Below are 72,089 nucleotides of genomic sequence, written 5' to 3'. Positions count from 1 at the left end.
TGATCCCACTTCTAGGAATATATCCCAAGAAAACAGAATCACTAATAAGAAAGGATTTATGCACCCCTATGTTCATATCAGCACAATTTACCATAGCTAAGATCTGGAAACAGCCGAAGGGCCCATCAGCAGACGAGTGGATTAGAAAACTGTGGTACATCTACACAATGGAACACTATGCTGCTGTTAAAAAGAAGAAATTCTTACCATTTGCAATGGCATGGATGGAACTGGAGAGCTTTATGCTAAGTGAAATAAGCCAATGAAAGAAAAATAACACATGATCTCGCTCATTTATGGATAATTAAGACCATTATGAACTGATGAACAAAAATAGATACAGAGGCAGAGCAGCATTAAACAAACTTTCAATCGCTTCTCGGCATTTTGGCTAAGATCAAGTGTAATAAACAGACTGTCAAACTACAGCAGGACGGCTAGGGATTGTTGGCGGAAGGGGGAGGGGTAAGAGATCAACCGAAGGTCTTGTATGCATGCATATAACTATAACCAATAGACACAAGACACTGGGGGGTATGGGAGGCTAGAGGAAGGTCAAGGGGAGAAAAAAAGGAGACATATATAACGCTCTTTGTAATACTTAAAGCAATAAAACAATTTTTTTAGAAAAGAAAGAAAGGGTATGGGATATTATCAAATGCTTTTCTGCATCAATTGATATGATTATGTTATTTTTATCTTCCAATTTGTTTATATGATGTATCACGTTTATTGATTTTTGGATATTGTACCATCCTTGCATCCCCAGGATAAATCCTACTTGGTCATGGTGTATGATCTTTCTGATTATTGCTGGTTCAGATTTGTTAGAATTTTGTTGAGGATTTTGGCATCTCTGTTAATGAGGGATATTGGCCTGTAATTCTCTTTCATTGCATTGTCTTTATCTGGTTTTGGTATTAGGGTGATGCTAGCTTCATAGAATGAGCTTGGAAGTGTTCCTTCCTCTTGAATTTTTTGGAATAGTCTCAGGAGGATAGGTTTTAGTTCTTCCTTGAATGTTTGGTAAAACTCCCCTGTGAAGCCATCTGGACCCAGGATTTTTTTTTGCTGGAAGCTTCTTGATGACTGCTTCAACTTCTTCCACAGTTATTGGCCTATTGAGATTTTTAGATTCGTCCTGAGTTTTGCAAGGTTGTATTTTTCTAGAAATATGTCCATTTCCTCCATGTTGTCTAGTTTGTTGGAATAGAGTTGTTCATAGTATGTTTTAATAACCTTTGTATTCTGTGAGGTCTGTTATTATTTCATCTCTTTCATTTCATATTTTGTTTATTTGGGTCCTCTCTCTTTGCTTCTTCATGAGCCTGGCTAAAGGTTCATCAATTTTGTTTATCTTTTCAAAGAATCAGCTCTTGCTTTCAAAGAACCAGCTCTTGGTTTCATTGATTTTTTTGTATTGCCCCCCCCTTCTTTATATAATTTATTTCTGCTCTGATCTTTATTATCTCCTTCTTTCTGCTCACTCTGAGCTTTTCTTGTTGCTCTCTTTCTGATTCTTTAAGTTGTAGAGTTAGATGATTTACTGCCATTTTTCTTGTTGTTGATTTTTTTTTTTTTTGAGGTAAGCCTGTAGAGCTATAAACTTCCCTCTCAGGACTGTTTTCATTGTGTCCCATAGATTTTGGATTGTTGTTCTGTTGTTTTTTGTCATTAGTTTACAGGATGTTTTTAATTTCTTCTTTGATCTCTTTGGTAACCCAGATATTGTTAATAGCATGGTATTCAGTTTCCAAGTGTTTAAATTTTTTGGTTTGTTTTTATTGTAGTTTATTTATAGATCAATGGACTATAATAGAGAAGTGAGAAATTGACCCAAACCACTATACTCAATATTTGACAAAGGAGGCAATGAACATACCATGGAGGCAAGACAGTCACTTTAATAAATGGTGTTTGGAAAATTGGACAGATACATGCAAAAAAATGAAATTAGACCACCAACTTACACCATACACAAAAATAAACTCAAAATGGATAAAGGACTTAAACATAGGACAGGAAACCATACAAATACGAGAGGAATCCACACTCAGCAAAATCTCAGACATATGCTGAAGAAATTTCTTCACTGATACCGCTCCTAGGGCAACGGAAACTAAAGAGAAAATAAACAAATGGGACTACATAAAAATAAAAAGCTTTTGCACAGCAAAAGAAACCATCAACAAAATAACAAGAAAGCCCACTGCATGGGAGAACATATTTGCCAATATTATCACAGATAAGGGTTTAATCTCCAACATTTATAGGGAACTCATACAACTTAACAAAAGGGAGATAAACAATCCAATCAAAAAATGGGCAACTGACCTAAATAGATACTTTTCAAAGGAAGACAGAAGGAAGGCTAAGAGACATATGAAAACATGCTCAAAATAACTAATTTTCCAAGAAATGCAAATCAAAACGACAATGAGGTACCATCGCACACCTGTCAGAATGGCTATCATCAACAAATCGACAAATGACAAGTGCTGGTGAAGATGCAGAGAAAAAGGAACCCTAATGCCTGCTGGCGGGAATGCAGACTGGTGCAGCCACTGTGGAGAACAGTATGGAGTTTCCTCAAAAAACTAAAAATGAAACTCCCATTTTACCCAGTGATCCCACTTCTAGGAATATATCCCAAGAAACTAGAAACACCAGTCAGAAAGGATATATGCACCCCAGTGTTCATAGCAGCACAATTCACCATAGCTAAGATTTGAAAACAGCCTAAGTGCCCATCAGTAGATGAGTGGATTAGAAAACTGTGGTACATCCACACAATGGAAAACTATGCTGCAGTGAAAAAGAAGAAATCTTTACCACTTGCAGCAGCATGGATGGAACTGGGAGAATTATGCTAAGTGAAATAAGCCTGTCAGAGAAAGATAAATATCACATAATCTCACTCTTTTATGGAATATAATGAACAACATAAACTGATGAACAAAAACACACCCAGAGGGAGAGAAGCATCAATCAGACCGTCAACCCTCAGAGGGGAGGTAAGGGATTAACCAAAGGACTAGTATGTATGCATATAAGCCTAACTGGACACAGACAACAGGGGAGTAAGGGCATGAGTGGGGGCTTGGGGGGCAATGGGGGAATAAGGACACATATGTAATTCTTTAATCAATAAAGAAATTTAAAAAAATGAAACTAGACTACCAACTTAGATGATACCCAAAAATCTCAAAATGGATAAAGGACTTAAATGTAAGATGGGAAAATATAAAAGTCTTAGAAGAATCCATAGGTACAAATATCAGTCATATCTTATAGCAATATCTTCACTTATACATCTTCTAAGTCAGTGATGGCAAACCTTTTGAGCTCGGCGTGTCAGCATTTTGAAAAACCCTAACTTAACTTTGGTGCCGTGTCACATATAGAAATTTTTTGATATTTGCAACCATATTAAAACAAAGATTTATATTTTTGATATTTATTTTAAATATTTAACTGCCATTTAACAAAGAAAAATCAACCAAAAAAAAATGAGTTCACGTGTCACCTCTGACACGTGTCATAGGTTCGCCATCACTGTTCTAGGGCAATGGAAACTAAGGAGAAAATAGAAAAACTGGGTCTACATCAAAATAAAAAGCTTCTTCGCAGCAAAAGGTACCATCAACAAAACAGCAAGAGAACCCACTGCATGGGGGAACATGTTTACCAATGTGACATCAGTAAGGGTTTATTCTCCTAAGTTTATAGGGAACTCATATAACTTAACAAAAGGATGATAAACAATCCAATAAAAAATTGGGCAAGGGACCTGAATAGACACTTTTTGAAAGTGGATAGAGATCCCTAGACACCTTGACTCAGTGGATAGAGCATTGGCCTACAGACTGAAGGGTCCTGGGTTCAATTCTCGTCAAGGGCACATGCCCAGGTTGTGGGCTCTATCCCCAATGTGGTGCGTGCAGGAGGCAACCAATGATTCTGTCTCATCATCATCATCATCTCTCTCTCTCTCTCTCTCTCTCTCTCTCTCTCTCTCTCTCTCTCTCTCTCTCTCTCTCCCTCCTTTCCTCTCTGAAATCAATAATAAAAAAAAGCCAAGAGACATAGGAAAAAATGCTCAAAATCACTAGTAATCGGAGAGATGCAAATCAAATCAAAAATGAGGTACCATCTCACACCTGTCAGAATGACTATCATCAACAAATCAACAAATGAAAAGTGCTGGCGAGAATGTGGAGCAAAAGGAACCCTCATGAACTGATGGTCAAAATGCAGACTGGTGCAGACACTGTGAAAAACAATATGGAGTTTCCTAAAAAAACTGAAAATTGAACTTCCATTTGACCCAGTAATTCCACTTCTAGGAATATATGCCAAGAAATCAGAAAAAAAAAAAACAAGTCAGAAAGAATATATGCACCTCTGTGTTTATAGCAGCATAATTTACAATAACTAAGATTTGTAAACAGCCTAAGTGCCCATCAGCAGATGAGTGGATTAAAGAACTGTGGTACATCTACCCAATGGAATACTATGCTCTAATAAAAAAGAAAGAACTCTTATCATTTGCAATAGCATGGATGGACATAGAGAACATTATACTAAGCAAAATAAGCCAGTTGGGGAAATATAAATATTACATGATCTCACTCATTTGTGGAATATAATGAACAATATAAACTGATGAACTAAAATAGATCCATAGACACAGAAGCATTGTACAGACCATGGAGCCTCAGAGGAAGGGCTGGGAAGGGTGTGTGTGTGTGTGTGAGGGGAGGTAAGAGATCAACCAAAGGGCTTGTATGCATGCATATAAGCATAACCAAAGAACACAGACAGTAGGAAAGCAGAGACATGTGCTGGGGGTGTGGACAGGTCGTGGGAGCAGCTGGGGAGAGGTCAATGGGGAAAAAGGAGACTTATATAATACTTTCAACAATAAAGAACTTAAATTTAATTTAAAAATCACACATTAAAAAATAAAGGAAGCTATGATGACAATATCTCATCAAATAGACTATGGCAATAAAGACAGAAATTTTTTATTAAGAACAAATTAGAAAATCTGGAGTTGAAAAGTATAACTGGCACTGCTGCTGTGGCTCAGGGGTTGAGCTTCGACCCAATGAAGCAAGAGGTCCCTGGTTCAATTCCCTGCCAGGGCATATGCCCCTGTAGCAGGGTCAATTACCCAGTAGTGGGCATGCAGGAGGCAGCTAATTGATGCCTCTCTCATCAATGTTTCTACCTCTCTATACCTTTCCCTTCCTCTCTCTCTGAAATCAACAAAAAACATAAATAATAAAATAATATAACTAATGAAAATTTTACTAGAGTGGCTCAATGGTAGGTTTGAACCAACAAAAGAAGAAATCAATAAATGGTGAAAATATTACAGAAGTCAAGGCAATAGAGACAATTCAACAATAATAGTTATATATCTCAACATCCCACTTTGCATAATGTGTAGAGCAAATAGTCAGGTCAAAGGTATGACAAGATGTGACCAACTAGGTCCAACCCTAGAAAACCCCACCCAACCACAGCAAAATAAACATTATTTTCAAATTCACAAGGAACATTGTCATAAATAGACCATATGTGAAGCCATAAAATATGCCTCAATAAATTTTCATAGACTGTGCAGACTATGAGAAAGATTTAAAGAATTAAGATTGACTTTGGAAGCCAATAAAAGTCCCTTGGGGAAAAACAGTACCTTGCTGATTTACATGGTTCATGGCAGTCTTCTCAGGTAAGGATTAAAGTTGCCTTCCTGAGAGATGGCAAAGAAAGGACCTCAAGACATTTGTGTGAACCTCAAGAACTTGAGGAATTTACCCAAAACTATGAGAATAGCAGGCTAATACTGATGGTTACTATGTGGCTTCTTTCTTCAACCTGAGCGGCTGATTGAAGTTCAATCCAGAAATTCCTTATGATATTCCAACAAAGAATATTTAAGGGAGCCTATGAGGTCAATTTATTCTTGTTGTATTTATGCAAATAGGCCAAGTTGAAAGTGGAATTAATGTAGCAAATAGAAAAACATAAACTGATGAACAAAAACAGATCCAGAGACAGAGAAGCCTATGAGGTCAATTTATTCTTGTTGTATTTATGCAAATAGGCCAAGTTAAAAGTGGAATTAATGTAGCAAATAGAAAAACATAAACTGATGAACAAAAACAGATCCAGAGACAGAGAAGCATTGATCCGATGGTTAAACCTCAGAGGGAAGGTAGAGGAGGGTGGAGGTAAGAGGGAGAGATCAACCAAAGGACTTGTATGCATGCATATAAGCCTAAGCAATGGACACAGACACCAGGGGGGTGAGGGCATGAGCTGGGGGGCAATAGGGGGATAAAGACACATATGTAATACTTAATTCAATAAAGAAAGAAAAAAATAGTTTTAATTTGGCAATCTTTGATATAAATGAGGGCAATCTTAGGGGGAAATTTGTTTCATAGAATTTATAACACACAGAGGTTCATATTAGAGCATAATGCAGTTAACTGTCTTTAAAGTTTTCTTTTTCACCTGTAAATTAGATTGGATCCTGAATTTTTCTAGTTTTAAAAAATATTCTGGCTACTACCCTCTGAACTAATATTTTATTTTTCTCCTATCATTTGACTTGATATTATTGAAAACTAAAATGGTTTTTCTGATCTTTGCAATGGCAAATTGCAGCTAAAGAACATGACATAAACTTGAAAAGTAAACACCACAGCTCAAGCAATCTCAGTGGTGATTACTACGTAAGCCATGAAGAATTTACCTGAGCACATGTTAGCATCATCAGAGACATTGAAACTGCAGATAAGGAGGTTCTATCAGATTGTCACTGCTTGTTTTCATTCCAGCAAAAGAAACATTGAGTAAAAATCCAGAAATCTTTTTGACTACTAACCTTACAGACTCAAAAACTGGTTTAAAGCAGGTGTGGCTCAGTGGTTGAGCATTGACTTATAAAGCAGGAGGATACTGTTCAATTCCCAGTTAGGATATATTCCCAGGTTGCAGGCTTGATCCACAGTGGAGGGCATGCAGGAGGCATCCAATCAATGATTCTCTCTCATTTTTGACTAGAGGCCCAATTTATGAAATTCATGCAAGAGTAGGCTTTCACAGACCTGGCTGCAACCACCCTCTACAGTGCAATCGATGGCAGAGAGCCCCCTTCCTCATGGCTCCAGCTGCCACAGCCCTCATGGCCCAGGCTGCCTTATGGCCCCGAGGACTTGCCCCCACACCCACTAGTCATTCAGGAAGGTCATTCTGGAAGGTCATTCAGCCATCTGGTCTAATTAGCATATTAGCTCTTTATCATATAGGATGTTTCTACCACTCTCTGAAATCAATAAAAATATATTTTTAGTAAGCTGGTTTATAATTTGCTCAGATCACTAAACTTTGTTTCTTTCTTCTGTTCTCATAGACATACCCCTGATTAAATACTGATTGCTTGCTTATACAATATAGTCCTCACATTAAAAATTCCTATCTTTATCATTGCATCCTGAAATGATAGTCAACAATTTAACTTAACTGACTTATGCTCAGGAGTGAATAACCGAATCAATGAAGTAGAACAATCTACCAACTTAGTGTCTAGGATGTATAATTTTACTATTTAAAATTTAAAATTCAGGACTAAAGAGACCAGGATTCTGCCACCATGAGGCTTCTTTTCCTAATAAAACTAAAAGTTATATCTCACAACATGTTCAGGCATTTCATGCTAAATTAATGCCCAAAGGTTCTGCTACAGATTAATCAGGGAACTTCCATAGAACTGGACTAATAAATTGACAATGGGAATTGTATCCCACCCCACCATTTTTGAAACATTATTTCTGTATTTGATGACCTGTTAACTAATATGTGACTGCAGATAAAAGCCTGTTTGCTTAAGGATTCTAGGATCTAACTTCTAAAGAAACAGATTCTGACCTTCAGAAGTGTCAGTTCTGGGATATTTGCTGACTTTTCACCAGTTACTGGTATTGTACATAAAGACTGTGTTGGCTTGCAGTCCACTTAACAAAGAACCCTCAATAATCCTCTTTCAGTTTTTTTTTTGTTCTGGGTTTTTCTTTTTTTCCCTTCTCTCTTCTTACAAAAATTCCCGCCCAAGTTCAACTGTTAACATGGTCTTTTGGATGTGAGTTCTTGAGCAATTATCACTTGAATAAACCAGCTTTCCTTATATCAGTACCTGTCTTCAGTATTGGCTTTTGAAGTGGAAGGCATATGAACCGGGGTTTGGTATCAGCCTTTGTTAGGTATTCTTAGACTTTTGTGTGTCTACTTTCCCTTCTGAATCCTGGAGGAGAGAAGGGTTCTTGGTGCCCTTGGAGTAGCTGGTAACACTTGTTAATGCCTTGAACACTAGAGATGTTACTTTCCCCTTTTCGTTTTCGAACATGAGATATTAGCTAAAGTACAGCTACTCTCAAAGTGTGGTCCCCAAGCAGCAGCAGCACCTGGGAACTTGTTATAAATGCAGAGTTTTGGGTTTTATCCCCCACCTCCTGAACCAGAGACTATGTATTTAACAAGCCTCCCAGGTGGTTCTGATGTATGCCAGTACTTCACAAAATACAGAGAAAAACCTGAAGAATCGGCTTCTAATATTAAACCGATATCCATAGGATTTAGTCAAAAGATGACTTTAGCCTTGCACACTTTGGTATGTTCTTTAGAATTGATTTTCTATATTCTATATCACTTCTCCAGTTTGTAGAACAAGGCCCCGGTTTCATTCACTAAGTCAGGGGTCCTCAAACTTTTTAAACAGGGGGCCAGTTCACTGTCCCTCAGACTGTTGGAGGGCCGAACTATAGTTTAAAAAAAAAACTATGAACAAATTCCTATGCACACTGCACATATCTTATTTTGAAGTAAAAAAACAAAACTGGAACAAATACAATATTTGTATTTGCATGTGGCCCGTGGGCCATAGTTTGAGGACCCCTGCACTAAGCAATAACATTTTATACTGTAGAAGTACAGATCATAAGAGATAGGAACACCAGTCCTCTTAGAACAGAAAGGAAACAAAAAGGAAGGCTGAAGATGTATGTCCAAAATGGGAGCAATACAATGTGTGTCCAAAATTTTGCCTCTCTAGTTTCAGGAAACAAGAATATGTCACCTTATGTGGTTCTTGTTTCAAAGATGGGAACACCACCAGTTTCTATCTGGTTTTGGTTGCTCTCCATGAGAAATCAGTACAGGTCCCATGGAGATTTCTGGGTTGGCTTTGCTTTTGTAATAAGTGCCATTGTGTCTCCTTTATTATTTCTACCTTCTTTCTACCTGTAATTCAGACATGAGACTTAAGGTGAAGCAGCCATCTTGCCACATAGAGGAAAAAGTTACTTACAAAGAATGGTGGAGTAGGTAGGGAGAGAAAATCAATATATTTGGATAGCTACTACATCTGCCTTGAACTTACCACTGTAAACTTCTCATTGTATGAAAATTGAACCCTTTGTTCATTAATCCACTTCAGAGAAGGCTTTCTTACATGCAGCCTAACTCTCAAGGTGACACTCTGGGACTGAAGGAGAGTCACCATCAGACCAGCCACAGGTCATTTCAGCCCAGAAGGAGCCAAGTTGTGGTGAAGTCATCCAACAAGCACCCCAAAATGTTCTGCCTGGACTGAGAAAATGTCAGGCATGTCCAGGAGGACAATTTCTCTCCTATTTCACATGCTGCTCCCTTTCTTACAGATCTTGGTGATGGATTTTGCTGCAATGATGGCATAAAACACTTTCTTTCCAAGTATGCTGTTCCCTGTGGCACTTTTTCCTGCTCCAGTCTTTCTCACTAAGACAAGTCTCAGTTGTGAATCTCTGGGCTGAGGCATCTTATCTAATAAAAGAGAAACATGGTAATTAGTGTACATCCGCTACCCTACCCATTGGCTAATCAGGGCGAAATGCAAATTAACTGCCAGCCAAGATGGCGGCTGGCAGCCAGGCAGCTTGAAACGAACATGAGGGTTGCTTGCTTCAATGACGGAGGACTCCAACGTTCCCCACCTGCCGCTGCCGGCCTCTGAGCTTGCAGGTTGAAACATTGTTACAAATATAGAAGCTAAACAAAACCCCAGAAACCTGCTTTCAGCTAGCCGGGATCTCAGAGCTGGAGTTGATACAGTGTTTCGATTATAGAACCCACACAAACCAGATACCTGCTGTCAGCAGCAGAGGCCTCAGAGTTGGAGCCAGAGCTAAAGCTGGCCCAGAATTAAAAAAAAGAAAAAAAAGGAGCAGTTGGGAGCTTCAGTCACCCGCCAGCCTAAAAGCAGCCCTCAGCCCCTCACCCAGACTGGCCAAGCACTCCAGTGGGGACCCCCATCCTGAAGGGTGTGTGACCAGCTGCAAACAGCCATCATCCCCTCATCCAGGCTGGCCAGGCACCCCAGTGGGGACCCCCACCCTGATCCAGGACACGCTTCAGGGCAAAGCAGCTGGCCCCCACCCATGCACCAAGCCTCTATCCTATATTTTGTAAAAGGGTAATATGCCTCCCAGCACCGGGATCAGCGTGACAGGGGGCAGCGCCCAAACTCCCTGATCGCCCTGTGGCTCTGTGTGTGACAGGGGGTGGGGCCACAACCTCCCTATCCACCCTGCTCTGTTTGTGACAGGGGCAGGCGACCCAACCCCCTGATCAGCCCTGACCTGAGTTTGATAGTGGTGGCGCCCCAACCCCCTGATCAGCCCTGCTCTGTGTGTGACAGGGGCGGTGCCCCAACTCCCCTATCGGCCCTATTCTGTGAGTGACAGAGGGGAGCTTCCTAACCCCCTTATGGGCCCTGCTCTGTGTGTGATGGGGGGAGTCCCCAACCCCCTGACCCGCCCTGCTCTGTGCGTGACAGGGTACAGAGCCCCAACCCCCCTGATGGGCCCTGCTCTGTGCATGACAGGGGGAAGCGCCCCAACCCCCTTATTGGCCCTGCTCTGTGCATGACAGGGTACGGAGCCCCAACCCCCCTGATGGACCCTGCTCTGTGAGTGACAGGGGGCAGCGCACCAACCCCCTGATTGGCCCTGCTCTGTGCATGACAAGGGTGGCGCCACAACCTCCCCATTGACCTTGCCTTGAGTGTGACAGGGGGCGGTGCCCCAACCCCCCAGTCGGCCCTACCCTGAGCGTGACTGAGGGTAGCATCGCAACCTCCCAATCCACCCTGCTCTGTGCATGACAGGGGGCGGAGCTCCAACTCCCCAATTGGCCCTGCTCTGAGCCTGACCAGGGGCTGCACCTAGGGATTGGGCCTGCCCTCTGCCACCCAGGAGCAGGCCTAAGCCAGCAGGTCGTTATCTCTGGAGGAGTCCCAGACTGAGAGAGGGCACAGGCCGGGCTGAGGGACCCTCCCTCCCCCCCGAGTGCACAAATTTTTGTGCACCGGGCCTCTAGTCACATAAAAGCCACAGTGTTAGGACTGACATCGCATTGTTTCACCTGCAATGCTCCCACTCACTGGTGCCCATCTCTATTGCCCACTATTTTTCTGTCTGTGAGCTACCTCTGTACTCACAGAAGGTCTCTAGAACCCCTGTGCCTGACACCCCTCCTACAGGACTAGAGGAATTCTGGGCACTTCTCAGGAGTCCCTTGCCTGCTCACTCTGACTTTTGGAAGCTAAGTGTCCACAAATGAGAGAGCAAAATGTTTCAAATGAGAACTCTGATCCACTTCTGATAGCTGTTCTTCATAAGCTAATGTGGGAAGTAAAACAAAATCTGACTTTGGAACATCACAGTGGAAGATCTCCTCCCCACAATTTATATTAAAATTAGAATATTCCTTCTTTCCATTAGGAAGCCAGGTAGGGCCCAGCCAGCATGGATCCATGGTTGAGTATTGACCTATGAATCAGGAGGTCACACTCCAATTCCCAGTCAGGGCCCACAGGATAACAAAATACCTTATTTTTATTTTATTAGAGAAAGAGGAAAGGTGGGCAGGGGGATAGAGAAACATTGATGTGAGAGAGACACATTGATTGGATGCCTCCCACATGCACCAGACCTAGGCCAGGCAGCAAACCTACAACCCAAGTACATGCCCTTGACCAGAAATCTGACCTACTACCTTTTGGTGTATGGGCTGATGCTCTAACCACTGAGAAACACAGGTCAGAGAAAAATGCCTTACTTTTTTTTTTAAAGGTGTTTTTTTAAAAATATATATTTTTATTGATTTCAGAGAAGAAGGGAGAGGGAGAGAGAGATAGAAACATCAATGTTGAGAGATAATCATTGGTTGGCTGCCCCCTGCATGCCTACTACTGGGGATCAACTCCGAAACCTTGGCATATGCCTGGCCCAGGAATAGAACCATGACCTCCTGGTTCATAGGTCAATGCTCAACCACTGATTCACACAAGCTGAGCTAAAATGTTTTACCTTTAAAGTTATCATCTTAGTTTTTATATTTTAAATTAATATGTTGAAGACATAACCAGAAAGTATTGACAATTTCCTGGAGTTACTATAAAATACTTTGATACATAAATAATAATAGTAACTCATACAGAGTAGCATCAGTGCAGTTATAATTTCTTAGTTTCACTTGGTTAGGCATGTCAACTTCCTAGAACACCTGGAAGTTAATAACAGAAGAGCTTAGCTCTTTCCCTATTTCTAATCGTTAATTCTCTGCTTATCTCTTTAATGTGTCTGTAAAGTTAGTCATCAGGATTTGTTAAGCACAGACCAGAACCATAGAAGTCAACTGACAACCACATCTGAGAGCCTCTTTCTCCCTGAAGGAAGACCCTGTCAGCACAGCCCTTGAGTAAGACTGACTCTTGCACGAGGAATCCTGTATTACAACCACCTGTCTCTGCTTGAGGTGATGCATACATCATCACACTGACAATACAGATATGATTGTAAACTCCATTTTATTTTTCAGACATATCATCACCTCAGATTCCCAAAATCTATGGTTGGCCTGTTGGGGCTGGGGTCTCCCCTCCACGTCCCATACAGAGGGGGAGACTTGAACTGGTTCGAGCAAGCTAGGAGGCACTTTCAGGATTAAAGAGTAATGAAAGACAGACATAAACTAGATTAAAAGCTTGGGCTGGGTGTGGTTCCTGCCCTCTGGAGGGACAGGCACACAGAGAGAGAGCTAGCTCTGAAAGCTGTTTATTAAATATTCGAATTACAGGAAGTTACATCACATCTGGGTGGGCCTTTGACATCATGAGATCCATCCCCTTAACACTGGGTGGGAGAGTTAGACTGAGTGGTGTCCAGTCTTTGACTGATCCCACCTTCAGGGTGTGGTTTTGCCCTCACACTGAATCCCAGCTGACCTGAATTAAGCCAAGTGTTTTCTAATGGCCCTTAACAAAAATCTAGGAATATCCCTTGATGCCTCTCTTTCACTTACTTTCTAGATCCACCCCATGAACAAGTTATCTTGATTCCATCCACAATTCTCCCCTTCTCTCAATTTTGAAGATCATCAAACTAACTCAAGCTATGATCACCATCTATGTCTCTGCAGTCCCCGATCTAGTTACTTAACTTCCATTGTGCCCTCTTCTGTATATTCTGGAAATTGGAATGCTTTTAAAAAAAATCAATCAAACCAAAGAGAGATTTTGCAGAATTCCCCACTCTGTCTTCCACAAAGTCAGTATTTGTTCCCCATCTCCCACACACTTTATGCTGAAGCTGTTTTTAATCCAGGGATTAGCAAAACCATCCCTATGGTAGAGTTCCCACATTTGATAACCAGAATTCTGGAATGAGAGAACTAAACTTCCAGAAGCTGAGAGCATCTGCTACAATATGGCTAAGATTAAGGGAAAATGTGGGTCAGAGTTCAGATTATTATTTATTTAGCATCACAATGGAAGACTTTATCCTAAGGATATCCTGAGGGCATTAACTGATCATTGAGAGAGGGAATAGAAAAATCATGGGAGGTGAAATGAAAAGACAACAGAGCCCAGCTCCAACTCTGCAACAATTTGCCAATTCTGTGAGTATATGGCAATCTATGTGACATTGCAGATATGACCATGAATTCTTCCCATCTCTGTACATATGCCTTTTTGGGATGTGGATCTGCAGCTCCTTTGAAAAGGTGCTGAATCTGTTTCTCCACCCCTTGAATCTAGTGGGCCCTGTGTCTTGCTCTGGACAATAGGGCAGTAGAAGCATGGTGCAAGTAGACTCCAGAAGTGCTAATGTGCTATGGCTTTCTGCCTCCTTCTGGTCTTCAGAACCCTGCAACTGCTTTAGGAAGAGACCAGACTTGCCTGATGATGATGGGAGATATGAGGCCCAGTATTCCCTTTCACCCTAGCCTGCCCAAGAGCCTGCTAATTACCAGACAGCCATAGAGCTAACCAATTCAAAAGTATCTAGTCATTGTATTTTGTGAGTATCATGCTGACTGAAGTAAGTCAATTGAAAAAAGGACAAGAACCACATGATTTCACTCACATATGGGATAGAAAATAGGAAGCTCCAAGGGAACAAACTAAAGAGACAAACGAAATGATAGTCACAGCAAAGTATGATGGCAGGCTGAAGAGAGTAAAGGGTGTCAAAATATATAGTGAAGGAAGGAGACAAGGACTTAGGTGGTGAGTACAAAATGCAATGCACAGATGACGTATGATAAAATTCTATATCAGAAACATATAATGATTATTAAGCAATGCCATCCCAATAAATTTAATCTAAAAAATGAATCACCAGCTTACTACAGTGCATGAGGGAGTCTGGCTGAGAGGAGCCCAGTTGGCCAAAAATCCAAGAATTTCCCAGCTGACCTAGCAAATTGAGAGCCAAAGAAATGGTTGAGCTTTTAGGTTACTAAAATGTGGTATAGTTTACCAAACTGCAAAAGGTCTACCAATATAGTCCATTTTTATAGAAACAGAGTTACCATAAGATTAAGTTAGAAACTGAGTGAGCCAGGCTATTGAATTTCTTGGTTATAGTGAGGCCAACAGGTGTAGGGTATGCAGGGATCTGAATGAAGAATCAATTCCTCTCACATTCCTCTTTCCCAGTCCTCTCTCAGGCTGAAGAGAGTGCTTAGTGGCGGAGAAACAACCAGAGAGGCTACAACTGGCCCATCTGGTGTGTCCACATTATAGGACACAGAAAATAAGAAACCTAATCATCCTGGGATCAATCATTCCTGGGTTTGCTGAAGTTGAAACAAGTACTGTGGAATTGAGCTGCCATGGTAGTTTAAAATCCTGTAAATAAGAAACATAACTAATTTTAGGGAAATGGGGAGTAAATGCAAACCCAAACCACATACAACCAATAGTTTTTTTCTTTTCCATAATCTTGCTGTTTGATTTCACCGTCCTTATTTCCCAACACTTGTCTTCAACTCCCCATTGTCAGTTTCATTTTCACTTGTTGCTTTTTCTCTACATAAGGGTTTCAAGTGCTTCCTCATTTCCTGTTATGGGCAACGTTCCCCCAGCTATTCAGGGATTGCTGCTTTGAATGCTATTTGTACATACATGATAGCCTAGACTAGACCCTCCTCTGATTTCTGAACTTTTATATCCTATTCAACTTCTACATTGCCATATTCATGGGTATCTCAAACATAACTCAGCCATAATGTAACCCTTGACCTCTCCTGCCCAAATCTGTCCTGCCTCCAGATAACAAAAATGATTCTGCAGAATCTTGGGGCCATCTACATCTGGTCTTTCCTCACTTTCTCATTAGTCTACCACCAAGTTCTATGGATTCTAACTCCAAAATCATGATAATCCCCACATTCATGTTAATCCAAGCCATAGTTATTTGTTTGCCATGTAACAGGTTCCTAACCTATCATTGCATCTTCAATCCTTTTCTACTCTATGATCAGATACTTTTTAAAAAATAAAATTTTATTTTTTTTCTCCAGTGTCTCTTCCCCCAAAATCATCACCACCAACAATAAAGCTGTGCTGTGCTCCAGTTGCTAATTGCTCTAATCATGTTCCTCAGGGTTCTTATAGAAAATAAAGAATCTATTTGTCTGCTCTTTTTACTCTGTCCCTTTAGACTGATAGCTTGTGAGGGTGGTAAGACCATCTGTATCTTCTATTTTCCTTATTTACTGGGTATATGCACAATACAGGACAAGGAATGGTTCTCAATAAATATTTGTTAATAAATATATTGATCACAAATACCTTTGATTCTTGCTTCCTCTCTGATCTTTTTGTCCAGTCTACATCTGTGAAAAAGATTATTCTTTCTTTATTCATCATTAGAGTAATACAAAAAATGGTATTACATTTTAAATATTTTGTCTCCTTGTTACCAATAAACATCTAGAAATGGGGAAAGCCATTTGAGGAATTCATATTGGAGCAGATGTTGACTACAACAGACTGAAAATGCTAGTTGGTAAGGACAGGCTCATCTTAGGAAGCTATCAAATACACACTTCAAACACTGTTAGAAAACAGAGACTCCTTTTGAAAAAAGAGTTCTGTCTTTATCCATTAAGAATAGGGAGTAGAAAGCAACTTCTTACAGACTGGGAAGATAAATTACAGAATATTTACAAAATAGCTTTGGCCACAAAATTGATGTTGGTAATGGTGTTCAGAGGAATAACATGCTGTGCTTCTTACACTTCCCAGTTATCTTCAACCACCAGCTGCCCTCAGAGCTAATTCTGTCTCCTGACCCAACTCAATCCCTGAAAGCTTCAAGTTTATTTACAAATGGTGAGATGAATCATGTATTTGTACCAATATCCTCTGAGCAGCAATCCCGGAAAGATGTACTACTTTGTAAGGCTCAGTCTTTAAAACAGATTATAGCCTAACAACAGCAGAAACAAGAAACAGAAAGCAATGAGAAATCTATGCTGAGAGCAAATTTGCCGAAAGTTTCAGATATAAATCCAGGGGAGAGGTTCCTTCTGCACCAATTACCATATCTCCATGCTCTCCCCTCAACACACACACAAACACCCACATTAATTTACCTGGAAAATCTGGGCCCTGCTACTTTTTCTAGCTTTGAAGGCAATGCAAAGTTTGGATATTGAGGAAGAGAAGGAAAGAAAAAGTTAGGAGAGAAGCCGTGAAAACATGCTCATGTAAGAGACCTGCCTACCTTTCCATCTCAAAGAATGTGTGCCTTTTGCTGACCTGTCCGTGCTTGTGAAAAACAGCCTGGGTGCACAGGTTGACCCCTTCCACACACACTCAGGCTCAGCAGAGGCAGCAATAAACTGGATCTCTTTTAGCTCCAAACAGGTAGCCCATGAATGGTCAGAGGCAGCACCTGATATTGACTTGCACGAGAGACCACGAACCAACAAACCTCCTATCAGGCTTTAGACCACATCAGATCATGACCCTATTAGCTCCACAAACAACACAACCAAAGGAGAATTCAGCAGGCACCAGAAATTTCTGGGGCAAATTTGCCTCCTGGGGTCAGCCTTCTCACAGCAGCTTGGTTTTCCATAATGGCAGCACCAGTCTGCATTCCCACCAGCAGTGCACTTGGGTTCCTTTTTCTCCACATCCTCCCAGCACTTGTCATTTGCTGATGGTAGCCATTCCTCATTGTCTGTATAACATGCATCTCTCTGATGATCAGTGACTTTGAGCATTTTTTCATGTCTCTTGGCCATCTGAATGTCTGCTTTGGAGAAGTGTCTATTTAGGTCCTTTGCCCACTTTTAATTAGATTGTTTGTTTTTCTTTTGTTAAGTTGTATGAGTTCTTATATATTTTGGATATTAAACCATTATCAGATGTATCATTGCTAAATATATTCCTCCATATGATGGGATCCCTTTCATTTTGTTGATGGTTTTTTTTTTTTGCTGTGCAGAAGCTTTTTATTTTGATGTAGTCACCTTTGTTTATTATATCCTTACTAGAGGCCCAGCGCATGAAATTCATGCATGGGTACAGTCCCTAGGCCTGGCCTGTGATCAGGGCCATCTTCCCCGGCTGCCCGCAATTGGCCCTGCCCCCTGCCACCACCCACCCCCAGTTCCCCATTTGCTATTGGGTGATCAGAGCCTGCAGGCTGGGGTAGGAACCAAGAGGTTGACAGTTAAGCCCACTCGCCAGCCCAGCACCTGCCACAGGTTGCCCTCTGTGTGTGGGGTGACTGGTGGTGCAGGGGCCTTGGCCTGACACCACCTGTGTCCCCCACCACCCATCCCCATTCTCCATCCACAATTGGGCGATTGGAGCCTGCTGGCCAGGGAAAGGGACCAAGAGGTGGTCAGTGCACCTCATAGTGACTGGTTGAGAGGTCTTTCTGGTCATTCCGTAATCAAGGTCAATTTGCATATTACCTTTTTATTAAATAGGACTTTTCTTTGCCCTAGGAAATGTATCTATAAACATATTGCTAAGACAGATGTCTGAGATTTTGCTGCCTATTGTTTTCTTCTAGGATTTTTATGTGTTTGTGACTTATATTTAACTAGAGACCCAGTGCACAAAAATTTGTGCACTCGGGGAGGGGGGTCCCTCAGCCTGGCCTGTGCCCAGTCACAGTCCAAGTCCCTTTGGGCGATGTCCATCTGTTGACTTAGGCCCACTCCCCGGGGGACCAGGCCTAACCTTGCAGTCAGACATTCTTCTGGCAGCCAGGGAGCCCTTGGGGGATGTCCAACTAAAGGCTTAGGCCCCCAATGGATCAGGTCTAAACCATTAGTTGGACATTCTTAGTGCTGCCACAGAGGTGGGAGAGGCTCCTGCCACCACCACTGCGCTGGCCAGCCGTGAGCCAGCTTCTGGCTGAGTGGCACTCCCCATATGGGTCTTCTGGGTCCTGCCCTACCTTGCCTTTTTTTTTTTCTAAGACATTTCACTTTATTTAAAAGAAGCCAATATACAAGATATAAAGGGTATGATATTTACAACAGTACAGTAAACAGGTTGGTTTCCGGGTAGGATCAGCAGTCTTTCAGTAAGTATAAACCCCCCTTCCCCTTGATGCTCGACCTAGCTGGCAGACAAACAGCAACAGTGGGGTGGGATGGGACTGCAGGATAGAAAGTCTCCCTGAAGGGATTAAAAATCATGTAGGCCGAAACCGGTTTGGCTCAGTGGATAGAGTGTCGGCCTGCGGACTGAGAGGTCCCAGGTTCGATTCCGGTCAAGGGCGTGTACCTGGGTTGCAGGCATATCCCCAGTAGGAGATGTGCAGGAGGCAGCTGATCGGTGTTTCTCTCTCATCGATGTTTCTAACTCTCCATCTCTCTCCCTTCCTCTCTGTAAAAAAAAAAAAAAAATCAATAAAATATATTTAAAAAAAAAAATCATGCAGATGCTAAAATGTCCACGAAGGGGTAGTGGGGGTGAGGGGTGCCTCTGCCTCATTCCTTTGAGGGATTGGCAGCAGGAATGTTGAGGGATTTGCCCCAAACTAACACACGGTCCACCCTGAGCCTGTAAATCTTCCACCCATGGAACATTCCCTTCCCGAGAGAATCAGCCCTAATCCCTCAGCTAGGGCCTGGAGGAGCAGCCCAGGCCGTGGGCACAGCCAGGACTGTGGACATTTCATGCCATTTCCACTCCCACTCCAGATGCCTAACAACTCTGCACTGCTCCCCTCGCCCACCTCCCCCATCACCCCATCAGGACACCGTGCACAGGAGGGGACACTGGTTTTCCCATGCCCATTGGGAACTGGCTGTTTCTGTTTTCTGGAGTAAAAAGGTTCCTGTGGGTCGAGTAAGCTCTCTGCTTGGCAAGAAGTTCTGAAACAAAGCCACTGACCACACCCACCTCCTCTGGGCATGGAGCTCATCTCTCCAGCAGAACTGAAGGGAAGGCCATGTATACCCTTCTCTCCCCCTCACCCTTCACATGCCCAGAACCATCAGTGTCACACTTCCTAATTCCTATCACCGTATTTCATTAGTTCCATACTGTTTTACTAATCCTGAATCTAAACAGGTTGGTTCAAAAAGAGATCATTCTATTTTTAAAGTATTTAGTGATGTACCTGTGAGTTTTGCATGGACGAACTAAGCACATGACCCTGTCTTGTACATCAGGACCTGCACACACAAGTAAAAAGAGGACCCTTTTTTGACAGATGTGAAACCACCTTGTAATAAATAATTACACAATCTAAAAAAAATAAACACCTGGCTTCCACATGTTCTGGGTCCCTCCCTGCCTCACTGCTGGGGATGCAATCAAGTCCCCGTGGCCAGGCAGGACGCCTTCCGCATGTTCTGGGTATCTCCCTGCCTCGATGCCAGGGATGCGATCAGGTCCCCCGCGGCCAGGCAGGATGCCTTCAGTGTGTTCTAGGACCCTGCCTGCCTCAAGGGGTCACCGATCACACACTGGCAGCCTCTTCTCTGCCCCGCCCGGCTTCTCTGATCATCAGCTGGGGGGCGGGCCTTTACCGGGTTCTTGGATCCAGGGCGGGCGGAAGGGCAAAGTGCTTTTACCCTGCCACCCTGCTCTTGCCTGCCACCTGGGTTTCCAATCACCATTCTTCCGTCCTTACCCTTTCACCTCCCATCATTGAGCCTACATATGCAAATTAGCCACCATCTTTGTTGGTGGTTAACCGCCATCTTTGTTGGCAGTTAATTTGCATGTCACCCTGATTAGCCAATGGGAAGGGTAGCTAAGTAACGGTTAATTACCATGTTTGTCTATGATTAGATAGGATTCCTCAGGCTTTTCTTTGTATTTTGTGAAACACTAGCATACATCAGAGCCACCTAGGAGGCTTGTTAAAATGCATAGTTTATGATTCCGGAGGAGTGGCATGGAGCCTGAGATTCTGTATTTCTAACAATTCCCAGGTATTACTTCTGCTTGGGGATCATACTTTGAGAGTGACTGCACTAGAGTTAATATGCCATGTTTAAAAATAAAGAAAGGAAAAATCACTTTGCAAGTATTCAAGACATTTCCAAATGTTACCAGCAACTCTCAGGGAACCAAAGACCCTTCTCTCCTCCAGGATTCTGAAGGGAAAGTAGACATATAATAATCTAGGATTGCCTGGTAAAGTTTGATACTGAATGCAGGTTCAGCTGCTTTCATTTCAAAAGGTGATACTCGAGAGAGAGGTATTGATGTAAGGAAAGACAGTTTACTCAAGAGACAGCAGCTTGAGAAGAAGGGGGACTCTTGTCCAAAAGACCATGCCAACAATTTGACTTGGGCATGGATTTTTGTAAAGAGGAGTAGAAGACCTTGTTAGCCATTTGACTTTGATTTTTTTTAAGGAGGGAGAAGAAGGGGGAAATACCCAACAGAACAAACAAATTGAAAGGCAAGTTATTCATGAAGTGGACTATGTGCAAGCCAACAGAGTCTTTTCAGACAACTGGTTTAAGATTGTCAGAAAATATTCCAGAGCTGACACTTCCAAATGTCAGAGTCTGTTTCCTTTAAAGTTAGTTCCTAAAATTCTTAAGCTAGCAGGCTGTTTATATGCAGTCACATATTAGTTAACAGGTCATCATTACAAGAATAATGTTACAAGAATGGTGAGGTGAGTTACAATTCTCCACTGTCAATTTTTTATTCCATTCCCATGGAAGTTTCCATGACTAATTTGTAGTTGAGCCTTGGGGCATTAATTTAGAATGAAATGCCCAAATGTGTTGTGAGATGTAACTTTTAATTTAATTAGTAGAAGAAGCATGCAGGAGGCAGAATCTTGGTCCTGCCATTGCTGGTTTTGCTCAGTGGCTAGTGCATCAGCCTGTGGACTAAAGGGTCCCAGGTTAGATTCCAGCCAAGGGAACATGCTTGGATTACAGGCACGATCCCCAGTAGGTGGCATGCAGGAGGCAGCCAATCAATGATTATTTCTCATCATTGATGTTTCTATCTCTCTTCCTCTCACTTCCTCTCTGAAATCAATAAAAATATTTATTTTTTAAAAAGAATCTTGGTCCTGACTTTAAATTTTAAATAAAAAATTATACAACCTAGAACCTAAATTGGTATATTGCACCATTTCATTGATCCAATCATGAATCTGTAAGTTAGTTCAGTTAAATTGTTGAGTATCATTCAAAGAGGCGATGATAAGGATGGACTAACAATGTGAGGCCTATAGTGTATAAGAAAGCAATCAGGTATTTAATAAAGGGTATGTCTATGAGAACAGAAGAAAGAAACAAAGTTTAATTATGAGAGCAAATTATAAGCCAGCTTTTGAGTCTGGACGGCTGTTAATCAAGAATATTTCTAGATGTAATACTCAAGGTTCCATTTGCTGCAATGAAAGCAAGCAATGACTGCCTGATAGGATATATTCTTCTTATCTTCAGTTTGAATGTCTCTGGTAATGTTATTAGGTGTTCAGGTAAATTCTGCATGGTTTGCACAACGTCAGTTGGGAGATTGTTTAAGCTGTTGTGGTGATTTCTTAAGTTTATGTCATATCCTTTAGCTGAAATTTGCAAAAGCAAAGCTCAGAAAAAAAGTTTAGCTGTCAATGATTTTATGTCTAAAGATTGGATGAAACATTAGTTCAGAGGATTGCAGCACCAATATTTAAAACACACACACACACACACACACACACACACACACACACACACACTAGAAATATTCAGGAACTTAACTAGTTTATAGGTGAAAAATAAGACTTTAAAACAATTAAATAAAGTAGGCTCCAATATTTATATCTGTGTACTATAGATTCTATTGAAACCAATTTCCTCACTAGAATTGTCCTCATTTATATCAAGGATAGACAAATTAGGTTCGCTTTCAATTTGGCTTGATTACTTGCATAAACTCAACAAAATAGCAATTGCGAATATAAGCTTTCTTTTTTTTTTAAATATATTTTATTGATTTTTTACAGAGAGTAAGGGAGAGAGAGAGAGTTAGAAACATCGATGAGAGAGAAACATCGATCAGCTGCCTCCTGCACATCTCCTATTGGGGATGTGCCCGCAACCCAGGTACATGCCCTTGACCGGAATCGAACCTGGGACCTTTCAGTCCGCAGGATGACGCTCTATCCACTGAGCCAAACTGGTTTCGGCGAATATAAGCTTTCTTAAAACTGCTTTGTTGGAATCTCATATGGAATTTCCAGATTGAACTTTAATTAGCCTCTCTGGTTGAGGAATCCAGCCACATAGTTTCCATCAGACTTTGCCCGCAGTACTCATGGTTTTGGGTAAGATCCTCAAGTTTTTGAGATCCAAGAAATGTCTTGATGTTCTTTCCTTGCCATCTCCCAAGAGAGAAGCCTTTGTTCCTAACCTGGAAAGATTGTGTTGAACCACGTAAATAAGCAAAGTACCAGGCTACTTTTCTTAAGGGCTTTTATTGAATTCCAGAGTCAATCATAATTCCTTAAAGCTTTCTGGTGACATCTAGGGTCTAGGCATGTCTCTCTCAAACATGACATTACAGTCAAAACCTTGGTTAATGAAACTAGTTTCCAATTGTGTCCTGTCATAAAGAGAAGAAATTCTTAATTGAATTCATGCAAGCAAACATATTACCATGAAAATTGTTATACTCATGCATTAAATTTTAAAACTTTGGAGGTATAAAATAGGGAGAAAAATATAAATTATTTAATGTTACTTATCAATGTATAGTTTACCAAAATGTTCTTTAAAAATCTCCAGTTTCCTTCTATCTGGAAAGAAAAAAAATGATTTAAAAATCAGCAATATTTTGAACAAAGTCATAAAATTGATAATTTTCTCAGTCAGTCCCATAATCAATTCTTCTTTATTCTCATTATTCTCAGTATTTCCATGAATACAGCTATTCCTTAAAGTTCTAGAAATATTTATCCAATTCAAAGGTGTGACTAAAAACTTGTTCTCAGAAACCCATATTTTGTAATATGTCAGGGTACTTTCCAGGGAACTTTGTGAAGATGTAACACATTTTCAAATGCATCCTGGTAAAACAATGACTGTCTATTAATGACAAAAAAAAAAGAAAGAAAGAAAGCGGAGGATGACATGGTTTTACATCTGATTATAATCCAATTGATAAAGAAATTTGCTTTTTGTAACATATTAAGATGATAATTGGGATTACAAATAAAAATGTATCACAACTTTGTAGACTTTTGAAGATTTTATACAATTTCTAGAACTTCCATTCTAATAATGAAAATATATGTTTTCAATTAGAAGACAGTTAATATTTATTTATTTGACAAAGCTTCCATGTACTTCAAGTATCAAATGGGCCTAATTAGAGATAGAAAGTGATGACAGAGTAAGTGGAAGCTACACTGACATTCTTCCAGAACCAAACAGGAATTATAACTAAAATATATAAAAAAAATCCTGAATAACCACCTAGTTTAAGACTAGCTGGAGAGAAGCCTTATAACCAAGGATGTTAAGTGGAGACCACGTAGAGACTGGAAGTTGGCAGGCATGTGAGGACTTGCCAGGCTCCCACAAATAGCCACTAAATTTCTGGATATATATATATATATATATATATATATATATATATATATATAATCAGTAGGGAGACCCCACTGAGAAATCTGGGGTCTAAATCACAAGCTGGGCTCCAGAGCCCAGGGCACCAGACTGAGAAATGTGCCCACATAACACCCTGCTGTGAAATGCAGGCACCTTCTTATGTGGCCAACACACTAAATTTCATGTATAGCCACTCATGTTGGGCTCCAGCAGAGGAAGGACAGAGTGGACTAGAGCTGTGCGAGGAGAATCCAGGGTTGGTGGCTCTGGGGATAGAGCTCAGAGGGCAGCCACCTGGTTTCCTGTGCACACAGGACATCTTTCTCAGGCACACCTTTATCATCCAGGCAGTTTTTGCCTGGGGAGAACCACTTGCCCCACCCATTGGAAAACTTTTCACCCCAGCCTGTGAAGTTTTTGCTTTGCTGTGGTCTACAGCCTGAGGCCCATTGAGAAACTGAGAAAAACAGCGAGCCTAGAGAAGAGGGAGTTCTCTGGGTTCTCTGAGTCTGCTTGATCTGCTTCTGGATGAAGGGCTAGGAAAAGGAGAACTTGGTGCACATCTTGGACCTTTCCAATGTACCCAGCCCCAGCAGAGGGTGCCAGAAGATGTGGATCACTGGTAGCTGCAAATAGGGTAGTCAGGGACAGTCATACGCAGTGTCTGACATTAGCTATCTCCAGAGATCCTCCAAAAATACTTGGAGTCATAGAAGACCTACCTAATACATAGAAACAAACCCAAGAAGGCAGACAAAATGGGGAGAGAAAAAGCAAGCCCCAAAAGAAAGAACAAGAGATTTCTCCCCTAACCTAAATGTAATGGAGATAAACAATTTATTAGATAAAGAGCTCAGAGCAATGATTATAAGAATGCCCAACAGCCTGAGGAAAGATACAGAAACTATGAGAAATGAACAGTCAGAAATGAAGAATGACATAGCAGAATAAAGAATACATTAGAAGGAATAAAGAGAAGATTAAAGGAAACCAAGGATAGATTCTGTGAATTAGAAGACACGGTAGAAAAAAAAAAAATCACTCAATCACAGAAGTATAAAGAAAAAAACAAATAGGACTAATTAGTTTAAAATTTATTTCTTATCAGTGAAGAGATCAAATCCTTGCAATATTCCAGGGGCCCATATCCACAGCTTAACACTGCAAGCATATTCTAAAGCATTAATAGGAAATCCAAGGAGATACTAATTAAAATGCCCTCATGACAGGAGTCTTTAATGCACCATTCGCAGCACAAGACAAACTGAGTAGACAAGCCATAAGTAAGGAGCCATAAACAATGAAGTAAATAAATTACATGCATATATAGAAAACATATGCTCTTTGCAATATTAGAGAATACACCCTTGTTTTGCAGATACACGTAGATCATTCACAAAAATTGATCACAATAATAAACAAAGAAAACAACAGTGAGTTCCAAAAAGTAAAAATACTATAAAAACACTTTGGATCACAATGCATAATACCAGAACTTACTTTAGAAAAAATGTTCTCCCATTTGGAAATGGAGAGATACCTCTACTAAATAATTCCTGTTGAGAAAAAAATAAAAACTGAGATGACTTTCTTAAGGATCACAATAATGAAATACTGAATGTCAGCAGCTATAGAAATCATTTAAAGAAGTGATAAAAGGAAAATCCTTTGTATCAAAGACTTTTTCCAAAAAAAATTAAAGAATAAAATAAATTAATTCTCAATTCAACAAAATCAGAAAAATCACAATAATGTAAACCAAAAGAAAGCACAAGTATAAAAGACAAAAAATAATGGAGTAGAGAAAAACTAAAAATAACTTAGACCTAATTAATCAGTGAAAAACCTGGTTTATTAAAAGAAATAAAGTAGACAAATTACTAAATAAAAATTGTCCAAGAGAAAAAGGGCACAAATAAAATTTCAAAAATGACAACAGGAAATAATCATTGAAAAATAAAAATAAAAATTTAAAAACTATTTGCAAATAAATACTTGCCTAAGGAAATACACATTATGGAAATCATCTCCATTAGAGAGATAATGTTGAAACAAAATATTTTTTGTGGAGAAAATAGAGAAAACTATTAAGGAGCCATACCACCAACTAAGCACCAGTTGAGACAGTGTTCAGGGAAATTCTAAGCTTTCAAAGTTCAGGGCATGAGTGGGAGGGGGAGACAATGGGGGGAAAGGACACATATGTAATACTTTAATCAATAAAGAAATTTTTTAAAAAGTTCAGATAGTTGCAATGCTCTTTAAATTGTTCCAGAGCACAGAAAGTGAAGAGAAGTTTCCTTATTGCATTTTAAAGCAAATATAACATTAATAATCTAAGCCTTATAATCTAATCTAATAAAAGAGAAACATGCAAATTGACCATACCTTTGCTATGCCCCAAGGCCACACCCACCAGCCAATCAGAGCCACTATATGCAAATTAACCCAACCAAGATGGTGGCCGGCAGCCACGGAGCTGGAGCAAACAGGAGGCTTGGTTGCCCCGGCGATGGAGGAAGCCAAGCTTCCTGCCTGCCCTGGCCAGCTGTGGCCTCCACTAAAGGCAACAAAATTTCAATAACCCAACCAAGATGGAGGCTGGCAGCCATGGAGCTGGAACAAGCAGGAGGTTTGGTTGCCCTGGTGATGGAGGAAGCCAAGCTTCCCACCTGCCCCGGCCGGCTGTGGCCTCCGCTAAAGGCAACAAAGTTTCAATTATAGAAGATAAATGAATCCCAGATACCTGCTTCTACCCAGCCTCCACTGGGAGTTTGGGTGGCTTGAGGCCATGGCCAGCATGTAAACAGCCCTCAGCCCCTCACCCACACTGGTCAGGCACCCCAGCAGGACCCCCCACCCTGAAGGGGGTGTGGCCTGCCTGAAAATAGCCCTCAGCCCCTCACCCAGGCTGGCCAGGCACCCCAGTGGGGACCCCCACCCTGAAGTGGCTGTGGCCAGCTTGAAAACAGCCCTCAGCTCCTCACCCAGGCTGGCCATGCACCCCAGCAGGGACCCCCACCCTGAAAGGGCTGTGGCCAGCCTGCAAACAGCAATCAAGCACTCATCCAGGCTGGCCAGGCACCCCAGAAGGACCTCCCTCCCTGAAGGGGGTGTAGCCAACCAGAAAGAGGCCCTCAGCCCCTCACCCAGGCTGGCCAGGCACTCCAGCAGGGATCCCCACCCTGAAAGGGGTGTGGCCAGTCTGAAAACGGCCCTCAGCTCCTCACCCAGGCCAGCCAGGTACCCCAGCAGGACCCCCACCTTGATCTGGGACTCCCTGAAGGGCAAACCAGACAGCTCCTACCCATGCACCAGGCATATAATAAAAGGGTAATATGCAAATTGACCCTAACAGCAGAACAACTGGGAATGACTGGTTACTATGACACACACTGACCACCAGGTGGCAGACACTCAATGCAGGAGCTGCCCTCTGGTGGTCAGTGCGCTCCCACAGGGGGAGCTCTGCTCAGCCACAAGCCAGGCTGATGGCTGCCAGTACAGCAGTGATGGCGGAGCCTCTCCCTCCTCCTCAGCAGCGCTAATGATGTCCAACTGCAGCTTAGACCTTTTCCCAGCTGGCAAATGGACATCCCCCAAGAGCTCCTGGGCTGCCAGAGGGATGTCTGATTGCCAGCTTAGGCCTGATCCCCCAGGGAGCGGGCCTAAGCCAGCAGGTGGACATCCCCTGAGGAGTCCCAGACTGCGAGAGGGCACAGGCCAGGCTGAGAGACCCCCCAAGTGCACAATTTTTTGTGCACTGGGCCTCTAGTGACAGTATAAAGCAATAAATATATAGACCAATATCTCAAAAAGTACTAAATAAAATATTAGCAAATAGACTCCAAAACCACATGAAGAATGTGATACATTGTGATGATGTGAAACTCTAAACAGGAATGAAAAACTGGTTCAATATTAGGAAATGTACTACTATCATTCACTTATTAATAGGTTTGAGGAGAAAAAAATCATAAGATTATTCACACAGATCATTTTTTAAAAGCCTTTTAGGGGGTGCCCTCGGCGGGTGCCCCGCCGCTCCTGCACCTCTGGGGCCGTGCGGGCCCCTGGAGCACAGGTTGTGGAGGCTGCCTCTGCCGCGCTCTGAGCACCCACCCCGCCGTTGCTGTGTCACGTCGGGGCTGTAGGCACCATGCACACTCCGACCTCCATGGGTCCCGGCGAGGGCGCGGTGGACATCATGGACATCTGCCAGTCCATCCTGGAGAGGAAGTGGCATGACAGCGAGCGGTCTGCGTGCAGCCTCTTGGAGCTGAATGACATCGAAGCTGTCGAGGCTCTTGTGTGCATGACCTCCTGGGGTCAGAGGCCCCAGGCAGGTGACCTGTGGAAGATGAGACCCCTCACGCCTGTGTCTGACTCTGGGGATGTCGCCACCCCTCTGCTGGTGGACGAGACCACACCCGAGCTGCCCAAGGACCTCCATTCCTTGTCGAAGCTGTGCATGACTCCTCCTCAGAGCCCTGACCTCATGGAGCCATTGGCGAGAACACTCGTTCCTTCCCAAGCACTTGATTCCAAAGCACGGGTGGCCGTGGCCATCCCCCCAGCCTTTGTGGGGGCAGCCAGCTCCCTCAGCCGGAGGAAGGAGAGGATCCTGCCTGGTTTGAAGCCAGAGTGGCTGCAGCCGGCCGCTGGCGTCCCCTGCAGGGCTGTGGTGGCAGGTGCCACCCACCACGCCCTGGGGAGTCCTGCTCCCGGCCACAGTCCTGCCTCCCAGCCTCCAGACCACAGGGGAGGAGCAGCACCGCTTCCGGGACACGCGGAAGCTTTGCGGGACACGCACCCCAGAGACACTCCCCTCACCGTGAACTCAGGGCCCAGTCCGCCTTGCTCCAAGAAGTCTGGCGACTGGGTTCCCTACGACCAAGGCCAGCAGGCCGGTCGGCCAGTTGCGGTCCCACCCTGCTCACTAAATAACTGTGAGAATGACCTGCCCGGGAACACCACACCTCTCATTTCTGTCCCCGTCCCCAGCCCCCCTGTCCTTTGCCAGACGGTCCCTGTGACTGGACAGACTGGCGTGTTGCCGGCATTTTTGAAGGCACCCCCCCCCCGTCTCCTCTGGGACTGTCGCACCCATTCTGCCCCAAGCTGCTCCAGGGCCCCAGCCAGTGCTCATGGGACCACCTGTGCCTCCGGGAGCTGTGATGCTGGTGCTGCCCCAGGGGGCGCTTCCCTAGCCCGCCTCCTGCTCCCTGGCAGGTGTCATGGCTGCGGGGAATACCAGGTTGTTGCCTCTGGCTCCGCCCCCCCCCCCCCCCCCTTGTTCATTGCCACCAGTCACAATGGGGCCCCTCAGGCAGACTTTTCCGAAGGAGGAACTATGTTTGCAACTTTCCGGGCTGCCAGAAAACCTACTTCAAAAATTCCCACCTCAAGGCTCACCTCCGCACACACACAGGGGAGAAGCCGTTCAGCTCCAGCTGGGACGGCTGTCATAAGAGGTTTGCACACTCCAATGAACTGTCCCGCCACCGCTGGACACACACCGGGAGAAGAAGTTCGCGTGCCCAGTGTGCTACAGGCGCTTCATGAGCAGCGACCACCTGACCAAGCACGCCCGGCGTCACGTGACCACCAAGAAGCCACCTGGCTGGCAGGCAGAAGTTGGCAAACTGAACCGAATCGCCTCGGCAGAGAAACTCAGGAGCCCGCTGGGGAGCAGGCGGGCCTGGGCCTGAAGGGCCAGCAGGGAGTCACCGGTGGAAACTTAAAAAGGCTTTTCAGGGAAGGACGGACTGATGGTTCTCTCCCAAAACCACTGTCCTGGAGGCTGGGGAAGAGCAGAGGCTGGTTCTGATGAGCATATGTTACCTGTTCTCTTTTTGGTTGAGACCCTGTTCAGTGTCTTTTGTAGTTTCAGAAGTTTTTTACGGAAATGGAAGAAAATTTGACGATCTAAATCACCAGCATTCAAACATTTCGGCAATAAATTTTACCAAAAAAAAAAAAAAAAAGCCTTTTAAAAATGAATCACTGTTTTAGATAAAACATCTTTAGAAACAGTGTTTGAATCCAACACCAATTTTTGATAAAAACTCTCAGCATATTGGGAATAGAGGGATCATATCTCAACACAGTAAAGGTCATGTATGACAAACCTATAGATAACATCATACTTAGTGAACAAAAACTAAAACCACTTCCCTAAGAACAGGAAAAAGACAGGGATGTCCACTTTCATCACTTTTATTTAACATAGTAATAGAAGTCCTAAGCCACAGCAATCAGACAAGAAGAAAAAAATAAAAGGCATCCAAATTGGAAAGGAGAAAGTAAAACTGTCATTGCTCACAGATGATGTGATATCCTATACTAGAGGCCCGGTGCACAAAAATTTGTGCACTCATGGGGGGAGGGGGAAGGTCCCTCAGACAGGCCTGTGCCCTCTCGCAGTCTGGGACCCCTCGGGAGATAATGACCTGCTGGCTTAAGTCTGCTCCTGGGTGGCAGAGGGCAGGCCCAATCCCTAGGTGCAGCCGCTGGTCGGGCTCAGAGCAGGGCCGATTGGGGAGTTGGAGCACCGCCCATGTTATGCACAGAGCAGGGCGGATCGGGAGATTGCGATGCCACCCTCAATCACACTCAGGGTAGGGCTGATTGGGGGGTTGGGGCACCGCCCCCTGTCACGCAGAGAGCAGGGCCAATCAGGGGGTTGAGGAGCTCCCGCTGTCATGCACAGAGCAGGGCCCATCAGGGGGTTGGGGAGCTCCCCCTGTCACGCACAGAGCAGGGCCAATCAGGGGGTTGGGGAGCTCCCCTCTGTCACTCACAGAATAGGGCCGATAAGGGAGTTGGGGCACTGCCCCTGTCACACACAGAGCAGGGCTGATCAGGGGGTTGGGGCGCCACCACTATCACACTCAGGTCAGGGCTGGCAGTGGGGGGCAGTTAGGCGCAATCAGGCCGGCATGCAGAGGCAATGAGGGGTGATTAGGCCAGCAGGAGAGTGCAGTTAGGGGTGCCCAGGCATGCAGGCAGAGGAGCAATTAGGAGCCAGTGGTCCAGGATTGTGAGAGGGATGTCCAACTGCCAGTTTAGGCCCGATCCTGGGGATTGGGCCTAAACTGGCAGTAGGACAACCCCTGAGGGGTCCCATATTGGGCTGAGGGGACCCCCCCCATGCATGAATTTTGTGCACAGGGCCTCTAGTTGCACTTATAAAAGCCTAAACACTCCACAAAAAAACTACTAGACTCAATAAATGATTTTGGCAATGTGGCAGTATACAAAATTAACACCCAGAAATCGATGGCATTTTTTAAATGTTTTCATAATTCTATTTTATTATTTTTTTCACTTTTATTTTATTTTTTCATTTAAATTTTATTAATGTGACAGTATTTAACAAATAATTATACTTTATAATACAATTTGTATTGCCCCTGCCACTCCACTGATGCCCTCACACCCCTGTTGTCTATGTCCATTGGTTAGGCTTATATGATGGAATTTTTTAAAAAAATATATATATTTTTTATTTATTTTTTACAGAGAGGAAGGGAGAGGGATAGAGAGTTAGAAACATTGACGAGAGAGAAACACTGGCTGCCGGCCGCCATCTTTGTTGGCAGTTAATTTGCATATCCTACTGATTAGCCAATGGGAAGCATAGTGGAGGTATGTTCATGTTTGTCTATTATTACCATGTTTGTCTATTATTAGATAGGATGGTATTAGGTTTGCATTTTTCATAAAAGCTCAACAACCTTCATTGTTGAGTATATTGGGTTTTTTTTTTTAGGATTGTTTGTGAGGTTGTTCTGCTTTTTATTTTTATTTTTCTGTCGCCCCCTCCTCCCCCGCCCCCCCCAGTTATTTTTGTGCTTCTGTTTTCCCTTGCCTCGCTTGATATTATTGGTTGCTTGTAGTTTGTATTCATCTCCAGGGATCTGTTGCTGGAATGTGTTGGGATTAGTGGCAGTTCTATTGGAGTTTTCTCCTCATATAAATAGTCTCTTACCCTCTTCTACTTCATTCTCTTTTCTCTCTTACTTTTTTTTCCACTCCCTTTTACCAATTTAATTTTTGCACTCCTTTTCTTTTTCTTTTTTCAATTCTATCTTTTTCTCTTCTTTTTTCCTTATCCCCTAACTCTCTTAGCTCGGGTGGCCACCTGTATTTGGGGTTATTAATATCGTAAATACATTTGTGTTCAGTGCCTGGTACGTTGTGCCTTGTTGTGTTGTATTTTGTGCCTTTAAATCAACGCAGCAGATACAAGCAACAGCGGCCTCCTAATCACCACAGTCTCTGTCTGAGGAAGTTTCTGTGTGTGAAGCCTCCCTCCACCAACAACAAGAGCCACCACAACTGTGAACAGCACCCACCAGAGGACCTGCTACCAATGGAGGAGCAGCTGCTACCACAACCACCCAAGAAGCAACCACAGCCCAAGGAGCCACTGCCACCCAGGGAGCAGCCACTGAACTACTCAAAATCTAGATATGTTGGTGAGATCAAACTTGGGTATACAAAGAAACCTCCAAAGGAAAGAAAAGGAGGACTGGCCAGAAAAGCAGCTAAGCGATACAGAGGCATGCAACATGACAGAAAAAGAATTCAGAATAAGGGTCCTAGAGAGCATAAACCGGATGGAGGAAAAAATCAACAACTTATGTAAGAAGCAAGAAGAAACAGATGAAAAGATGAATAACTTATGTAAGACCCAAGAAGAAATGAAGAGCAATATAGCTTCAATAAAAAAAAAAAAAAACCATTGAAAGTATCAAGAGTAGACTAGGAGAAGCGGAGGACCAAATTAGTGAATTAGAAGACAAGGAAGTAAAACACACCCAAACTGTACTTCAATTGGAGAAAAAAATTAAAAGAGAGGAGGAGAGTCTAAGGGAGCTTTGGGACAACATGAAACAAAAAAACATACAAATAATAGGGGTGCCAGAACAACAGAAAGAGGAACAAGGATTAGAAAACCTATTCGAAGAAATAATATCAGATAATTTCACTGAGGTGGGGAAGAAAAAAGTAACACAAGCCCAGAGAGTCCCAAACAAGGTGAACCCAAAATGACCCACACCAAGACACATCATAATTACCATGGCAAATGTTCAGGACAAAGAGAGAATCTTACAGGCTGCAAGAGAGAGACGGAAAGTTACATACAAAGGCTCTCCCATTAGATTATCAAATGATTTCTCAACAGAAACACATCAGGCCAGAAAAGAATGGACGGAAATTTACAAAGTGATGCAAAGCAAAGGACTGAATCCAAGAATACTCTATCCAGCAAGGCTATCATTCAAAATTGAAGGGGAAATAAGAAGATTCACTGACAAAAAAGGCTAAGGGAGTTTATCACTACCAAGCCAGCAATGCAAGAAATGCTAAAGGGACTGGTGTAAAAGGAAGAAATAAAAAGCTCAGATAGAAAACGGCCACAAAAAATAGAAATGGCTACAAACAAGTACCTTTCAATAATAACTTTAAACATAAATGAACTAAATGCTCCAAACAAAAGACATCGAGTGGCTGAATGGATAAAAAAAAAAAAAAACATGACCCATACATTTGCTGTCTACAAGAGACCCACCTCAGAAGAAGGGACTCACACAGATTGAAAGTGAAGGGATGTAAAAATATCTTCCAGGCAAATGGAAATGTAAAGAAAGCTGGGGTAGCAATACTTATATCAGACAAAATAGACCTCAAAGTGAAGGCCATAACAAGATATAAGGAAGGCCACTTTATAATAATAAATGGATCAATACAACAAGAAGATATAACCCTGATAAACATATATGCATCCAATGCAGGAGCACCCAAATACATAAAAAAAAACTCCTGAAAGATATCAAAGGAGAGATTGACAACAATACAATCTTAGTAGGGGATTTTAATACACCACTGACATCACTGGATACATCCTCTAGACAAACAATCAGCAAAGAAACAGCAATCCTAAATGACTCACTAGATCAGATGGACTTAATTGACATCTTCAGAACACGTCACCCCAAAGTCACGGAATATACATTCCACTCAGATGCTCATGGGACATATTCAAAAATAGACCACATATGGGTCACAAGCAAAATCTCCCCAAATTCAAGAAGATTGAAAGCATACCAAGCATCTTCTCAGACCATGAGGGCATAATATTAGAAATAAAATACAATAAAAACAACCCAAAATACTCAAACACTTGGAAGCTGAATAGCATGTTATTAAATATTGAGTGGGATACCAATGAGATCAAAGAAGAAAATTAAAAACATCCTGGTAACTAATGACAATGAAAACACAACAATCCAAAACCCATGGGACACAATGAAAGCAATCCTGAGAGGGAAGTTTATAGCTCTACAGGCCTAGCTCAAAAAAACAAGAAAAAATGGTAGTAAATCATCTAACTCTACAACTCAAAGATTTAGAAAGAGAGCAACAAGAAAACCCAGAGTGAGCAGAAGGAAGGAGATAATAAAGATTAGAGAAGAAATAAATGACATAGAGACCAAAAAAAAAAAAAATACAGAAAATCAATGAAACAAAGAGCTGGTTCTTTGAAAGGATAAACAAGATTGACAAACCTCTAGCCAGACTCACCAAGAAGCAAAGAGAGAGGACCCAAATAAACAAAATCAGAAATGATAGAGGCGAAATAACAACAGACCCCACAGAAATACAAATGATTGTTAAACAATACTATGGACAACTCTACTTCAACAAACTAAATAACCTGGAGGAAATGGACAAATTCCTAGAAAAATACAACATTCCAAAACTCAATCAGGAAGAATCTAAAAATCTCAATAGGCCAATAACTATGGAAGAAATTGAAGCAGTCATCAAAAATCTTCCAGCAAACAAAAGCCCAGGACCAGACAGCTTCACAGGGGAGCTTTACCAAACATCAAGGAAGAACTAAAACCTATCCTCCTCAGTCAACTACAAAAAATTCAAGAGGAAGGAACACTTCCAAGCTCATTCTATGAAGACAGCATCACCCTAATACCAAAACCAGATAAAGAAAACACAATGAAAGAGAATTACAAGCCAATATCCCTCATGAACATAGACACCAAAATCCTCAACAAAATCTTAGCAAATCAAATCCAGCAGTACATCAGAAAGATCATACACCATGACCAAGTAGGATTTATCCCAGGGATGCAAGGATGGTACAATATCCATAAATCAATAAACGTGATACATCACATAACCAAAATGAAAGAAAAAAACCACATATTCATATCAATTAATGCAGAAAAAGCATTTGACAAAATCCAACACCCATTTTTGATAAAAACTCTCAGCAAGGTGGCAATAGAAGGATCATACCTCAACATAATAAAAGCCATATGTGACAGGCCCAAGGCCAACATCATACTCAATCGATAAAAACTAACACCATTTCCCCTAAGAACAGGAACATGACAGGGATGCCCACTCTCACCACTCTTGTTCAACATAGTCCTGGAAGTATTAGCCATTGCAATTAGACAAGAAGAAGAAATAAAAGGCATCCAAATTGGAAAAGAGGATGTAAAACTGTCCTTATTTGCAGACGACATGATATTATACAAAACCCTAGAGACTCCATCAAAAGACTACTAGACTTAATAAATGAATTTGGCAATGTAGCAGGATACAAAATTAACACCAAGAAATCTATGGCATTTCTATACACCAATAGTGAACATTCAGAAAGAGAGATTATAAAAACAATCCCATTTACCATTGCACCAAAAAAATTACGCTACCTAGGAATAAACTTAACTAAAGTGGTAAAAGATCTGTACTCAGAAAACTATAGGACGTTGAAAAAAGAGATTGAGGAAGACATAAACAGATGGAAGAACATACCGTGTTCATGGATTGGTAGAATCAACATCATTAAATTCCATACTACCCAAAGTAATCTATAAATTCAATGCACTTCCCATTAAAATACGAACGGCATACTTCACAGATCTAGAACGAACTCTCCAAAAATTCATCTGGAATAAAAAAAGACCCCGAATAGCTGCAGTGATCCTGAAAAAGAACAAAGTAGGTGGGATCTCAATACCAGATATCATGCTGTATTACAAAGCCACTGTTCTCAAAACTGATTGGTACTGGCACAAGAACAGACATATAGATCAATGGAATAGAATAGAGAGCCTAGAAATTGGCCCGAACCAATATGCTCAATTAATATTTGACCAAGGAAGCAAGAACATACAATGGAGCCAAGATAGTCTCTTCAATAAATGGTGTTGGGAAAATTGGACAGATATATGCAAGAAAATGAAACTAGACCACCAAGTTACACCATACACAAGAATAAACTCAAAATGGATAAAGGACTTAAATGTACAACGGGAAACCATAAAAATTCCAGAAGAATCCAAAGGCAACAAAATCTCAGACATATGCCGAAGCAATTTCTTCAATGATACAGCTCCTAGGGCACTTGAAACTAAAGAGAAAATGAACAAATGGGACTACATCAAAATAAAAAGCTTCTGCACAGCAAAAGAAACCATCTAAAAAACAACAAGAAAGCCCACTGCATGGGAATCATATTTGCCAAAGTTATATCTGATAAGGGCCTAATCTCCAAAATTTATAGGGAACTCAAACAACTCAACAAAAAGAAGATAAACAATCCAATCAAAAAATGGGCAAAAGATCTAAATAGACACCTTTGAAAAGAGGACATTCAGAAAGCCAAGAGACCTATGAAAACATGCTCAAAGTCACTAATCATCCAAGAGATGCAAATCAAAACAACCATGAGGTACCATCTCACACCTGTCAGACTGGCTATCATCAACAAATCAACAAACGACAAGTGCTGGAGAGGATGTGGAGAAAAAGAAACACTCGTGCACTGCTGGTGGGAATGCAGACTGGTGCAGCCACTATGGAAGACAGTATGGAGTTTCCTCAAAAAACTGAAAATGGAACTCCTATTTGACCCAGTGATCCCACTTCTAGGAATATATCCCAAGAAAACAGAAACACCAATCAGAAAGGATATATGCACCCATACGTTCATAGCAGCACAATTCACCATAGCTAAGATCTGGAAACAGGCTAAGTGCCCATCAGTAGATGAATGGATTAGAAAACTGTGGTACACTATGGAATACTATGCTGCTGTAAAAAAGAAGGAACTCTTACCATTTGCAATGGCATGGATGGAACTAGAGAGCATTATGCTAAGTGAAATAAGCCAGTCAATGAAAGAAAAACACCACATGATCTCACTCATTCATGGGTAATAAAGACCATTATAAACTTATGAACAATAATAGATACAGAGGCAGAGCTGCCTCAAACTGATTGTCAAACTGCAGCAGGAAAGCCAGGGAGAGTTGGGGGGCAGGAGGGAGGGAGGTAACAGATCAACCGAAGGACTTGTATGCATGCATATAAGCATAACCAATGGACATAAGACACTGGGGGCTAGGGGATGCCAGGGGATTGTCAAGCGCGGGGAAAAAAGAAAGGACACATATGTAATACCCTTTGTAATACTTTAAGCAATAAAAAAAAAATTCAAAGGTCATTTTTACATAAAATTAAAAAAAAACTATCCTAAATTTCTTATAGAAATACAAGATTCTGAATAGCCAAAGCAGTCTTAAGAAAGAATAACAGATCTGGAGGCATCACACATCCTGCTTTCAAATTATATTATAAAATTATACTAATAAAAATATTATGGTATCATCATAAATAGAGACATGTAGATCAATGAAACAAAATAGAGACCCCAGAAATAAATGGTCAATTAATTTACAACAAATGAGTCAATAATTAACAATGGGAAGAGGATAATCTCTTCAATAAATTATGCTGTGAAAACTGGATACCCAGAGGCAAAAGAATGAAATTGGACTCTTATGTGACACCATACACAACAATGAACTGCAAATGAATTGAACACATGGCCGCAAATCATAAAAGACTTTGAAGAAAACAAAGGGGTAAGCTGCTTGTCATTGGTCTTGGCAGTGATTGCTTGGTTTTGACACCAAAAGCAAGGAAACAAAAGCAAAAATAAATAAGTGGGATTATGACAAATTAAAAAGCATTTGCACAGCAAAAGAAACTATCAACAAAATTAAAAGGCAATTTTTAGAATGAGTGAAAATATTTGTAATTCATATATCTGATAAGGGATTAGTATCCAATATGTACAGAAAACCCATATAACTCAATAGCAAACACAAAAACACAAGTAATTCAATTGGGCAGAGGAAGTGAATACACATTTTTCCACAGAACATATATAAATGGAAAACCAAAAAAGGTGCCCAGCATCTTTATCAGGGAAATGCAAATCAAAGCCTCAATGAGATATCACCTCACTCACACCTGTTAAAATGACTAATGTTTTATTCAAAAAACAAGATATAACAAGTGTTAGTGAGGATGTGATGAAATTGGAAACTTTGTACACTGTCCCTAGGAATGTAACTTAGTGCAGGTATATGAAAAACAGTATGAAGTGTCAACAAAAAATCAAAAATCAAACCACCATATGATCCATATGGAAATCTTTCCTGTCTATGGATGAATAGATGATGATGATGTGACACATATGTATACACAGTTGGGTAAAAGTAGGTTTATAGTTGTTAGTGTGCAAAATAAATATTTAATAAAAAATGCAATATTAAATTTTGTGTTTTGAGGACTCATAAATGTAAACATACTTTTGTCTGTGTGTGTGTGTGTTCTGCCATGAGAATAAGAAGACATCTTTCCATTTACAGGTGGAACTTGAGGGCACTTGCAAAGTAACATTAGTCTTAATGAGGAAAATAAACACTGTATGATATCCTCTGTGTGTGTGCTTTTAAAATCAAAACTCATAAAAATGGACAGTACAAAGGTGGTTACCAAGGGCTGGTGGATGGAGGAAATGGGGAGATGTTGGTCAAACAGTAAAAACTTCCAGTTAGAGATGAATATATTCTGGGGATCGAATGCACAGCATAGTGGTTATAGTTAACAACCCTGTATTATGTACTTCAAATTTGCTAAGAGAGTAGATCTTCAATGTTATCAACACAAAAAAGATATAGTAATTATGGTATCTAATGCAGGTGTTAGCAAACAGTATATAAGTGATTATTTTTAAAATATATAAATGCATCAAATCAACACATTGTATACTTCAAACTTATATAATGGCACCTATCAACTATCCTATCTAATAAAAGAGAAACATGGTAATTGGCGTACGACCGCTACCCTTCCCAATGGCTAATCAGCGAGATATGCAAATTAACTGGCAGCCAAGATGGCGGCCGGCAGCCAAGCAGCTTGAAACTAACATGAGGCTTGCTTGCTTCAGTGATGGAGGAAACCAACGTTCCCCACCTGCCTTGCCGGCCTCTGAGCCTGCAGTTTGAAACATGTTAACAAATATAGACCCTAAACAAAACCCCAGAAACCTGCTTTCAGCTAGCCGGGATCTCAGAGCTGGAGTTATACATTGTTTTGATTATAGAACCCAAACCAGATACCTGCTTTCAGGGGCGGAGGCCTAAGAGCTGGAGCCTCAGAGCTAAAGCTGGCCCAGAATAAAAAACAAAAGAAAAAAAGGAGCGGTTGGGAGCTTCCGTCACTTGCCAGCCTGAAAACAACCCTCAACCCCTCACCCAGACTGGCCAGGCACCCCAGTGGGGATCCCCACCCTGAAGGGTGTGTGACCAGCTGTAAACAGCTATCATCCCCTCACCCAGACTGGCCAAGCACCCCAGTGGGGACCCCCACCCTGATCCAGGACAAACTTCAGGGCAAACCAGCTGGCCCCCACCCGTGCACCAGGCCTCTATGCTATATAGTAAAAGGGTAATATGCCTCCCAGCACCGGGATCAGCGGAGCCGCGAGGCCTCCCGGCACCAGGATCGGCGTGACAGGGGCAGCGTCCAAACCCCCTGATCGGCCCTGCTCTGTGTGTGACAGGGTGCGGTGCCCCAACCCCGCCCCCCCCCACCTCCCACGGGCCATGCTCTCTGTGTGACGGGGTAGAACCATAACCTCCCCATTGGCCCTGCTCTGTGGGTGACAGTGGGTGGTGCCCCAACTCCCCTATCGGCCCTACTCTGTGAATGACAGGGGGGAGCTCCTCAACCCCCTGATGGGCCCTGCCCTGTGAGTGACAGGGGGGAGATCCCCAACCCCCAGATTGGCCCTGCTCTGTGTGTGATAGGGGGTGGTGCTGCAACCTCCCATGGACCCTGCCTTGAGTGTGACAGGGGGCGGTGCCCCAACCCCCCAATTGACCCTACCCTGAGCGTGACTGAGGGTGGCATCGCAACCTCCTGATCCGCCCTGCTCTGTTCATGACAGGGGGCAGAGCTCCAACTCCCCAATTGGCCCTGCTCTGAGCCCGACCAGGGGCTGCACCTAGGGATTGGGCCTGCCCTCTGCCACCGGGGAGCAGGCCTAAGCCAGCAGGTCGTTATCTCCCGAGGGGTCCCAGACTGAGAGAGGGCACAAGCCGGGCTGAGGGACCCCCCCTTCCCCCCCGAGTGCTCAAGTTTTTGTGCACCGGGCCTCTGGTATCTCAGTAAAGCTGATGGGGATAAACTAGGTGGAGTTCAGTGGGAGCTGGCTTCTTCAGTAGAGATAAGGAGCTGGCAAAAATGGGTGAAAAACAGACCGCAGGCAATTAGCTTCAGATTAAGTAAAACCCATCACTATATATGGGCAAAGTCAACTCCAGAGAGTGTGAGTGAGTTAGGCAAGGTCACATCCTTATTAATGACCTAACCAGGCCAGGTGCCCTCCTGGGGCAGCCTCCCTCCCTCCATTCAGTAACTGGCTAATTTCCTCACCTGTCTCATGACCTTCTGGTAGGAGAGACCTACAAGGATGGCCAGAGTAAGCCCTGAAGGAAAGTTTTCACACTCTCCCTGCTGTTCCATTGTTAATAGTTGGAAAAAAACCCTCTCTTTCCTTTGAGAAACATGAGATTTTTCTTGTGATTCCTGGCACAAGGACTACCTTCGTGACACTGTCCCAACTAAGAAGGGTTTCAAGAAGCCAGTTTATAGGTAAAGATCTAAAAGCAAAAGGAGTTAAGATTAGTGATCCAGGCTAAAAGGGAAAACAGGCTTCAGAAACCTAAAATGCTCTTCTCCCATGAGGTTATAGCCCCTGTAGGGGGCAAGCTGTTGGTGTCACAGGGGCCTTCTGAGGACATCACCACAGCCCCAAGCAGGGTTTCACAGTGGGAACTTACCATCCCAATGCTTCACTGGTGAATGTTCCTGTCTCTTTAAGTTGTCACCCCTGGGCCCCACCCCCTGGGGCTTTCTGCCCTTTGAGGTCTGAGAGGCAAGATACTTCCCTGTGTGCTGGGAGGAAGAGCCTGCTGCACTCACAAGCAGAGGACAGCAGTAGGTCAGGGGCTTCTGGAACCAGCGTCAGAGCCTGTCACTGATTCTGCAGGAAAGGTGAGCCCCAGCAGGGGAAGGGAGCGGGCCAGAGAGTAGGAGCTGTGAGGACCTGGAAGAATTCAGTGCCTGTAAGAAGCTCGCTGAGTGAGTATCTTGGTTCTAGTAAGTTCCAGGAAGGGGTGCGGGACCTAGAAAGAGTAACTCCACACTCCCAGGTGTGTAAGCATGTTTGCGTTTCACACACAGTAGATTTGGGAGCAGCAGCAAGTATCTCCTCCAGCCTGGATTGTGCACTGTGCACAGGGACTCAGTGAGCACAGAAAGTTCCATTGTGTTAAACAATGACTGATTGGCTGGAGCCACTTTACTTGAAGAAGCCACAGGTTGGGAGCAGGATGTCAGGAGTTGGGAATGTCCCAGTCTCTCCAGGACACTGAACATATTTAGGCACATTGAGAAGGACAGTGAATTGACTTCCCCAGAAGATTGTCAGAGGTTGCAGATCACCTGGGACATACGTTTCTTCTCCAATTTTCAAAACAAAAATTCCAGTTCTGTTCTTGTACATCTCCCAGGCCATCCACCATAACTGGATCCCTAGTTCACTGAGCACATTTTCTAGTTCTCATGGTTTTCCAAAGTCTCCCCTCTTTTCTAGATCTCCTGGAAAATTTTAGTACCTACAGATGTTATCACAGACATAGAATTACCAGGGGAAAATAATATCTATAGCTTTCTCACTGGCATGAGTGTTAAAATCTCCACTCTGCCCTTTTGATTTTATGTCCCTGAAAAAAAACAAAATCAAGCTAATGAAATGCTCTCACAATATTATTCCCACGCCTTCCCATTCTTCCAGTGTTTTCCCTTCCATTCTCATGCTCAGGGTAAGCAAGAAAGATGATTTTGTTTCTGTGGTGTCACCAGCTCTTTGGAGTTGAGCTGACACATCATAGGTAGTATTACATATTTGTAGAATGAATGAACAGTGTTTGGAACTCTTTCAGGTAAGCATGGGAGGACGGAAGATGGCAAGAGATGAAGAAAGCGTCTATGGTAAGGACATGTGCACTGAATACTTACCTCCAGGAATGAGCCTTGGATAATGATAAAAATGGGCGAACTCAGGACTGAGAAGATAACCCCAAACAGGTCTATGAGGTGTCTCAGGTGAAACAGCAAGAGCTCTGAGATGTGCATTTTAGTTGGGTCTCTGCCTCTGTCAAGCTGGGAGAATATGAACTTCCTTGACTAGCCTGGGCCTCCATTTCCCCAAGTGTAAAATGAGGATAATAAACCTACTCTGATCTGCACAGAAGAGGATGTAGAGGGTATTAGATCATGCACTAGAGGGAGCGTGATACACCATGTAGAATGTTAGAGAACATGGAGGGTTAAGCAGGTGTCTTATAAGCAGGCAGCAGGATTATGAGGAAGGGGAGGGGGGAGGTAGGAGGGACGGAGGGAGAGAAAGAAGAAGGAAAGAGGTGATCTCATTCAATCCTCTCAACAGCCCCAGGAGAAACAACTCTACTATTATTCCTATCTTTTGTACAAAGGTTTAACATTTGATTGGCATCTTCCAAGATGGCATAGCTGGCCCATGAAAGGGCAGTGAATTAAACCCAGGGTGTCTGGGACTCCAGACAGCCCTTCACCCCCAAGCCTACTGCCCGCTCCTGCCCACCTTCCATGGGCTGGAAGTATGGCAGAGGCCACTGAAGCCTCAAATAGGGCAGCTCACAGGTTGTGGGGGACCAGGGACAATGGGTGAGGCCATACCTGGAAATAGGAAGGGGCATCCTTTGGACCAAAGTTGGAGAACATCTTGACCTCAGGCTGTTTAAGGCCCGCTGAATCATTTTATCTGGCTCTGTCAAGGCAACAGCAGGCAGGACTCAAAATTAAATAAAACTAGGAGCTCTTTTCATAGCAACATAAATTTATATTAAGTGAATTATATTAACCGAATGATGTTATAAATATCCAAATACCCCTTGGCAGAGAAAACGTCCCCCACCCTTGCTCTAGAGTAAAGCCCACCAGGTGTTGAGCATCTACAGATGCATGTGGTGAAACCAGAGGTGAAACCAGGAAAAGGTGGTGAAGATCCCCTGGAATTCAGAAAACTCTGACCAATGACTTCAGTAAGGCTTTGGTTGGAAAAGCAGTTGAGGCCCTGTTTGTTGTTCTTGTTCAAAGGGCTCCCAGGTCCAGGCAACCAGGATACGTTGCTTTAAGGGTTGGAAGCTCACAGATTACTTGTCCTCCAGGTTCCGAAGACACCACACAGGCCCTGAAGGAACCCGGGCTGAGGCTCATCCTGGTGGGGAAGACAGGGGCTGGGAAGAGCACCACCGGGAACAGCATCCTGGGCCACAGGCGCTTCGTCTCCAGACTCGCAGCCACTTCGGTGACCAGAACCTGCGAGGTGGGGAGCCGCAGGTGGGACAGGTGGCACGTGGAAGTCATGGACACCCCAGGCTTTTTTAGCTCCCTAGTCCCCAAGACAGACCCAGGGTGCCAGGAGCGAGCCAACTGCTACCTGCTGTCGGCGCCTGGGCCTCATGCGCTGCTCCTGGTGACTCAGTTGGGCCGCTTCACTGCGCAGGACCAGCAGGCAGTGACCGCGCTCAAGTTCCTGTTCGGGGACAACGTGATGGCTCGCACCATCCTGCTGTTCACGCGCAAGGAGGACCTGGGTGGGGACTCTCTGAAGGAGTTCGTGCGCCACACTGACAACCATGCGCTGAGGGCTCTGGTGTCAGAGTGTGGGGGCCGAGTGTGCGCCTTTGACAACAGGGCAGTGCGCAGGGAGCAGGAAGCCCAGGTGCAGGAGCTGATGCTGCTGGTGGAGCACCTGGTGCGGGACCACAAGGGTGCCCACTACTCCAACGACGTGTACCACCTGGTGCAGGAGCTGGCTTCGTCCAGCCACGAGGAGAAGCTGAGACGGGTGGCAGAGAGGCTGGCAGGCTGCGTGTGGGGCCGCCGAAGGCGCGGGCTGCTGGGCCGACTGTATGACTGGGTAACGGCTAAGAAGCTGCTCACAGCCGCTGTGCTGGGCGTCCTGTTACTGCTTTGGGTACTGCTCCCCAGGGACAGGTACCAGGTTGTGGACGAGGTTCTTCCTGAGGCATGGAATGTATCGGACTTGGACCCATCACCGGACAATCACATTCTTTTCTGATGTCTGTGCCTCCAGGGCCCACAGACTTTCCTTGTGTCCCTCACCTGGCAGTAACCTACCAACCCAAAGACAAAAATCCTGCCCCCTCTCATCTCCCCCAGAAACCTGCCTATGGGACCTGGCCCTATCTGAGCTCTTCTCTTACTTACTGAAGCCCAACAACTGTTGTTGCTCTTGCCTGTTTTCCACTGACCTCAGGCTGCCTCGGGGTCCTGGAATCATCCCTGGTCTCCCCAGGGGTCCAAGAGCCAGAGACAACACAAAGCCTCAGTCCAGACCCATTTATTTCAATTGAATCTGAATTGCATGAATAAATGCCTTGAACATTCACATTATGTTAATAGAAATCAATATTTGTAGATGTTTGTTCATCTGCCATATTTGTCCATTGAACAAGACACTGCTGTCATTCCTAACCACTCTGCAAAAACCACACACCCAAGTGCAAACACACACACACACACACTCACACTCACACTCACACATACACATTTTGAGGTATGTGCTCATAAGAATACAAAGCACTTAAGAACTGCCCATCTGTTCCAGAAAGGGACATCTTCCCTGTATCTCCATTCAGACTCGTCAGCAACTTCAATGCAGAGGCTTCTACAAGTCCAAGGAAAATTTACCTAGACATAACTAAAGACTCGAGTTCCTAGGAGCCCATTGAGGCCTGCAGAAAAGGAGTTTTCTCACTGGCTGACACATTGATAGGGTGAGCAAAGGCTTTTCAAGTCACAGTAAAATAAAAAGAAATTTAGAGATGTGGATATTTTTATTTCAATCTCAAAATAAAGGGCAAGCAGGTCTTCAGGGGCTGAGAACTGGTGATACAAGGTGAGATAAAAACTCATCCCTTCTATTCCATTCAGATCTGGAGGAGACAGCTCTCTAGTACAGTTAAATGAGCCAGGTTAGCATGGTTCACCTGTCCACGCACACTTGCTCTGCCCCCAGTTCTGCCCCCAGTGTCTCTACGTTCACAACCAAACTCAAACTCACCTCCAAAATTGCTGGGTAATTCCAGATCTCTTCCATACAGTATCCTCTGTCTTGTGTCTTTACAGACAAAGTCTCCCAAGTCCCTGGTGCCTTCATATCACTAAAGAGACACATAAAAGGAGGAAATAATCTGCAACAGCTGAGTGCATATTGGAGCATAAGGCCCACACCCCTGCCTGGAAACCATTGGGAACACAAAGGGGAAAGCCAGTGCCAAATGCTGAGACTGGACATTTCCTCTGCTGCCAAGGTCATTGTGGTTTAAGAGTTGTGCACTTATCCCAGCAGAGGCACTGATAGGTAATCTGGGTTTTGGTCTTGTCCACTTTCCAATATCCTTTTTCAAGGAACAAACAGGAAAACTCTACCATTATCACTTGCTAAGAAAGGCAGTGGTGGTTAGCGAAAATAAAGGGGGAGAAATAAGAATGGCAATGTTCAGTGTATGCAAAGAAACATTTGAATATTGCTCTTTGGTTGGGGAAGAATAAAGCCTAGAGAGTCCCCAAGGGACAGTGATTGAGCTGTGGAATGTATGAAGAAGAATGGGCATTAGGGGGCAGGCACACCCTGATAAGGCTACAATCAGTACACTTTAGGGAAGAGAGTGTGTTTTCTGTCTATACAATAGTTACAAGACAGATATTGTCAGAGTAGATTAAAACACATGACCCAGGCTTTGTAGGGGCACCGAACTGGCCGAGGGACTGTCTCACAGCCTGACTTCACTGAGCCTACTGCTGTCACAAAGCAGAGTCCCACTTATCAGCTAAGAAGTGGGGTGCAGGGGAGCACTGTGCTTGACAAGGCAGTACTGCAAGCAGTGGAGCAGCAGACATGCAGCTCTGTGGTGAGGAGGGGGTTCAAGAAACAGACAAAAGAGAAAAAATGGGGGCCAAAGAGGCAGACATATTCTGCTTCTTGTCCCAGAGAAGATAGAAGGAACAACTAAGTGGAATAACATCCACTCAGAATTGGCAAATTAGACACAGCTGGTGAGACAATTCACAGCCAGGAAGGGCAGAGGATGCCTGGAGAATGGGTAGAGAATGAGACACATAACCACACACCCTGAGAGAAGATTCCATCCATGAATGGAACAATAACACTCAAGTTGTTTGTACTACACCAAGAGAACCCAAATATCCAAAGTAGGGGGCATCCTCAGCATACCCAGCCTAGAAGACCTGAGAGATTGCACCACTGGGTCCCACAGAACATCTACTCTATAAGACAAACTCAAAAAATCTTGGTGACATAGAAGTGTGATCTAGAAACTATCACAAAGGAACAGCAAAAATAGGGAGACAAAGAAACAACCCCCATAAAAAAGAAATGGAGGAATCACCAAAAAAGGAAATAAATAGAATGGAGGCAAGCAATTTGTCAGAGAACAAATTCAGAGCAATGGATACAAGGACACTGAAAAGGATGGAAGATAAATTCAACAACATGTGTAAGAATCAAGAGGAAACTAAGAATAGTCAAGAGGAAATGAAGAATGTAGTAAAGAACACAACGGAAATTTTCAACAGTAAACTAGAAGAAGCCAAGGACTGCATCAGCGAGTTAGAAGAAAAGGTAGAAAAAAACACCCAAGCAGAGAGGCAACTGGAAAAAAAAAACCTTAAAAAGCCAGAGAAGAGGGTAATGGAGCTTTGTGACAACACAAAATGAAATAACATCTGCATAATAGGGGTGCCAAAAGGACAAGAAGAGGAGCAAGGATTAGAAAGCCTATTTGAAGAAATAATGACAGAAAACTTCCCTGACTTGGGGAAGAAAAAAGTAACACAATTCCAAGAAGCACATAGAGACCCAAACAAAATGAACACAAGAAGACACATCATAATTAAATTGGCAAACATCAATGATAAAGTAAGAATCTTAAAGGCTGCCAGAGAGAGACAGAAAGTTACCTATAAGGGATCTCCCGTTAGACTATTAACCGATTTCTCAACAGAAACACATCATGCCAGAAGGGAATGGGATGAAATATACAAAGTGATGCAAAGCAAAGGACTGCATCCAAGAATAGTATACTAGCAAAGCTATAATTCAAAATTAAAGGTGAAATCAGGAGCTGCAGAGACAGAAAAAAAAAAAAAAAGAAAGGCTACGGGAGTTTATTACTAACAAGCCAGCAATGCAAGAAATGCTAAAGGGACTGCTGTAAACAGGAGAAATAGAAAGGGAAGAAGGAAAATGGCAATAAACAAATACCTATCAATAATAATCTTAAAAATAAATGGACCAAATGCTCAAATCAAAAGACAAAGGGTATGCTGAAACCAGTTTGGCTCAGTGGATAGAGCATCAGCCTGTGGACTGAAAGGTCCCAGGTTCAATTCCGGTCAAGGGCATGTACCTTGGTTGTGGGCACATCCCCAGTGGGGAGTGTGCAGGAGGCAGCTGATCGATGTTTCTAACTTTCTATCTCTCTCTCTTCTTCTCTGTAAAAAAATCAATAAAATATATTTAAAAAAAAAAAAAGACAATGGGTAGCTGAATTGATCAGAAAACGTGACCCATATATTTTCTGTCCACAAGAGACCCAACTCAGAACAAAGGACTCATATAGACTGACAGTGAAGGGATGGGGGAAATTTTTTCAGGTAAATGGAAATGAAAAAAACAAGCGGTGATAGCAATACTTATATCTTACAAAATAGACCTCAAAGTGAAGGCCAAAGCAAGAGATAAGGAGGACCACTTCATAATATTAAAGGGAATAATTCAACAAGAGGATATAACTCTGGTAAACATATATCCACCCAATACAGGAACACCCAAATACATAAAAAAAACTCCTGGAAGATATCAAGGCAGAGTTCTAGAGCAATACAATCATAGTAGGGGACTTTAATACCCCTTTGAGACTATTGGATAAATCCTCTAAACAAAAAATCAGCAGATAAATAGCAATCCTAAGTGACATACTAGATCAGATGGAATAAACTGACATCTTCAGAGTATTTCTCACAATGCTACAAAATACACATTCTTCTCCAGTGCACATGGGACGTTTTAAAAGATAGACCACATATTTGAACATGGGCAAAGTCTCTTCAAATTGAAGAAGATATAAATCTTATCAAGCATCTTCTCAGATCACAATGGGATAAAATTAGAAATTAACTACAATAAAAACAATGAAAAAAATCAAGCACTTGGAGGCTAAATAGCATGCTATTAAACAATGATTTGGTAACCAAAGAAATCAAAGAAGAAATTAAAAGTGTCCTGGAAACAAATGACAATGAAAAAACAAAAATCAAAAATCTATGGGGACACAGTGAAAGTAGTCCTGAGAGGGAAGTTCATAGTTCTACAGGCCTACCTCAAAAAAACAAGATAAAAATGGTAATAAATTATCCAACTCTACAACTTAAAGAGTAGAAAGAGAGCAATAAGAAAAGCCCATAATATGCAGAAGGAAGAACATAATAAAGATGAGGGTGCAAATAAAGGACATAGACACACAAAAAAAATACAAAAGATCAATAAAACCAAGAGCTGGTTCTTTGAGGATAAACAAGATTAATGAGCCTCCTACCAGGTCCACAATGAAACAATGAGAGAGAACCCAAATAAATAAAATCAGAAATGAAATATGTGAAGTAATAACTGACCCCACAGACATACAAAGTTTTGTAAAAAAAAATACCGTGAACAACACTTCCAACAAACTGAACAACTTAGAAGAAATGGACATATTCCTAGAAAAATACAACCTTCCAAAACTCAATCAGAAAGAATAAAAAAACATGAATAGGCTGATAACTATTGATTAAATTGAAGCAGTAATCTAAAAACTTCCATCAAACAAAAGCCCTGATCTGGATGGCTTCACAGAGGAGTTTTACCAAACATCCAAAGAAGAACTAAAAGCTATCCTTCTCAGAGTATTCCAAAAAATTCAAGAGGAAGGTACACAACCAAGCTATTTCTATGAAGCCAGCATTACTTTAATACCAAAACTAGATAAGAATACTTCAAAGAAAGAGAATTACAGGCCAATATCCCTGATGAACATAGATGCTAAAATCCTCAACAAAATTCTAGCAAATTCAGCATTACATTAAAGACGATACAACATGACCAATTGTTATTTATTCTGGAGATGTAAGGTTGTTACAATGTCTGCAAATTAATAAATGTGTGTGATACATTACATAAACAAATTGAGAGCAAAAATCCATGATCATATCAATTGATGCAGAAAAAAACATTTGACAAAATCCAACACCCTTTTTTAATAAAAACTCTCAGCAAAGTGAAAAAAGAGGGCTCATACATCAACATAATAAAAGCCTTATATGACAAACCTACAGCCAACATCATACTCAATGGACAAAAACTAAACCATTTCCCTTAAGAATAGGAACAAGACAGTGATACCCAATTTCACCACTCTGGTTCAACATAGCAATGGAAGTGCTAGTCATTGCCATCAGACAAGAAGAAGATATAAAAGGCATCCAAAATATAAAAGAAGTAAAACTGTCATTATTCGCAGATGATATGATATTGTACATAGAAGATCCTGAAGACTCCATACAAAAATTAGGAGACTTAATAAATGAATTTGGCAATGTAGCAGGATACAAAATTAACATTCTGAAATTTAGGGCTTTTTTGTACACTAATAATGAACTCACAGAAAGAGAAACTAAAAAACTTTCCAATTTACCATTGCAACAAAAAAATCAAGATACCTAAGAATAAACTTAACTAAGGAGGTAAAAGATCTGTACTTGGAAAACTACAGGATATTGAAAAAAAAGGAGATAGAGGGAGACATAAACAAATGAAAGAATATACCATTTTCATGGATTGGAACAATCAACATCATTAAAATATCCATATTTCCCAAATCAATTTATAGATGCAGTGCAATCCCCATTAAAATACCAATGGCATATTTCAAAGACTAGAACAAACTCTCTAAAAATTAATCTGGAATAAAAAAGACCCCAAGCCCTAAACAGTTTAGCTCAGTGGATAGAGCATCGGCTGGCAGACTCAAGGTTCCCAGGTTTGATTCCAGTCAAGGGCATGTACCTTGGTTGCAGGCACATCCCCAGTGGGGGGGGGGGGGTGTGTGCAGGAGGCACCTGATCAATGTTTCTAACTCTCTATCCCTCTCCCTTTCTCTCTGTGAAAAATCAATAGAATATATTTTTTAAAAAAGACCCCAAATAGCCACAGCAATCCTGTGAAAGAAGAAGAAAGTTGGAGGTATCACAATACCAGATGTCAAGCTATATTACAAAGCCACTGTCCTCAAAACTGCCTGGTACTGGCACAAGGACAGACATATAGACCAATTGAACAGAACAGAGAACCCAGAAATTGACCCAAGACATTATGCTCAATTAATATTCGACAAAAAAGTCAAGAACATACAATAGTGTCAAGATAGTCTCTTCAATAAATGGTGTTGGGAAAATTGGACAGATACTTGCAAAAGAAAATTAAACTAGACCACCAACTTACACCATATACAAAAATAAATTCAAAATGGATAAAGGGCTTAAATATTAGATGGGAAACCATAAAAATCTTAGAAGAATCCATAGGCAGCAAAATATCAGACATATGTCGTAAAATTTTCTTTACCTATACAGCTCCTAGGATAATGGAAACTAAAGACAAAATAACAAATGGAACTACATCAAAATAAAAAGCTTCTGCACAGCAAAATGAAACCATCAACAAAACAACAAGAGAGCCCACTGCATGGGAGAACATATTTGCCAATATTATATCTGAAAAGGGTTTAATCTCCAACATTTATAGGGAACTCATACAACTCAGCAAAAGGAAAATAAGCAATTCAAAAAATGGGCAAAGGACTTTTCAAAAGAGGATATACAGATGTCCAACAGATATATGAAAATATGCTCAAAGTCACTAATCATCCAAGAGGTGCAAATGAAAACAACAATGAGGTTATCATCAACAAATCAACAAAGAACAGGTGCTGGCAAGTATATGAAGAAAAAGGAACCCTCCTGCACTGCTGGTGAGAATGCAGATTGGTGCAACCCTGTGGAAAACAGTATGGAATTTCCTCCAAATATTAAAAATGGAACTCCCATTTTACCCAGTAATACCATTTCTAGGAATATATTCCACGAAATGAGAACCATTAAGAAAGGACATATGCACCCCTATATTCACAGCAGCACAATTTACAATAGCTAAGATTTGGAAACAGCCTAAGTGCCCATCAGCATATGAGCGGATTAAAAACCTGTGGTACATCTACACAATGGAATACTACACTGATGTAAAAAAGAAGAAACTTTTACCATTTGCAACAGCATGGATGGAATTGGAGAGCATTATGCTAATTGAAATTAGCCAGTCAGAGAAAGATAAATATCTTATGATCTCACTCATTTGTGGAATATAATGAACATAAAGTTATCCAGAGACATAAAAACATCAAACAGATGTATAACCTCAGAGAGAAGATGGTGGGGGTGGGGGATGGTTAAGAGATCAACCAAAGGATTTGTATGCATGTATATAAGCATAAACCATGGACTCAGACAGTAGGAGGTGGGATGTGCTGGGGATTGGGAATGGTCAGGGAGAAGTCAATGGGGAAAAAGAACACATATGTAATACTTTAAACAATAAATAATTTAAATTAAAAAAGAAAAACATGAGCGAACCATAGCCTGCTTACAGAAAAGTTCTTTCAAATATTATGGTACAAACAAGGTGAAAATTAAAATAAGGAAAAGATAAATGGTACATATATTACTCATGAAAATGGAAGAAAAGGCTTTATTGACAGCAAATACATTAAACTTCAGAACAGACGCAGAGATGAATATTATCTACACTAATAAAAGGGAAATATGCAAATTAACCATCACTCCGCCACTCCGCTATACTCACCAGTCAATCAGGAGTGAGTATGCAAATTAACCCAACTAACATGGCGGCGCCCATGGAGCTGGAGTGAGCAGGAGGCTTGAGTTGCCCCTGTCGATGGAGGAAACCAAGCTTCCCACCTGTCCTGGCTGGCCCTGGGCCATGCTCAAGGCTACAAAGTTTCAATTATAGAAGATAAATAAATCCCAGGTACCTGCTTCCAGTCCGCCCTGGCCTCTGCTCAGGGAGGCATTGAATAAAAAAAAAAGAAAGAAAGAAAAGAAAAAAAAGGATAGGCTGGGAGCTTGGGTCACCGGGGGACATGGCCAGCCTGGAAACAGCCATTAGCCCCTCACCCAGGCTGTCCATGGACCCCAGCAGGATCCCCCCCCCCCCGAAGGGGCTGTGGCTAGCCTGAAAATGGCCCTCAGCCCTTCACCAAGGCTGGCCACACCCCATAGGGTGAGGGTCCCTGCTGGGGGGCTTGAACAGCCTGAAAACAGGCATTAGCCCCACACCTAAGCTGGCCAGACATTCCAATAGGGACCCCCACCCTGAAGGGGATGTGGCCAGCCTGAAAACGGCCCTCAGCCCCTCACCCAGGCTGGCCAGGCACCCCAGCAGGGACCTCCACTCTGAAGGGGATGTGGCCATCCTGAAAACGGCCCTCAGCTCCTCCCCCAGGCTGGCCAGGCACCCCAGTGGGACCCCCACCCTGATCCAGGACACTTTTCAGGGCAAACAAGCCAGCCCCCACCTGTGCACCAGGCCTGTATCCTATATAATAAAAGGGTAATATGCAAATTGACCCTAACAGCAGAATGACTGGGAATGACTGGTCACTATGACTCACACTGACCACCAGGGCACAGATGCTCAATGCAGGAGATGCCCCCTGGTGGTCAGTGAACTCCCACAGGGGGAGATCTGTTCAGCCACAAGCCAGGCTGATGGCAACCAGCACAGCCATGGTGGCGGGAGCCTCTCCCACCTCCTCAGCAGCGCTAAGTATGTCCGACTGCAGTTTAGGCCTGCTCCCCACTGGCAAGTGGACGTCCCCTGAGGGCTTCCAGACTGCCAGAGGGATGTCTGACTGCCAGCTTAGGCCTGATCCCTTGGGGAGGGGGCTTAAGCCAGCATGTGGACATCCCCCAAGGGGTTCCAGACTGCGAGAGGACACAGGCCAGGCTGAGGGACCCCCCCCCTCCCAAGTGCACACATTTTTGTGCACCGTGCCTCTAGTATAGGAATAAATAGTCACTCTAGTTTCTGACTCTGCAAGGCTGTCAATACAGACTATTTCTAGATTTGGGGCTCAAGGTTCCTTCTGCTGGAATGAAAGCAAGTGGTGACAATCTGATAGATCCTCCTCATCTGCAGTTTGAATGTCTCTTGTGAGGCAATGAGGTGCTCAGGTAAATTCTGCATGGATTATACAGCATCAATCACTGAGATTGTTTAAGATACTTTTGTGGTGATTTTTCAAGCTTATATCATGCACTGTAGCTGCAATTTGCAATTTAAAAGCTCAGGGGAAATTTTTAGGTTTTAGTAACTTCAAGTTAAATGGTGAGAAAAAAATAAAACATTAGTTCAGAGGGTTATAGCTCAAAGATTTAAGAAAACTAGAAAAATTCAGGATCCAGTCGATTTATAGTTGGAAAATAAAACTTTCAAGATAACTTGAACAAGAACCTGATATCCACAAAATGTGTTATAAATACTTTTTAAAGACAATTTCTCCCCCTAAAGTCATCATCATTGATATTAAAGTTAGCCAAATTAAGACTATTTGCTGCATTAAATCCAGTTTTAATTTGGCCTGATTTTTTCCATAAACACAAGATTAGCAATTGACCATATAGGCTCTCCTAATTCTGTTTTGCTGCAATCTCATAAGGAAAATTGAACTTTAGGTAGCTTAGGCCTTCTCTCTGGCCACCACCTTCCATCTTTGCTCCGGCCAGCCGGAGTCTTCAGTGTTCACTCTGGCCAGAGCCATTAGTCTTTGTTCCAGCCGGAGCCTTCAATCTTCTCCACTCCAGCCAGAGCACCGCTCCTGTAGCTCCCTCCCTCCTCCCTCTGCCTTCTCCTCATAGCAGATGTCCCACCCCACCCGGCTGCTCTGCACCTGCATATGCAAATTAGCCCAACATCTTTGTTGGGTTAATTTGCATACTCTCTCCTGATTGGCTGGTGGGTGTTGTGGAGGTGTGGTCAATTTCATATTTTTAATAGTGTAGATGTTACCTCAATAAATTTAATAAAACAAAAATATAAAAATAAAATGAATAAAATTACTATCTTGGAAAACAGGTATATATTAGGAAAATGAAAAATAATTAGCAATCATTTTAAGCAATAAGGAAAAAATAAAAATAAAACATGGGAGAAATATTTACAAATCACACATCTGATAAAGAACCTGCAAATATATTTTATAAAAACCTGACAAAGAACAGAATGCATAAAGAACTCATAATCCATGAATGAAAAGACAAATAACCCTGAACATATATGCATGTGGCTGAGACCTAGATCTCAGGCCTCTGTGGAGGAGGAGATGATGATGATTTTTCCCAACATGGAGATTTGTTAATCCCAAATCCCAATTTAGGAAAAGTTTTAGAAAAACAAGATGCTTTTTAATAGGAAGAAAAATCTTGAAAACTATTGCCTTAGATACTCTATTTTTTTTGATACTCTATTTTTTTATATTTGTCTAAAAACATAAATGAGTCTGTTCTTTTAAAAGCATATGTTGTTGAGAAACAGACTTAGAGATGGAAAGTAGGCTGACATCTGTCAGGGGGTGAGGATCTGGGAGAATTGAGCAAAAAAGAAAAAATTAGAAAAAATAAAGGACAAAGACAACAGTGAGATGATTAGGTGTGAGGGGCGAGGTGGAGAATGGAGCATACATGATGATGGAAGGAGACCTGACTTGGGATGGTGAATACACAATAAAGTGTACAGATGATGTGTTTTAGAATTGTGCACCTGAAACCTATATAATTTTGTTAACCAGTGTTACCTCAATAAATTCAATAAAAAGGAAAAAATAAATTTAAGTAAAGAAAATTTAGTTACTGTACTCATCCCAGAAATCTCTATATATAAAAAGCCAGCAAATGGAACACCAGAATGACTGGTCACTATGAAGCCCCCTGCTATGACACGCACTGTAGCCAGTGAACCAGCCTCATTGGGAAGTGGGGCCGGCTGGCCAACCTCTCATGACCCCTCCACCTGGCTGCCCCCCCCCATGGCCCCCACCACCCTGATTGGCCTGCAGCACCTCCCCCCCCAGCCCCGCCTCTGAATGCCCCTCCCCCCGGCTAGCTCTGCCCCCGATCAGCCCCCTGTATACCACTGACCACAGCCCCTCGCCACAGCTGGCCTTACCCCCAATTGGCCCTCTACCCCAATAAGGGGTGAGGCCTGCCAACCAATCGCCCACAGCCCCTTCCCCCCCTCCCCCCCGCCAGCCTGGCCCTCATCAGCCCGAATCAGGCTGGGCTGACTGACTAACCTCCTGCTGTCTCCTCCTCCTGACAGGCACACCACAATCTGCCGATTGGGGCTGGGCCGGCCAGACCCCACACATGCATGAAGTCATGCACTGGCCCTCTAGTACATAAATAAGAAAGTAAATAAAAGCATATGTTGGTTCAAAATCTCCCAGGAATACTCTGAAAGCATCCCCATACAGAGGGCAGGGAGAGACCTAAGAAATAAGCAGACCTAAGAAATAAGCAGATCACTGCAGATGGTTAGGTAGCAGTTTAATAGGCCAGGGAACTTACTTACAAGGATTGTCTTGAGTGGCCTGAAGACAAATATTCTCAGCAGCTACCTGCCAGATATGAAAAGTTGATATAGAGGCCTTAGCTGGGCCTAGTCACATACAATATCCAACTGGTCTCAGCAACACTATCTCAAGTGCCCTTGAAGCAGCTCCTGGGAAGGGAAAAGGCAAGCTGAATGCACATGTCAAAGACAGTTGGAGTGAGCCTCCAATTGCCTTGGTCCAACCTTTGGATCAACTGGAGGTCACATCTTCTCCATGACCTTACACAGCGTAGCAGAACACAATGAGTTCAAAGGAACACAGTCTTGGTGGGAGAAAAATTTCTATTTCTCCAGTAAAGAAGACAGGGGAATAAAATCCAAAGCTCTGTCTCTCCTAAAAGAGGCTTATATGTTCACTTTGGTAAATTACATGTTGATTTCTTGTTTGCAACTAGATAAACTTATCAGTCATAGTTCTGGTCAAGTTCATCCCTGTTAGAGTTCCTCTGCAGAATACTGTGCCACATGTTAGCATTTAGTAAGAACAGCCCAGACTTGAGAGCACTGCCCCATCTGTCACCAACACTCCATTCTTGGTGACCAGCTCCTACAATTTCCTATGCCCCCACCCCTTCTGCAGTGTTCCCTGAGAGGTCAGCAAGGGGCTTCACTAGCATGCACGCGGCTCATTTGATGGCTGCTCTCTCAGATGCCATAGCAACAAAACAATCACATGCAAGAGAAAACACAGGTTAAGACACCAATTCCTAAAATTAGGGGCAACTTTTTCTACCCAGGACCCATGACCTCATCCATTGACTCACAAAGTGCCCTGGGCTGGGGGACAGATAACTCAGGGCATTGACTTGTATTCCCATGTGATTTAGCAAAGAGGGTACATTAGCAGGCTCATCAAATATGAACACAAAACATTCTCTTTGGGCAATGATAGAGATTTCAACTGATAGGAGAGATATTCTGGTATCAGAAACCCTAGAGGGAATTTTTAAAAGAAACATTAATAAAGATCAGGGCATTTCTGAAAGACAAAAGAGAGTGATTATCATTAAGATATCTCACCCTGACCAGTTTGGCTCAGTAGATAGAGTGTCGGCCTGTGGACTGAAGGGTCCCAGGTTCGATTCCGATCACGGGCATGTACCTTGGTTGCGGGCACATCCCAAGTGGGGGTTGTGCAGGAGGCAGCTGATCGATCTTTCTCTCTCATCGATTTTTCTAACTCTCTATCCCTCTCCTTTCCACTCGATAAAAAATCAATAAAATATATTTTTTAAACTGATAAGAACAGATACTACACTTGATCTTAGCCAAAAGGCCGAGAAGCGATAAAAAAATATATATATATTTTTTAAAAAAGATTTCTCAATCAGGATTCTAGCAGCAGAGATGTCTCACTCGAATTAGGTAATTGGGGGAGAGTCAAGTGCATGATTTCCTACAAGCTATGGTCTGGGGGATACAAGTGACAGGGAGACTGCTGATAACAGTGAGGAAATTACAGGCTAACCCTAAGAGGGTGAATGAGACCTGGAACCCACAACTTAGAGAAGGTGTAATCTTCAATTTAGGGTTGAAGCTAGTTAGAGATTAACTTGTAGGGAGAGAGGCACAAAAACAAATACCCGGGCCTTCCTTTTCTACCCAGAAGAGATCTCCTGCTTGGACTTCCCATTGGCAGAAGTCAAGCAAAAGTCAGAGAGTCAGAGATCCCAGTCATGTTGTTAGATAGGACAAGGGTCTCAATGTATGGGCCATTCTTACTAAGTGCTACTCCTGTTAAAGGTTTAATTTATGAGACCAGCTGGGAACAGGATGAATGTGTCAAGAACTAAACAGAACAAGCGTAGCCAACAGGAAAAAAAAAAAAAAAAAAAAAAAAAAAAAAAAAAAAGGAAAGAAAGAAAAGAAAAGAAAAAGAAAAAGAAAGAAAGAAATCTGTAATTGACCAGATAGTGTAAAGAATAGCTAAGCCTCTCCATTTGGGGAGACAGAACTTTTAATATGAATCTCCTGTCTCTGTTGACTTGCTACAAGTAAATAAATCTAAGCTGTGACAACCGTGTCTCCTTCTGGAATTGGACAGCCCATGTGGAGAAGCCCTTGAATTAGGTAACAATATGATCCACATAGATCAGCCTCCAGGGGGCAAATAGCTAGGCAGAGGAGGGCAGTGTGGATCTATAGATGCAAATGAAAATATTTAGCACAGTAGAGATTTTTAAGTTACAGTCAGGGACATTTTAGGATGGCACCTAAAAAGGAAAAGAGAGAAAATCAAGAAGAGAATTTAGCAACTTCCAAACATCCATGTGTTACCAGACAGGGATTGGCCCATAGTGTGTGAGTTCTTGACTTGGTGCAGGAAAGAGGATGTTTATTAAAGCTGGGGACAGGGTCATAAAGGAAGGGTTTAGGGTAGAAGACACAATAGGAGAGGGCCGAGGTGGGGCTGCTTTGGCTCACTGGGAAGTCAGGGGAAAGGAGGCCTTGGAGACAGGATCAGGGGCTGAGGCTGGGTCCCACTGCCCACTGCTCCCTGGGTTGCAAGTCCCTCATGGGAACCCATAGAGCTTAGGAAGAAATAAAAAGTTCATGCCTGGTACAGGGCCTGGGCTTGTGCAAGAGTGAGTTTTTGTCTTGAGGATTTTTTATCCTTTTATTCCCCGGATCAGCTTTTCAGGTTCATTTTTAATATGCTGATGCATCAAGATAAGTGTATAGGGGAGATTTGGATTATTCGTTGGTCTGTTTTACTGTTTTATTTTATCTTAGTTGTGCCTGGCTTTGATGTGGTTTTTGTTATTTTTCCCTGACTTCATCTGCCCTTGGGTTTAGCTGGCACAAATGGCATGAATTGGGTCTTTGTGCTCTACTTCCCGGACCAGAGTGATTTAACCAATGTATTCTCTGGTTAGGGACTAGACATAAACCATTTGCTCTCAAGTGCCCTTGGTTGGGGAAGATAAGATTTTGCAATTAACAAGCTGGCTACAAGCCAACCATCTTCTCATCTCAGTTTCTGTATACCTTTTGTCCAGGAATTTTCCTGGCTTCCTACTATCCTGCCTCACAAGGACCACAGAACCATCTTGCTGGAGAAACCAGCTGCTTCACCAACAAGGTGCTCAGAGACGTGGACTGAAAAAAATGTGCATCACCAGTTATGCTAACACTTGACACATGCAGGATTTCTCATTTGAATTTCACTAAATTGAGTCTATTATTTCTTCATATTATAGTATTGCCTGATTATGCCAATACTGAAACTTCTTCCATTTGCTAGCATTGTGGTTAATGGTAGTGAATGAGCTGGAAAGATGCTGGTGGTTACTATCAATGCATAACAAACCATCCCAAAGCCTAGTGGTTTAAATCAACAAAACTTTATTTTTCTCATGAATCTGCAGTCTGGGCAGGATGCAGTGGGGGTGGCCCATCTTTGCTCTTTGCAGCTTCACCTGAGGTGGCTCAGTTGGCAGCTGGAGAATCTGCTTCCATGTTGCCTCACTTGCATGGCTGGCAAGTTGGTTCTTCTGACAGATGAAAGACCAGCCAGGGGAGTGGGCCAGTGACTTCAAGTCCTCTTCACACGGCCTCTCGATGAGCAACCTGGGCTTCCTCACCACATGGTGGCGAAGTGCCAAGCCCACAAACCTTAGGGAGCAAAGAGGCATTTTTCCTATCTCACTGTTGAAGTCACAACCACACACTGGTTGTCAAAGCAGTCACACAGCCCATTGAATTTCAAGGTAGGGGACAAAACCTATAATTCAACAGAAGGGAAAACAAACTCAGATTACAAGGAGAATGGGTGGGATAGGATATATTGTTGTAGTCATCTTTGGAAAATACAAAAACCACATTAACAAATCATAGTAAATTAACTAATAAAATATACATTATTTCCAAAACATACTCTGTATTTTTGAAAGTGTATTCTAAATCCCATTTACAACATCTTTAAATATATTTCTTCCAGCTTCTTCCCTAATATTTTTAATTTTTCATTATCGCTCTCCAATAAGATTTTTTTCTCCTCCATTGCTTGCTCTGATATCTTTCCCTCAGCACATTGCTCCTCAAGTAGTTTAGTTTCCTTCTGTAATTGATCATCATAGATTATCTACAAGGCTCTTCCTGATGTTGCAGCTTCTCCCCTATATCCTTGTAGATGGCATCAGAAAAGTGAGCCCCTCCGTTCTTCTGCACCATTTCCTCTATCAGCTCCACCAGCTCCTGCTTTTTAGCTTCCTTCTCAGTCTATCTGCCCTTTGCTTGTTATTGAAGGCACAGCAGCAGTTCCCAAACTTCCTGATGATGCTTTGCAGGTTTACCTCTGATGCTGCTATAAACTCAGGCAGTGTCTGATCACCTAAATCATCTTTGCGAGTGAACAAGATGATCATGTGTTTCATGGCTGGCTCCCCAACAAGGGTCTTGATCAATGCAACTGTTTTCTGTTCCTCCTCCGTGTAGCGGCCCAGCTGTAGAACCAGGATGATGGCGTGGGGCCCCAGGTAGGAGAAGAGGACACACCTGCTGATTTGCTCACAGGTGGTCTTCAGTGTCTCCTTGGTGTCAAAGAGCCCTGGGGTGTCCAAAACAACATCTTTAAATATATTTATTTCCTCCCCTTCCAGACCTCTGATGCTCTCTGACAGCTCTTGGTAAAAGCATGGGCAGCAATTTTATAAACAAATTCTTTTCTCCCAAGGATGGTGTTTGCTGTTGTACTTTTTCCACTTCTGGTTTTCCCCACCAGAACAATCCTCAGTGTTGTGTTGAAGGCCAGCCATCTTCTTTCAAGAGGCTCTGGGGTGCAGGTATCAACAAGAACTCAAGGAAGGGAATGAGAAGGGAAAAGGATACTTAGGTAAGTGGGGACCATTCCCAAACCTATTTTCTTTGTTCTTGTCCTCCCTGAAAATTTGTAATCATCTATTACTCATCTGGAAGAAATAATAAAGCAGAGTTTTTCCACAAAAGAGTATAATGGCCAGGTGCTTTTCAAAGGAGAATTCACTTATATCTCTACAAAGCTGATCATGTCAATATTAAGTGAGATATTCCTGATCATATAAAAAAGGAGAGAAATCTTTCAATTCTTTTATGAATCAAGTGTGATGTTGTTTCTAAAGGCTAACAGAGATTTGACCAATAAATAAAGCTATAGACATATCTCATGTAGAAATATTCATACCAAAATTTGTTCTTACAATACATCTTATTAATAGATGAAATAGAAAATTACCTAGTGCAGTCAAGACATTTGACCAAATTAAAAACTGATCCATGTTTAAAGCATTTTATACATTGGAATTATAGATAATTATCTAGTATGATCTTATAAAACTATAAATTTAATTTTTTTATCATAACTTTTTCCCCTATCGGAGAAAGAGTGGATTATAAAGTTAAAATAATGAATTATAAAGTTTTAGAATGAAGAAAAGGTAGATATTTCTCTAACATTATTTTATAGTAGAGGTCTGAGGGGGGTCTCTCAGCCCAGCCTGCATCCTCTCACAGTCTGGGAGCCCTTGGGGGATGTCCTCCCACCTGCTCACTGCTCCTTATCACCTGGTGTGCTGCTCCTTAGCACTGCCACAGAGGCAGGAGAGGCTCCGGCCACCACCACTGCGATCACCAGCTGAGAGCCCAGCTTCTGGCTGAGCAGGGCTCCCGCTATGGGAGCACACTGACCACCAAGAGGCAGCTCCTGCATTGAGCGTCTGTCTCCTGGTGGTCAATGCACATCATAGTGACTAGTCGTTCCACTGATAGTTCCGCCATTTGGTCGATTTACATATTAGGCTTTTATTATATAGGATAACTGTAAAGTTAAAATTTTTTTCATCACCATTTTTTTAGGCAGGTGAAAAACAGTGGATTACAAAGTTAAATGATGGATTATAAAGTTCATTTGGATGAAGAAAAAAGCAAGTTACTCAGCACCATGAAGAAAAAGAACAAGGGGGAAAGGCTAGCTCTGCCAGGAGTCAAGCATTGTAGTTTCTATGATTACAGAAGTGTGATGTTGTTGTATGAATAGAGAGAACAGTGAACCAAAAACAGAAAATTCAGAAACAGACCAAATTAATCATACCTTATTCATTTATATACAATTCAATTACACTCTGTTACAGTTAGATTCAATGTGGCAGCATACCACATCAAAGGGGCCAAAGATGTAATAAAGCAACTTTAGGGTAATCATATAATCATACAGAAAAAAGATAAAATTGCATCCATTGCCTCATGCCATTCAAATTGCAATCAGATTAGAAGTTTAAATGTAAAAAAAAAATGCACATAAATAAAAGAAAAAACATGGATATATTATTTGTAAACTGGAGGTAAGGACACTATTTCTAAGATTTGAAATAAAGTAAAAAAAAGAATTAATAAGTGTGATTACATAAAAATATCACAGATAATATGGAACAAAAGACACCTTAGAAAAATTAAAGCAAACAATGTCAAATTAGGGTAAGTAATATTTTTCAGCTTACAACAAAAGGGGTAAATGTTCCTGTTATTCTCAGAAAATTAAAAAGTACAGAAACCAAATACTAGGAACTTGATAGAATATGGAGCAAGAGATGGGAATAAACATTCAGAGAAAAATGAATTTAAATGTACCTTGAATATATCAAAAGGCATTAACATACACTCAGAGAAAAATAAATCAAAACAGAAAAAATAAAATCACTAAAAATATTAATTAAATTACACCTCTAATTCTGAGGTGAGATACTATTTGACACCTCCAGGTTTGGCAAAAGTCCAAATGTATGCTAGCATAATCTGTTGTCAAAGGTATGAGGAAAGCAGGTCCTCTCCTGCATGGCTGGTGAGTATGGAAAAACAGTCCAAGCCCTACAGAAGGGAAGTAAGCACTGTGCTGCAAAAGTACATATGCATTTTCTCATTCATTGTCAATCCCCCATTTTAATAATTATCCCTTAAGTACACTGACAAAAATGCAGAAAAATGACATATAAGGCTATTTATTGCATCATTATTTGTATTAACAAAAGACCAAAAACCTATCAAATGGCCATCAGTAAGGACTGGTTGAATTACCTAAGAGATATTCACACAGTGAGGGACTATCCAACTGTGAAAAAAAATGTGTCTCTCTACACAAGAATGGAGAGATCTCCAGGATAAATCATTAAGTGGGAAAAGCAAAGTAAAGAAAATAATGTAGACTTTATCTACCATCTCTCTAATAAGGAGGAATATACACTACATATATAAAATATAATACATATCTTTTTCATATATATATGAAAAAGCAATATCAGGATACTCTGAAAAATAAACCAACAAAAATTTACTTACATGGGAATGGGAAAAGTAGGGTGGAGGGGACAGGGACAGAAGCTGAAAACTGGATGTCTTGGTTACACTAAGATTGCATAGAATTTATCTTGAAACCATGTAGGTAGTTTATGTAATTATACAAGGAAAATTATAGTTTAAAATAATAAAACCAAAAGCAAATGGCAAACATATCTGATTTTATATTGTGGGGTGGGTGAACCATATAAGGAATTGGTCCAAGACACCTAAAAAAGCAATAATTTCCTTGTCCAACTTTAATGGTATTAACTTAAAAAAAATTACCCTGAAAAGATATAAAATTATTTTCAAAAATTCTATTCTTGTGTGTGTGTGTGTGTGTGTGTGTGCAGTTTTGAAGTCCATTGAAAGGCATAGAGCTAATAATGAGTTCAGTGTCCATGACCACCCTCAGTACCTAGAGTGTGGTTTCCAAATGCCATTTCCCACCAAAAAAATAGGGTTTTATAAATAAACTACTGATTCTAGGAATAGGCAGAGCTGTAAATAAGAAAGCCAGGATGCTCTAAAAAATCACTGGGATCTTATGGAAAGGACTAAAGAGCCAACCTCAAGAAAATGCAAGTGGACATGGATGGGGCAATGTGAGCATCGATAATAACTCCAATGAATCAAAATATATCAGATATCTTAAAATACATGAGTTCATAACAAAGCCTTCTGCTTAAAATAGTCAATCGCTCCCTTGGGATTGTGCTAGGAAAGCATTTCATTGTTATGAACATTGACAAATAAAAGGAAAAAATTGAGCATTCATCTTGTCTTTCAGATACAACTGAACATCGTAGAAATGAGAGAATGGTTGGAGGGAACTTCCTTTTTATAGGATTTTTCCATCTAATAAATAAGGGAAGAATGATAGAATTTGATGTCATTACTTCTGACCCTTAATGAAATTTAGGCCATCATTAACATCTATCAATGTCAAAGAAAGAGAGACAACCAAACATTATGTGCTTTCTGAGGGAAGTTTACAGCTGAACCTATGATGTATTTCCACCAAATAGTCAAACCTGAGTCAGATCAATCTTCTCCTTAAATATAACTTCACACAAAACACTGGAACTAGAAGAGCAGGTGAAATGAAACTGTGGGAATGTTAATCAACAAAATGTAAATTTCACAGTTCTTTTGGACAAAAGACTTCCTCCTTCTTACACAGAGAAATTTTCCAGAAAGAAACAGGGATGGTGAAAAAGCTATATATTAAATTAAATATAAGAGAAACCAAACAATTGTAATTTATGATTTTTTAAAAAATGTTCTTTTATTGCTTAAGGTATTACAAAGAGTATTACATATGTCTCCTTTTTTTTTTCCCCTTGACTTTCCCCCGGCCTCCCCTAGCCCCCAGTGTCTTGTGTCCATTGGTTATGCTTATATGCATGCATACAAGTCCTTCAGTTGATCTCTTACGCCCCCACCCCCAACCCTCCCCGGCCTACCTGCTATAGTTTGACAGTCGGTTCAATGCTGCTCTGCCTTTGTATCTATTTTTGTTCATCAGTTTATAATGGTATTTTTTATCCACAAAGGAGTGAGATCATGTGGTATTTTTCTTTCATTGGCTGGCTTATTTCACTTAGCATAATGTTCTCTACTTCCATGCATTCAGTTGCAAATGGTAAGAATTCCTTCTTTTTTACAGCAGCATAGTATTCCATTGTGTAGATATACCACAGTTTTCTAATCCATTCATCTGCAGATGGGCACTTAGGCTGTTTCCAAATCTTAGCTATGGTAAATTGTGCTGCTATGAACATAGGGATGCATATATCCTTTCTGATTGGTGTTTCTGGTTTCTTGTGATATATTCCTAGAAGTGGGATCACTGGGTCAAATGGGAGTTCCATTTTTAACATTTGAGGAAACTCCATAGTGTCTTCCATAGTGGCTGCACAAGTCTGCATTTTCACTAGCAGTGCACAAGGATTCCCTTCCCCCCCCCCCCATCCTCTCCAGAACTTGTTGTTTGTTGATTACTTGATTGTGGGAAACTGATATAGGGTTGAGCCTGGGACTGACCTGCTGGCAAAGTCACAAACAAGTCCTAGCTTAGAGGGCACAGTCCTCTTAGCATAATTAGGCTTGACCTTATAACACTCCCTAGATCTTATCTGGGAATCTAATGGGCTGAGGAAGTGCAGGAAGTATAACCATGGTGTAAACAAGTGAAATTCACAAAAACAGTGTAGCTTTGGTAACCACTACCTTGTTTACCGCTCACTATAAAAAGCTTGGTGAGGCCTGAGCACAGTGGAAGTCCTTCCTCTTGAGTTGGACTCGCCCGCCTGGTCCCCCAATATTCCCAAATTATCTCCTGTCTTTTCTTTTTCATTTGTTGTGCGGCTCCTCTTCCAGACCCCAACCCTGAACCACACAGGACGTGGAGGGAAACACTTATGACATCTGGCGCCCGACGGGGACTCTGGAAGTGAAGGCAAAGTGAGGAACAAAGAATTCACCATAAAGGTAGGAAAATTCATCGTAAAGGTGAGGGGTTATTTCACCGCACACAAACACCCACAATCAGCTACAGTGATCCAGAGCTGTAGGCGGTGTGGGAACGTTTTCTCAACCAGGCTAACGGGGCAGGATTCGGCTTTAAAAAAGTAGATTGGGCTTTTTTAAAAAAAGTAAGAAACTTTATTATAGACTTTTGAGTTGTATGTTTAAGGAGTTAAAAGTTTCAGAAGGTAATCTCTTATAGTTTTTGCATGTTGTTACAGAACATAACTTTTGTTTTCTTGAAAAAGGCACATTAGATCTTGAATGCTTGCAAAAAAGTTAGAACTTGAAAAAAAGGTCAGCAGCAGGGAAAAACTTGCCTCCAAAAACTTTTTTTCCTTGTGAAACACAGTATTTCATTTACTAGAGCCTTTAGGAGAGGCCAAGGGGGATAAATCTCCTCCCCTTACACCCTCCGCTCCTAAAGAGGAGCAGAAAGAAAAGAAAAAATGGGAGGAATGGCCTTCATGGCTCTCTCCACCTCAGAGTCCTAATCCTGAAATATTTACTTCTCTGTTAATAGAATCACCTGTGCTAAAACGCCAAATTATAAAGAAATTGGAATATTAAAAGGTACTTTTTAAAATCAGGCTGAAAGAAAAAAGAGTGCCATGGTCATCTTAATGTGGTTTCTTGTTCAAATTAAAATCTTAATTTGTATTTGGAATCTAAAATCTGTAATAAGAAATGAAACCCCGCTGCTGAGTCCGCCTCTGGTGTGGAGAGATTCAAAGGTGGCAGGAAAAAGCAGAGCTATAAGCTCTCCCACAATGAGATTACTCAATGTTTTATTTAAAAATTACTGGAGAACATCTTATGACAACCAAACTTTAGCTAAGATAACCTTGGGTGCTAGCCATGATTTTAGAAAGCGAAATAGGAAAAAATTTAAAATGTATTTTTCTATTAAGCATGACTTTGGGAAAAATATGCCATCTGAGTCATTTGCAGAAACTTCCCCCAAAGCAGGATGTGGGGGACGGGAAGGGAGCACATGGCGATCCAATATGGGCGCCCCCTCCCCAACTATTCTAAATGAAAAGTTTTACAAAATTTAAAAATGCGTCTGGGATTTCTGTGCACGTGTAAAGAGAAACTGGCTTGGAACTACCACGCGCATCCTCCTATTCTGGACATTTAGATAGAGTTGTGAGCTGAAATCTCTCTCCAAATGTACAGAATAAAACCCAAGACTGATTATTTCCTAAGAAAAATGGCAAATTTTACCCAAAGGAAAAAAGGTGCTGGCTAGATTCTAGCAACAAGATTGGTATATTTCCATAATAAAGAGTGATTTTTGAAATGTTAATGAAGCCTGTTCCAAAGTTAACCTTAAAACCTCAAAGAAATTCAGTAAAATTGTCTCTGTTACAAAAATTGGCTAAATAGTATGCCTTAAAATAATAATTTGGATTTGAATCTCAAGAATTATTGAACTATCTACACTAATGAAAGAGAAACATGGTAATTGGCGTACAACCACTACCCTTTTCATTGGCTAATCAGCGAGATATGCAAATTAACTGTCAGCCAAGATGGCGGCCGGCAGCCAGGCAGCTTGAAACTAACATGAGGCTTGCTTGCCTCAGTGTCGGAGGAAACCAACGTTCCCCGCCTGCGGCTGCAGGCCTCTGAGCCTGCAGTTTAAGAAACTGTAACAAATACCACCGGACTTCAGCCAGCAGGATTGCAACATTGTAAGCAAAGGCCAGAAACCTAATTTCAGCCTCGGAGGCCTAAGAGCTGGAGCCAAGCCTCAAAGCTAAAGCTGGCCCAGAATTAAAAAAAAAAAGGAAAAAAGGAGAGGTTGGGAGCTTCAGTCCCAGCCTGAAAACAGCCCTCAGCCCCTCACCCAGACTGGCCAGGCACCCCAGTTGGGACCCCCACCCTGAAGGGTGTGTGACCAGCAGCAAACAGCCATCATCCCCTCACCCCGGCTGGCCAGGCACCACAGTGGGGACCCCCACCCTGATCCAGGGCACCCTTCAGGGCAAAACAGCCGGCACCCACCCATGCACCTGGCCTCTACCCTATATAGTAAAAGGGTAATATGCCTCCCAGCACCGGGATCAGCGGAGCCACAAGGCCTCCCGGCACTGGGATCAGTGTGACAGGGGGCAGTGCCCAAACCCCCTGATCGCCCTGCAGCTCTGTGTGTGACAGGGGGTGGGGCCACACCTCCCTATCCACCCTGCTCTGTTCGTGACAGGGGAAGGCGCCCCAACCCCCTGATCAGCCCTGCTCTGTGCCTGATACAGCGGAGCTCCCCAACCCCTCCCCCCACACGGGCCCTGCTCTGTGTGTGACGGGGTAGCGCCATAACCTCCCCATCGGCCCTGCCCTGAGTGTGAGAGTGGCGGCGCCCCCAACCCCCTGATCGGCCCTGCGCTGTGGGTGATAGCGGGCAGTGCCCCAACCCCCCTGATGGGCCCTGCTCTGTGTGTGATGGGGGCAGCGCCCCAACCCCTGATTGGCCCTGCTCTGTGCGTGACAGGGTACAGAGCCCCAACCCCCTGATTGGCCCTGCTCTGTGCGTGACAGGGGGCAGTGCCCCAACCCCCTGATTGGCCCTGCTCTGTGCATGACAGGGGGTGGTGCCCCAACCTCCCCATCGACCCTGCCTTGAGTGTGATGGGGGCGGTGCCCCAACCTCCCAATCGGCCCTACCCTGAGCGTGACTGAGGGTGGCATCACAACCTCCCGATCGCCCTGCTCTGTGCATGACAGGGGGCGGTGCCCCAACTCCCCAGTCGGCCCTGCTCTGAGCCCGACCAGGGGCTGCACCTAGGGATTGGGCCTGCCTTCTGCCACCCAGGAGCAGGCCTAAGCCAGCAGGTCGTTATCTCCCGAGGGGTCCCAGACTGCGAGAGGACACAGGCCGGGCTGAGGGACCCCCCCCCCCCCCCCGAGTGCAAAAATGTTTGTGCACCGGGCCTCTAGTATTAATTATAAAAATCTAAGTAGCCCAGTAAAAGGACGGCTACGCTCTTAATTAAGGCTGGCTTCCCAAGGCATTTCTAATGGAGGAAGGGCTAGCCTCCCTTCCCCCAACAGAACAAGCAGATAGACAAAAAATTTCCTGCCAGTGGCAGCTTCTAAAGACAGGCTTGCTTCCCAGTTTCCCATCCTTGGGAGCAATGGCAGCCTAGGGCTTTGGGAGTTTGCTAAATTGCTAAATCTGCCTCATGAAAAATCTAGAGGACAGAATTAATTCTGTTGGTTGATTATGTCTTGCATTTTTGAAGTTTATTCTTAAAAATGTTATTAATCTAAAGAAATGCTAAACATTTGACTTACCAGCTAAGAGTTTAAAGTTCTGGTTAAATAAATTGGGAGAAATCATATAATTATAGTAAAATTTAAACATTTGTCTAATTGAAAAAAGAGGGTCCCTCTTCTTACAATTCAATTGCCTACAACTGTTGCCTGAGCTCTGTTCATGCTGAGGTTGAAGCCTCGTAGTAACTGGTGCCATGGATCTGTCTCTCGCCCAATGGCATGAGCTGGGCCCTCCCTGGAGAAGAAACCTGGGTTCCCCAAGATATGTGCAATGCCGGGGCCCCGCCAGCAGGCAAGGAGGATCCCAAGGCAGTTGCTGGGCATGGAGGCCACAGGGGCATAGGCTACCAAGGAGACAGAACTGAACCTCACATCACCCTACTTGGCCCAGAGATGGCTGGTAGTCAAAGATGGGTAAGACCCCACAGGGTGGGACAACCTAAGACAGGCACAGCGGGGGCCAGTAAGAGAGAACTTGGGGTTCAACAGAGGCGGGGCACAGATCCTCACCCCCCCAATTGTGCAGGGGCTTGAACACTCACCCCTTCTGAGGGAGGTCTCCTGCCCCCATGGCTGCTTCTCGCTTCCCACACTCAGCCCAGATCGGGACCCAGGTAACAGAAAGAGACTTGGCCCTGCCGAGATCAGTACCCAGACAACAGAGACTTGGCTGACAACAGCTACCCTATATCTACATCCAGCCTAACACCAGCAATGCTGAGGGCTTTCTCAAGGATGCAAAAATAATCCTTTCTATTAATATTTACAGTGTAAACTAAGATTGTTGTTAAAGTATTAAATTTGACAGTACAATAGCAGTCAGGTTTTCAGATTAAAATTGGCTCAAGAAGTATTAACCAACATTTTCATTTCATAGTAAATTTGCTTAACATGCAGTGATCCTACAGCAGTCATATTTTTGTGCAAAAAAATAAAATTTAGAGTTATCTAGACTGCATTATAAATTTTCCAAACAGCCTTCTAATAATTAAACCAAAAAAAAGGGGGGATAGTAGAAGAATACCATGTAAGGAAAAATATCCTGTAACTAAATTACATCTAGAAAAATTTTTTCATGTATAATGCTAACAGCGAGACACCCAGGAAAACACACATGGTGTCAAAATAAGCCAACGGAAAATCATTTGGGCAAATATAAAAAGTACCCTAAGTAAAAATTTCTTTATTAACCTTCGGTCGAGAATATGTTTGTATATTTTCAGAAAACAACTTCAAGACCATGTGGATTTCTGCAACAGAGAGGAATTCTCAGGAATGCTCCAGCCATAAAGACAAAAGGAGAGACAGTTCAGAGATGGAGACGCTGAGGAAGCTTTGCCATGCTAGCAGTCACCAGCTGTGCATCGCTGCAGGTTGCCCAGGATCAAACCAGAGAGGGTCGGACCTGCATTGCCACCATTTGTCCACCATCCAGAACTGAAATATCATTGCTGACATGTACACATAAGGAACTGTTGGACATTGAAACTTGGACTCAGAACTGTTGGACATTGAAATTGGGACTTAAAACATTTTTTGTTCTTGAAATGTTATGCTTAAGTTTTAAAATGTTTTGGGTTACGGATTGGCATTGTTATTGTTTTAATAGCCAGAGTTTTGTTCTTGATGTGTAAGTTATAGTAGCTTAATAATAATAAAAAAAAGGGTGAGATGTGGGAAACTGATATAGGGTTAAGCCTGGGACTGACCTGCTGGCAAAGTCACAAACAAGTCCTAGCTTAGAGGGCACAGTCCTCTTAGCATAATTAGGCTTGACCTTATAACACTCCCTAGATCTTATCTGGGAATCTAATGGGCTGAGGAAGTGCAGGAAGTATAACCATGGTGTAAACAAGTGAAACTCACAAAAACAGTGTAGCTTTGGTAACCACTACCTTGTTTACCGCTCACTATAAAAAGCTTGGTGAGGCCTGAGCACAGTGGAAGTCCTTCCTCTTGAGTTGGACTCGCCCACCTGGTCCCCCAATATTCCCAAGTTATCTCCTGTCTTTTATTTTTCATTTGTTGTGCGGCTCCTCTTCCAGACCCGAACCCTGAACCACGCAGGACGTGGAGGGAAACACTTACGACACTTGATGATAGTCATTCTGACGGGTGTGAGATGATACTTCATTGTTGTTTTGATTTGCATCTCTCAGATGATTAGTGACTTTGAGCATGTTTTCATTTC

General features: G+C 42.4%; 1 protein-coding gene and 3 pseudogenes across 2 annotated transcripts; 2 read left to right on the top strand and 2 right to left on the bottom strand.

Moving 5' to 3' along the window:
- The first annotated feature begins 28,606 nt into the window (after positions 1–28,606).
- LOC118665821 lies at positions 28,607–30,158 on the top strand (annotated as a pseudogene).
- Positions 30,159–41,774: 11,616 nt separating this feature from the next.
- Positions 41,775–45,347, top strand: LOC118666503 (GTPase IMAP family member 1-like). Of its 2 annotated transcripts, none has more exons than XM_036328944.1 (3): positions 41,775–41,901; positions 42,852–42,900; positions 44,118–45,347. In XM_036328944.1, exons 2-3 carry the CDS (start codon positions 42,858–42,860, stop codon positions 45,032–45,034), a joined length of 960 nt encoding a protein of 319 aa, XP_036184837.1. In that variant the 5' UTR covers positions 41,775–41,901; positions 42,852–42,857; the 3' UTR covers positions 45,035–45,347. The 2 variants fall into 2 exon arrangements, with proteins under 2 accessions (XP_036184837.1, XP_036184836.1); XM_036328943.1 differs by having other exon boundaries at positions 41,811–41,988.
- Positions 45,348–57,948: 12,601 nt separating this feature from the next.
- LOC118666712 lies at positions 57,949–58,070 on the bottom strand (annotated as a pseudogene).
- A 2,676-nt stretch (positions 58,071–60,746) lies between these two features.
- On the bottom strand, positions 60,747–61,539 carry LOC118665764 (annotated as a pseudogene).
- Between the last annotated feature and the right edge of the window lie 10,550 nt (positions 61,540–72,089).

The sequence above is a fragment of the Myotis myotis genome, unplaced genomic scaffold (genome assembly GCF_014108235.1).
Source record: "Myotis myotis isolate mMyoMyo1 unplaced genomic scaffold, mMyoMyo1.p scaffold_m19_p_11, whole genome shotgun sequence".
NCBI classification, from domain to species: domain Eukaryota; kingdom Metazoa; phylum Chordata; class Mammalia; order Chiroptera; family Vespertilionidae; genus Myotis; species Myotis myotis.
This window is presented reverse-complemented; position numbering and strand designations above follow the sequence as displayed.

Coding starts and splice junctions, on each gene's coding strand:
- LOC118666503 (XM_036328944.1), top strand. CDS start 42,858: ATGGGAGGACGGAAGATGGCAAGAGATGAAGAAAGCGTCTATG. Junction 42,901..44,117: donor AGATGAAGAAAGCGTCTATG/GTAAGGACATGT, acceptor CTTGTCCTCCAG/GTTCCGAAGACACCACACAG.